General features: G+C 38.2%; 1 protein-coding gene across 1 annotated transcript; it reads left to right on the forward strand.

The window, feature by feature from the left end:
* The first annotated feature begins 8,944 nt into the window (after positions 1 to 8,944).
* ALKAL1 (ALK and LTK ligand 1) lies at positions 8,945 to 44,945 on the forward strand. Its single transcript, XM_066205277.1, has 6 exons — positions 8,945 to 8,961; positions 9,839 to 10,152; positions 35,590 to 35,643; positions 39,544 to 39,624; positions 41,345 to 41,421; positions 44,253 to 44,945. The coding sequence occupies exons 2-5, from the start codon at positions 9,849 to 9,851 to the stop codon at positions 41,407 to 41,409; spliced, it is 504 nt and encodes a 167-aa protein (XP_066061374.1). The 5' UTR covers positions 8,945 to 8,961; positions 9,839 to 9,848; the 3' UTR covers positions 41,410 to 41,421; positions 44,253 to 44,945.
* Positions 44,946 to 72,089: the final 27,144 nt, after the last annotated feature.

The raw sequence follows: 72,089 nt of genomic DNA on the forward strand, positions 1-72,089 counted from the left end.
TAAAATTAGAATTAAAATGGAGTAATTAAAAACATTGAAAGTGTTACTGAGCTTCTTTTTTAAGATGTCGTAGATCAGGACAAAAACTAATGTTTAGCAGAAATTTTGCATGTGTTTAATATGGCTTCTTCTTCCTTTCCTTGGTAACAAAGAACTTAGAAAATGGCTTTCTGTTTGTTAGAAATACAAGGAACATGTAAAAAACTGCATGAGTGAACACATTTGGTATTTCAGGTGTAGTGTCACGTGTCATTTTAAATTAAAAAAAAAAAAAAGGTGTGAGGGATGGATGGTTGAAAAGAGGAAGGCAAGATCAAAAAAATGAATACCAAGGAGAAACTGAGGCAGCTGAAGGAACAGGTTAAGTGATGTTTTTAGATTTAGGAGAAGCATGGCAGGAAGGGCATTAGAAAAGAGGACAAAAAAACAAAAATTGAAGGTTAGGAAGATCTAGGTTGTTTTTTTTTAAAATATAATTTTAGACCTGAGTTATTCAACAGTCTAGTGTTGCAACACAGTTTAAAGCAAGCAAAATTAAATGTTTGTTTTCTTCAAACTTATCAAATACCCACATATAAATTACATACTGTGTAATTTATTAGTTGCTCTTATGATAATCAAAAGCTTTAGTTGGGATCAGGGATATAGCAAGGTCTTTAAAAGTATTTCAAACCTGCTGCTAACAAATTAAACAGTTTATTCCTTTTATTTATAAGATCCAAAGACACTTTTACATAATTTATTATAAGGTGAATTTTCTCTGCCATTGACAGAGGTTTTTACAAAATAACTTTTATTGAAGGATGCACATCTTAAGAAATAAGGACAATCTATTATCAAATACTCCTTTGAACCATTATTTAATTTAATAATAAATATGAGGGGTAGGGAGGGAGAAGATAAAGTCATTGGTCCCACTACCTCTACTACCAGAAGAGTGCCAGACCTAGCAATCTGTTAAAAATAATAATACCTATATCAAAATGCATTTAGAAGTTATAGGAACACTGCTCACCTATTCAATTTCCATAGCTTTAACCCCATGTTCTCACCTGATGAAATAGGAACTATTCCTTAGGCATCTCTTTGATGCCTTGTTTGCCTCAGGAGGCAGAGAGTAGGAACAGATTGGTATTTCCCTTCCATTTGAGTCACTGGAGACTTTCACAGCTGCAGACAACATGTTAAAAAGATCCATTAGTAATTTATAAAATTCTCAGCTGCTTGCCTAGTGTATCATAATCACAGGTTCAGCTTGAAGCCAGTCACCAGGGCTGGAGTCATCATGAAATTTTCCCTCTAGGTCAGATAGGCAGAAGAATTCTGATAATCATAGCAAGAGGATGACCTGCTTCCTAAGGTTGGATTATATTAAAAGTCCCCTACTCCTTCAAGGCTTTAAGGCTTTGGCATTGTTCTGGATTTTTTCCCTGAAGTGCCTTCAGACATAGATTTACTTTTGGCCTGTCACAGGCATTTTAAATTTGCTCTAGGCTATTTATTAATACTGTGTCATCTGAAGTCTTTGGGAGCATGTGGAGGGCATGTCTTATACTCTGTTTGAAGTAGGTCTCTATTGCACTCTTACAGCTTCAGGTTTGTGGACCAAATGACCATGGTGGTCTTTTACAAATTCATATTCCTATACTAAAGAGATTCCTAACATCAAATTAATGAGATTCCTAACATCAAATTTTTGTTTTCTGAGTAGATATTTTTAGACCAAGCTCAAAATTCTTTCTGATAAACTTGAGTGTTTTGCTTTAAAGAATTTTTTCCAAACTTAAAAACATATTCCTTATTTTTTTCAGTTTTTTTTGTTATTTTTCCTGAGATGTAAATTGATGATTATAGTACAAGATTTTATCAGCAGTCTCAGCAGTGAGAAAGAGTATTATCTGAGATTCTTCTTTCTTGACATCAGCAGTATTTCTTGGCCAACTCTTTTTCAGGCAGGAATCCACCCTCAGAAAAACTCACTCTTCATTCGGTTGTATTCTGATTGATTGTGCCCCCTCAGTCTCAGCACCCATATTGGCCTGCAGAACAGAAACCAATTTTCTTTACCTCTTTCCAGTCTAAAAATCAATTCCTGCTGCAAATTTCATACCAAATCAACACTGATGTGTGTTTTATTCAAATAAACATTTTTGGTATGAACCTCCTCAGAAAACCAGTTAATCCACTGAATTCAGACTACGTTAACTTTCAAAGTTCTTGTCTAAACTGTCAAGTGGCACAAAGTCAAATTCTACTTAGAAATCTTTTGCACTGAAACCATCAATATGCAGCAGGTCTGGAAAGTTTGCCAGTCTGATGAGAAATCAGACAAGAAATCAGCAAGGATTCACAGCAGACCACTGTGGAAATCTATCCTTAATGTAATAGATAATCAGAAGATATCTTTGCTGTAGGGAATGGCATCAAATGTCTTAACTTATGCTTTGGAAGTAACATGAACCTAAGCTGGAGGACTTTTTCATTTGGGGTGGTCCCAACAGTTCATTTTTCCTAAAACTGTTTGACCCTCCTCTTTCACCACTGACACAACACTTACACCCAAAATTTCTTTTTCTTTTTTAAAAGTTGATTACTTCAGTAGTGGAGGTCAGTGAGCACTAAACTCAGACCACTCTGCTGCAGTATGCCAGGAGAGATTCTCCATCTGCAGTGAAGGCTGTCTTTGAACCTGTCTTGGTTTAGATAGACAGGTATCTGCCAGAGAGGGTTGGAGTCTCCCTTAAAATGTAAGCCCCTCCCCCCCTTTTCCAAATTATCATAAATTTGCAATTAAAAGGCTGTCAGGCAAAGATTTTGGGAATAGGTATAGCAGTTCTTTACTAGGGATATAAAAAATACAGATGTTGTAGTACTGAAGAATAAGCAAACAAATAAACAAACAAGAAATCCTAGAAAACCCTGACAGAGTCAGAAATACAACCTGATACCCTGTTGGTCAGGGTGTTGGAAGCAGTCCAAAGTAAGCCCTCCTGGAGTGGCAGATGTGGTTCTGTTGGAGTAGAGATGGTCCCGTTGAAGAAAAAGGGTCCAGTAATGGTAAGATGGGTCTGGTCTTCCTCTAGGGATCCGGTGGAAAAAACTGGATACCTAGTGGGACTGTGGCTCCTTTTTATCTAGGTTAAGATGGTTTGGCTCCTCCTCCCTGTGTGGAGCAGCTTACAATAGTGCAGTGTAATGTGTAATGTCATTGATGAGCTCTTAATTGTCCATTAGCAGAAGACATTCCCATGGAAGTAGTGAAACAATGAAGAGAGATAAGTAGCACTCCACCATCTGATAAGTGACACTGACCCATTTGGGCAAAGATAAGCAATTCTGCTCCACCCAGATGGAATAGAATAATATGCTCTTTACAAAACCCATGACAGTACCTCTCCATCTACAAAAAGCCCTAGGTTCAGGTTCTCCTGGTGAAGGTCCTCATTGCAAGATGAAATTAAAGACTTTTTTTTTTTTTAGAATCAGTGACTTCATGATTTGAATGCAAAGTCTTGATATTGTCCTTGTTGCCAAGGCCTGAAAATCTCACTCTTTTTCAGTGTTTGGTGCTGTTGAAAGGAAATGTTTGGGTGATGAACCTCGTGTTGGTCAGATGGATGTCTTCAAGGAAGCTATGTCACCTGCACAGTTATTCTGGTCACCAGTCAGCTTTTTTGGTGCTGTCAGTAAGTTGCTGTCATAAATTTGCTGTCACAAAGGGCAAATGGTGAAGATGCCTTCTGTGCCAGGCAAGAGATTTTATTTCAACCTGCTGCATCTGCAAATAAACTCTTTTAGCTGCTGTAATGACAGGTGTAATAAGCTGTCATTACCTTAGAAAGAGAACTTTTGTCTTTTGGAGTGCATCTGACAGAGCTGAGGATCTGGGTTCAAAAGAAAAAATACTCAAACCAGTGGGACAATTTAGTATCTATTTTTGGTATTCTGGGCTCAGACAACAGCAGGTACCTGCAGCAGGATTCTTGTGGTAGAGGGTCTGCTTTGTCCTTCTTAAATGTAATTCTGGTCAAAATCAAAAGGTGACAACAAACAAAACCACCACTGGATATTTTCTACAATAAGCTAAACTGTCAATCTTCAGAGTCGTGGTAATGCAAATTATTGCCTTCATATCTTCCATGTTCCAGCATTTGTGAAGAACTTCAAGTGGTTCAAAAGGTCTTTTGATCAGACTGATTATTTCTCAGGCCTTGAGACCAATTATCCTCAGCACACCACTCTAGGTCCTGAAAAATCTTTCCAGGTTTAAAAGGCTTTCTATTTTTCTTCTTTGAAAATCTTGTAGAAGGTTTTGTCCAGGGAACAATTTAAAAGGCAAGCCATGTTCATTTCTTGCTACTAAGTTCTCAATATCAGTCAGGATAAGAGAAAAACAATTTGGATTAGATTCTTGTGAAATAGCATCTATAGACTGAGATTTGGTCGTTTATCCCATGTGCCACCTTCAGCTGAACAGTGCCAGATGCAGACAGTAAGCCAGTGCAGAAACAAAATCTTCACTACTGAAACTGTTTTAGGAAAAATAAAAGAATATAGAAGGACTTATTTCACAGTCCTATCAGACTTGGCACCTCAGTGTTCTCCCTGGATCCTCATTGCCTCCTGCTGAACCACTTGTAAGTTAGTTTTCAGGTTATTGTTTGAAATCTCTACGTCAGAAACTTCTCCGTGTTCCCAGCTTGGCCTTCCAGAGCATAGAGGAGACAAAGGGCCTAAAAAACGACTCATTATATTGTAATTGCAGGTGCAAAATACCCCACAAACCTTAAAGGTGGTGACTTCACTGTAGAATTTCTTCAAGATAAAGCCAGTAAAGATCATTACAGCTTTGTAGTTAAAAATGCTTAGATATGTTTGTAATAATAAAACTTATATTTCTTTAATGGGAAAGACCATTCTTTAATGGGAAAGATGATCTTTATAGTACAGAATAACCACTAGAAGCCACTATCTAAAGTTCAGTTGAGAACATGCCACAATTCTCTGCTGTGCTCCTTCTACCAAAAATGTTCAAAAATAACATCAAGTTACGAGATGCCCTAAGTTTTCATTTAAGATATAAATGCAGCACACTGATTCTCACATTTTTTTTAGTAACACTGTTTTGCTTCTTTAACTGTAAGGCCTTCCCCTCAGACAGTTCATTGGCATGACCTGTGCCTTAAAAGCCACTTGGAAAAAACCCTATAGATTCATAGCAACAAAGGACTGCAACAAGTATCCAAAAAGCCATCTGATCAAAACCTCTGCACTTAGCCTCAACAAACACAGGCATGTATGCATATGGCTGTGTAAAAATCTCTGATTTTAAGGAAATGTTGTGATCTGAAAACAGCTGGAATCCTTGCTTGCTTATCAGAAATTACAACAGCCATCTATAATTTACTGCCTTGGCTAATACATTCATATTTTTGAGGTGATTTCTCACTTCTTCACCTCTCCTTTAGTAACAACCCTGCATTAAATCCCTGCTCAACAAAGTCTAAAGGAAAATTCCCATAAACTTCAACAGGAACAGGTTTTCTCTGTTTTTCTTCTTGATTTAGGTGATTGGCCATGGAAATCTTTGGCTGACAGATTTATGTAGAGACAGCAAGACACCTAAATTCTAAATCTTCACTTTAGCCTGTCTTTTATTTGAGTGTGTGCTTTGGGAATACATTTAGATAATTTTTATATTTCAGTGTAAATCCCGAGGTAAAATGTCACTTCTAAACCACTTCTTTACCAATTTTTCATTTAATGGATTTGTGATGAAGTGTTGAGCTTGACGGGAGAAATTAAAAGTTTTTTTGCTGAGCCCTGATGACATAGGTACAGTTGTCTCTGCCATGAGCAAGGGAAAGCACTAGATCATCTCTCTGAGTCTCTGTCAGCCCTATGATACTTCAACATAACTAGTTTCCTTTTAACTTCAATCAGATATACTTGTGGCTAATGCAGACCAGAAAATAAAAAGAACATGTTGGAGGAAAAATAATGTGTTGTACCTGCTTAAATCTGTTAGCTACAGGAAGCAAATAACCAGACTTATTCAGGCTCACTACTAGCAGGTTTTCTGTTTCTAAATAAGATACTGAGTGAAGCCTTAAGATGCTCTCTTTGATGTAGGTCTCATGCTGAGATTCTTTCTCCATATAATGATGAGGAGAAACATTAGAGCTACTAACAAAAGGGCCAATGAGAATGAGGTTTCATCCTGTCAGAATTGCTTAGGATTAGTAAAACATCATCCTCTGGATGCAATCTGGTCTTCCTTCTTTCAGCTGCTCTCTGAAGAATTCAAAAATCAAAACAACTTAAAAGAAGACAAGGCTTTGCGCAATAATAGAAAACAAATCTTTTTGTTTGTTTTGTTTTTATACAAGACTTTAAGGTTCTTGAGCACAGAAAGAATCTGAAAAAGCTACTTAAAACTTGTGATTTAGATGTGCTATGTTTCTAATTGGTTCTTTTCATTTCAAGGCTTGTCCCAAGTCCTACAAAAGTGAATGAAAATCTTTGCAGTAACATCAAGGACCGAGAGATCTGCCTCTCAAGCTGCTCAGCAGGGACACACACTCTTGTTTTTTTGACTTCTTGATTATTCTTTTGAAAATACCAAAAGATAACATTAAAAGGGTAAGAAATTAAGCAACCTACATGCTTATTTTGTCTAACTTAAAACAAATTATAAAACAGTTCATTGCCCTCTGGGTGGGTATAATGTCCATCCAAGGAAAGAAGGATACAGCTCTCCCAAAGGAGAGAAACTAGTTTCAGCAGAGGTAAAGGACAAGGATAAAACTGGGTGGCTCATAATGGTAAAGGGCCTAGTTGGGTTCCAATAAAAAGCTTCAAAACCCTAAATATCACCATGTAAATCAAAGCACAAAATTTAATTGCTTTAGTATTTGTATCAGCATTTGTATTGTTGGAACCCACTGCATGAGCATGACATATTTAAGAATCTTTGCTGCAGGGGTTAGAAATTTCCCAAACTGGCAGCTCCAGGACGTTGTCCATCAAGATTGCATAGTCAGCCATGCCAGTCTGCAGACTCCCTCGATCTTCTCTGGGGATGTGGGTGAGAAGAGAGGGACTATTTGCTTGCTTTTTGCAATACTGCTTTTAATCCTTGTGAGTATTCTGCTATCTGCCTCAAACAGATATCCAACAAGGACTTTGGGGTTTTTTATGAGCAGCAAAATTATTCTGCCTTAACAGTGCCACATGGATTTCCTTCCCACGTCATGTGCTTCGAGGGCTAGAAGACGTAAACCTAGTCCATGACTAGTAATGAAGTTGGGAAGAGGGGCTTGAGTCAAGGCTGTACTTTGGTAGCTTCCATAGAAAAATTCAGTCCCATTCTGTTGTGTCAACATACATCTCTGAGGGCAAAATAAAAGAATAATAAGATGATAGAAACAAATAAGCAAATGGAGAGAAAATTTGGGATTTATTTTGCAACTGGTTAATTAATATGCTGGTTTATTTTTCAGCTGATTACTGCTCCCCTTTCCCACTTCACTTGACAAAAGTAAACTCCTTATAAGCACCCAATGAAGATGCAAAAGCAGGAAATCACCTAGGAAGAAAGAGAATGGCACCTTGCTTCAGTTATCCTGGGAATCCACAGGTCAGACCAGTGTATCTAGTGCATTACACTGACCTCTAAAAATAATTTTGTGTGATAAAACCCTTTGCAAGCCTTTATTAGTTAAACGTGGTTTGACTTCTGGTCTTTGTGGGATTACATCCCCAAAGGTGAGTGAGGATGGCCAAAGCAGAGGATGATGTGGGGAAGAAGCTGGTTCCCATCACCAGCAATGTCTCAGTCCCTGTGAGATACAGCCCAGAGTGTGTGTCGCCTGAGACAACCAGAGAAGGGTATCAATGAAGGACTTTGGGGAAGGAGACAAAGTTTATAGGGGAGTGTTGTGTGACAGACCGATTCAGAATAGTTTAAATCTCTTTTAAATCTAATTTCCCCATTTTCAGATCTTAGAGGATATCTCAGACCTTTTTTCTTTTTGTCCCACTCTTGTTAAGTAAATATCTAAGTGGTAACTTATGACAAAGAGTTATACCTGCAAAATACCAACATAAAATATTGTCTGCTATAATTTGAAAAATGTGTATTGCTTTTCAATCTGTCAAGACCACCTGCATACAACTGCTCTCTGAAAGCTGAGATTTTATTTGCTAATCTTTGGATGATCTACTTGCTTTAGGAGGCAAGATTTTTAACCAGTGGGTTTAATGGTTTGGTTAGGTTGCTACCTTTTTTGTGAGCTTTTTGTTAAGTCTGGTTGTCAAAAATTAAAAAAGCTGTTTTGAAGAAGCAAACTTTTACAAGGTTCACATTTTGTGAATTCACCTGCCACAGACAGACAACCACTTTCCTTGCCATCAAAACAGAATCAAATTTATACACCCTTCAGACTTTGCTCACGACTTCTTGGTTCAATAAAAAAGGGGGAGAATTAAATAGTTTTCTTGTTGTACTCCCAAGGGAATCCCGCTAAGTTAAAGCACATTTTAATCTCTTGAGCCGGCAGCTTTATTAGTAAGCGTTCCCCAATCTTCAGGGAAATCTAATTTCACAAATAGATCAGAGTCACTTCAAACGCAGCTTTCAGCTGCCATCCACCGGGGGACAAACGAGGAGGAGGAAGTTTGTCAGAAAAGACCCTCTCTGAGCCCAAGAGTGATTACCAGAGGTGTCTCCATCGACTGCCACCCACCTAAAGTCGATAGTACTCAAATGAGTACGCCGGTGTGGACTATATAAGAGAAGCGCATGGCCCTGAAGGGCGCATCCCCCATCTCCGGGCGCAGCACCGAGCGCCCCACTCCGCGCCCGGCGGAGCCTCCGCGGGGACACGGGCTCTCCGACGGCGGCACAGCACCTCGCTCCCCAGCCCGCACGCACCCAGCCGGACTCGCCTCTGCCTGAAGGTAAGCGGCTGCCCGCCGGCTCTCCGGAGGGGATCTCGGCGTGGAACGAGGGGGCGTCGCTGCCCCGGCAGCGAAACGCGGGTCGTTCCCCGCTTACTCCCCGGGTTTGCCGTGCGCCCCCGGCACGGCAGGGACGGAGGGACAGCCCGGAGCCGTCGGGGAAAGCCGGCTCCCTTGAGGCTCCGATAAACTCCTTCGCCCAAGAGGATTCGCAAGGCAGGCCAGCTAGAAAACAGTTTGTAAATAACAGAATTTCCCTCCCTCCCTCTTAATCCTACCCGTTTTCTATAATTAGAATAGCTTACTTAGGGCATTAAGCGCTGCTCTCCGAGCCCCGGTCTGTGTTAATTGTTTTCGCCCTTTACACCCTGATTTGCGGCACTTCCAATGTAACTCGCCCCTCACTGAACTCCATCCGACTGCCGTCCGTGCATGCTCCCCGAAGCCCCGGTGCGGCACTGCCGAGGCGGCTGGACAAGGCTGGCCCATCGCGGGGGCTCCTCCGGCAGAACCCGGAGGCACCCGCGGCCGCGGCGGCTCCAGGGGCAAAAGGAACCGAGCAAATCCCCCTGCAAAACCCTGTACCGCGAATATGTGCGGCGCGGTTAATAACCTTCCCCTAATCCGTGTCTATTAAACGCAGCCTTCGCGGAGCCGGGCGAGCGCGGCGGCTCTGCGCGGGGGCCGGCGGGGCCAGGGGGCAGCGGCCCGTCGGGTCCCGGCTCCGCGGCCCCTCCGCCGGCGCTCCGCGGGCCGCGCCCGGCCCGGGCGTGCGGGAGCGGCGGGCGGAGGTGCCCCGGGCGCGGCATGGGGGGCGGGCGGGTGGGGTGCGGGCCGGGCCCGGCGCTGACCGCCTTCGCTCTCTGCCTCCTCCCAGCGCCGCAGAGATGCGAGGGGCGAAGAAGCGCCAGGCGCTGCCCGCCATCGTGCTCCTACTGCTGGCCTCGGCCCCACCGCCGCCGGGCGCCGAGGGCAGGGACGTGCCCGCCGCCGGAGCCGAGCGGGGGGCGCTCCTCGACATCCTCCTCCAAGCCCTGGGCGACGACGGCCGCCCGCTGCCGCCCCGCCCGCCGCGGAGGGACCGGGTGATCTCCCGGCGGTACAGCGGCGGCGGGGCCCCTCCGACAGACCCCCGCGCCGCCGCCGCCGCCCCGCCGCCGCCGCGGCTCTTCGCCGCCGCCCGGCACGGAGGTAAGAGACGCCGCGCTGCCCCGCGCAGGGAGCCCGGGGGTGCGGCTCCCTCCGGATCCCGTCCCTGTCGCCTCCTCCGGCGGTCGAGCCCGACGGCTTCTTTGGCCGGAGCATCCCGCGGCGGGAGGGAGCGGGCGGGAGGAAAGCAGGTCGGGGGATGCCCTCCCATCGCCCCGGGTCTGTCACAGCGGGGGCTCTGCCTCTGCTGAGTTCGAGCCCCGCTGTGGGCAGCACAGCCCAGCCCCGCTCCCCGGCTGGAGCTGTGGCGGTAGCCGAGGTGGAAGGGAGGAGAGGGTCACTGGGGCTTCGGCGCCTTCGGCCGGGAGGTCAGCTGCGGCCACCATTGATCTACAGCCCCTCAGAGCAAGCCTCACAACTTCCCTACACTGCAGCGCAGCACTGGGGGAGCCCCATTTCTCCCCACTCTTAGGACTGCTGCTCTGATCTGCACAAAGAAAATAAATGACCAATCTGAGCGACAGCTCTCTGGACGTACTCCTTTAAACTTCCTCTTCAACTTTGCTGGTTCCCATGTGATGCACTTCTTTAGTTTTGCAGGGCAGGTGCAGAAGATCCAGACCGAGCTGGGCATGGGACTTATTTCACCTTTCGGAGGATGCTCAGGCTAGGGCAGGGAGTCATCTCCAGGGCTGGCACGGGCCAGGCCTGGCAGTGACAGCAGGGATAGTTCAGGGCCAAGCACAGCTGCCTGGTGATAGTCACGCTGTCCTTGGCCAGGAGACTGACACTGCTAGGCTTGATGCAGAGCCGTGCAAAAACATTTCCTCCTGGCGTGGAGCTGCCTGAAGGGTTTGTGTGGGTGTTAGGATGGTGCAGTGCCACAAAAAAAGGAGAATCTAGTGACTGTCCCTGGCTGTAGCCCACTAATACTTTTCTTTTGTTACCAGCCACAGACCTTGCTGGAGAGAAAACAAACTGAGGAAACCCAAGGTAGTTACGTTTCATAGGGATTTGTGTCCCTGCAGAGCGCCCTTGTGGCTGATGGCTGGTAATGGGTGAAGCTGACATGCGGCCCTCCTCAAGTCTCATTGGTAGATTTACTCTTTTCTGTTCAGTAGTCTGTTTAGAATGAAATTAAGCCCCATTTTGGAAGACCTTGAAGTTGGGTGACAAATTCAGAAGTTAATAGGTGAATAACTGGTTGGTAGGGCGGCACTCGCGCAGGGAGATTGCTGCACATTCTTAGGAAGCTGGGCTAAAATTTATCAATCAAAAAGTAATCAATGCTCTGGCCTTGGAAGCTTCTCAGTCTGATCTGCTCCAGGTATTGAACCGTAAGGGATTGTATTGTCCCAGTGAGCTTCCAGGTAGTCTTGCTTTTTCAGACTGTAAAGTCTCTGATAGTTATGGAAAACCAGCCCAAACCAGATTGCCACAGATTTGTGTGCTGACTGGAGAAGATGCTGCAGGTTATCAGCATGATTGGTCATAATTGTTTATTTACTGTGGCTTGAATTCTTCATGTGCTATGGGCAAGACCTCAGCCCAAGAAAAAAAGTCAAATGGTCTTTTCAAGGCAGATTACATGACAGCTTACATTCTTCTTTTCAAGAGAATGAAAGATAGAATAGTATAAACCTGAGAATAATACAATAATTATTGCAATAATTAGTATTATCAGGTGGTTTGAGGAAAAATTCTGTTTTGGACAACAGTCTCTCCGTTTGAGATGTTTGCGCTTAACTAAATAATTCTTTTTAACTCTAGAAAGCATAAATATTTCATAATATTTATATAACTTTGAAGGGGAATTTTCTTAAATCCATCAGTATTATACACAGTAAGATTGTTTTTTCTGTTAGTTGTTACTTTTAGTAACTAAGTTGTACACAAAAGGAACAACAGAACATCCTCAGAGAAATTCTCCAGTCGTCCCTGGCATAAGTGCAGTGTTCTAGGGGCAGCCACAAAGGTAGCTGTCTCTCCAGCCTAGAAGGAGCAGATCTACAGTTTAAATAATAGTCACATTTTTATGTTCATCTCATTTTTTGTTACCAGTACCAAGGGTACAAATTAGTACCTGTCATGATGGTGTGTACTTGTTTTTTTGGGATAGAGGAGTTTTCTTACAAGTAATTAACTCTTTTTTTTTTTTTTTTTTTTTTTTATATAACTCCTGTCACCAACATATTAATGGCATCTGTTTACTCCAGCTGGTAATAACTGATCATCAGCTGAATAGGACGGCTTATCTTCCCCCCAGACAGGAAAGTTTTTGCATTCAGTTGAGTACTCAGCCAAGCATTTGAAACTGGAGTTATGTATTTTGATTGTAGCTGCTGAAAATCAAACACAAGTGTCTGATTTAAAAGACAATTGAGCAGCTAATTACTTCTTTTGTTTGAAACAAAAAGCATCTGGAATAGTGCTGTATACAGAACAGAGAATGCAAGATAAATAATTTCTGTGTGTTTTCTCTTTCCCTTTTTTTCTTTTCTGAGGATGCTACTCTGTATTATCAATGAGTTGAATAGCAGGAGGACTGAAATGTGCTTCCCCTCCTGTTCTCTCATTCCCTCACTCTCGGGACTCTGTCCAGCTTTAGTCTAGCCACTCACTGAGCTGCACCTCCAAACTGACCTTTCTTTTATTTCTTTTAGTGTCTTGGTTAACTATTTATAAAGTGAGAAATCTGACCTGGAGTACCATTGGGTGAATTCTAGAGGCAGTACAGGCAAGTGGCTACAGCACACGCCCAGGGATGAGGTTTGGGAGAGGATGAGATCCCCTCTTTAGGCTGATGGGGGGTGGTCCTGCTCGTTTAGCTGAGGCCATAATGGAAAAGCACAGCATCCACAGGATGTCTTTGATGAGGCAGAAAAAAGACGAGTGAAACACTTACCTCTCAGACATTGTACATGTACCACTCAGTTTAGATGCATAAAGAAGATATGAAAGCAAGAGTGGTTTTGTTCTGTGATACCCAATCTGGATGTGGCTTGCAGGTGGTTCACAGACAGGTTCTGGGCCAGAGCTATGCCATGGGAATAACAGGTGTGCTCTACTTCTGTGATTTTGTCACAGAGCAAAGGGGCATGCCTGAAATAGAGTGGGCACTCAAACCTGCCCAGCCTGTGTGGGACAGTGAGATGCTGTCACCTCCCTGCAAAGGACTCTTTAGGCCTTTCTTGCCCTTTAATGACCAGGGTTATATTCCGTGTCATGTGCTTCTTAACCATTAGAAAATTTGTGTCATGGTTCTTCTATGATGTAGGACACTTACATATGCAATAGAAATACCAGTTTCACCATCATTTTAGCTGTCTTAGCTTCTTATCTCTTTTATCCCTACATGTTCAAAAGTCTTATTTCACACAGATCTGTCCCTGTTTTTCTTGGTGATGTGATTAATGAGAGTGAGCACTTATTCTGAACAGTACCTTTAGAAGAAATTCCAACTCACCAAAAATCAGTCTTCATGTCTTCTAGGATTCCTGGTAGGATGTGACTAAAAATACAAGTTGCTCCTTTGAGTTGTTATATCCAGGGGGATTAAAATTTCTGTCATAACATCCTTTACTTGCCTGATTTCCATGAAGTTTCTATGATTGAGTGTGATTTTATTTTTTTTTCACTAAGAAGTGTCTTAAAGTTTTTTAAGCTTAGTGATGAAAGCTCTTCAATGGATAATCTTTTTTATAACTATCCCCTGCTTCTGATGCATAACTGTGGTCAGCCTTTTTTATGAAGAAAACATGTATTTTCACAAAGAGAAGATTCAGCTTCAGGTTATTTTTGGATGTCACGTCAGGGGAACTAGAATAGTTTGTCATTCTTCTTGGATTTTCTTTGTTACATTATCCAAACACTTTCCTCAAAACCAGAATAGCTTCTATGTAATTAGATTTAAAGAAATCTTGAGAAATAAAAAAATCTGCTTTGACTATTCTTTCCTTACATACTGCCCACCATGGTGTAGAAAGGATCTATCTAAACTTACAAGTGTTAGGGGGCTGAAATTTCCCTTTTGTCCTGGGAGACCAACAAGACATTTTAAAACATTTTGAGTAGTCATTTTTCAAGCATGAAGGAATGAAGATAAATATTGCTCTGAGTTTACGAGTATGTTCAAATTAGCCTCCTGAGCATATCTACTTCAGATTTAGAATAACATATCAGAGAAGAGAATTTGGCCCTCAAAATATTTAAACTTTGAGGTTGCACTTACAATTTCAGTTTTATGCCAAAATTTCTTACCCATCAGCAGCAGAAAACTGTAAGTTGTCCTATGACATAGTGCTAGTTAAACCATTATTCATCATGCATAAGATTTGAAAGATATGTTTGAGTTTATTTTAGTTTATGGTTAAATCAAATCCATGTATCCTGTTTAAAGGCATAAGAAAAGTTTTGTTCTTTTGCTTCACTTAAAAAGATCTCCTGTAAGTGTAGTGATAATTACAGCTGGAAGTTCCTAATTCTGCAAGACCTGCTGTGCCTAATACGAAACTTCTTCAGTGAATGTAATTACAGATCTGGGATAAAAAAGGGGATCACTGAGGAATGTAAACTTTGTCCCTAAAAAATTAAAATGTATGGCATGACATAATATGGTGTTCTTTGTAATACTTAAGACTCATCTGATTATCATTCCTGTTAATAAGCTTTTTTTTTTTTTTTTTTTTTTTTTTTTTTTTTTTTTTTTTTTACTGTATTGTGTTAATATGAATTACTGGGCATTCAGGAGACTTAGAAGATGAGAGTTACTAAAAATGACATTCTCCAAAATCACATTTACAAAACTGCATTATCTTAGAAATTAGCAAAAGAGTGGATGAAATTGGTTTAAAAGAAGAATAAACTGTTACATTAAAAAATACAAATAAATTCTTCTGATTTGTAGTAATCATTCCTGATTCTGTAACTGACATTTTTGAATCAATTATTTTTACAGTCAAGCTGGTAGGTAGGCTTTTCTGAAACAAAACCAGGCAAACATATTCTGATTTTGAAAGATAAACATAATCCATATTCCAAAAATGGCAAGGGGCTTGTTTTTCTTTATTTTTAATGAGGTGACATTATGACATGATCCGTAAATGAATTCTAAGTTTGTATAGTTCCTGACCTAGTGGTTAAAAGACAATATATTCTCATAAATTAACAAATGTAATGAATCATCAAATACTATTCCCCTCAGCTGAACATCTACATGGCAGTGTCCTTGGGACAGGGCAACTGTCTTGGGTGCTGGGAGGAGTGAAGATTCCGTAGGCAATATGCTTCCCAGGACAGTGGTTCCTGAGGCAGCATCAGAGGGGCTGTGAGGACCTCACCGCACCATGAGGCAGAAATATAAACAGTCCCAGAGGGTTCAGTGGAAATAACCATTATCTCTGCTTGTACCATGGTTAGGTGTCAGTTCCACCCAAAAAATACAAGTGGGCAGGATAGATTTTCATTTCCTTTGATGAAAGGAAGTCCCAAATGCTGCAGAGATTGTATATTCCTTCAGTTCTGCATGGTGCTTCGATCAGTCATGGTTATAATGGTTTTGGGATCTGTCACATCACTGCTATATTCCTTTCCCTGCCTGGGTTTTTGGGTGAATTGTGCAACATGACTTTTAACAGCAACTCTGTCTTTGGCAAACATAACTGCCAGACGGTAGAGCCAGGCCACTGGACAAAATGCATCTGAAATCTAGGATGAGACAGAAGTTTTCCATATCGTGGTGGAGAATATTGAGCCCATGGACCAACCCTGAGAGCTGATGAGGGAGTGAGCAAAGATAAAATGTAGTTGTTGCATACATGGAGACCTAAAATATAGTGAAGTACCAGAGTAATCCTTCAAATGAAGTGGTCTCCAAGGGGCTTTGCTCTCACTCCCACTAATCTCAGTGAAGGGCACTAGATACCTGAGACGTGCTGTCCTGGCACAAAGGAAGAAGCCTCGTTGAACTGCAGTACCCTGAGCAGCAAACATTTCTGAGTGCACTGTGCTGTCCCAGGAGCAAGATAGGATGTCAGCATATGGAAGAGCTTTTCTGTTGAGCTATCGCTTTGATCAGTATTAGGAAATCTTCTGGGTTTTGTTTTCATCCTATTTCATATTGTTATAAAACTTGTATTTAGCATGACAAGACACACAATCATTAATGGGTGAGGCTCTGGCCCCAAAAAAGTGAGTGTCAAAATTTTCACTGCATTACATCAGGACTGGGCGTGAAGTACACCAGGACCTCTCCAATATGCAGCAAAGTGAATAGCAAAGAAAACAGAAGTTTTGTTTCTTGGCCCTAAGCCTGTGAGCAAACTGAAGAGCTGATCTATTTTCTGTGGGTTTTTTCTTTACATTACGCACAATTTGATTTTTCTATCAAGAAAGAATGGCAGGTCTCTGTGTTTTTGTGGTTTGTTATTTCAGGTGTTAGTCTGCCAGGGAAAGCCTCTGAGAGATGGGAGAATGGTAGCGGACAGGTGTAAGGCTTTGTAGTGTATTTATTGTTTGATGGATAGCATCTAGCCTTGAAAATACACTGCTTCAGGTGTGGAGATGATGTTGCTTTTTAAATAAGTATGCCTACAGGGAGAAAGATATAAAAAGAGAATTATACATGCATTTATATATTTAGGCACACAGACTCCTCTTTTAATTAATAAGGTTTGAGGGCAATTTGCATGAGAATGATGTGATGTTTTAGACCCACGGGTGATTTAAGAGTTACCAATGTAACTTATGAAGGCTTATATTTTCTGAAGTGCTTAACACAGCATATAAATAATCGCAAAGTAATAGTCACTGTGGAAAGCTATAAGCAAAACTTAATAATCAATGAGATACTCAAGAAAGATGCACAGTCCACAAAAAGAGCCACTGAAAGGCTGAAGAAAGAAAGCGGTGACTGGTTCCATGCCTAAAGTATATGTAAGGCCATTGTCTGTGTTGGAATAATTTTATTCTTAAAGATCTCTCCAAGTGACCTGAAAGTAGTTTTTGGAAGGGGAACATACCCCCCTTATTAACACCTGTTTTCTAGAAAAGTAAAATTTTCAGAGGTTTATCTTGTACATTTTACAGAAGTAAAAAATACCCAAAAACTGAAATGAAACCTTATCCTATGTTAATAATTTGTAAGACTTGTTTTAAAACATTCCCAATAAGTACACTTTAATTGTCAAGGTAAATATCTTTTTTCATCACATGCATTCAGATGACATTGTACTGTAAAAAAAAAAAAAGCTCAGTTGTTTGCTTATGTTTGGTTTTGGTGGTTGATGGTTAGACTTTTCTATTCAATTTAAGGATGACTACTTCATTTTGTCACTTGTGAATTAGAGGTTACTACTTTTGTGTAAGTCCTACAGGCTGTTTACTCAAGTTTTGTGGGTTTTTAATGTTGGCCAGTTGGAAAACAGTTGCTCTAGTGAGGGGTTTAATTGACTATTGATTACATACTGAGGGCACAATTCTTTAGGTTATAAACAAGATTTAACACATGAAGGATCCAAGCATTTGATTGATTAGTGGCCATTTTGATATTATCCTACATTTTTATTATGTCTGCTTGTGCAAAAAAGATCATTGATGTGCAGTGCTCCACTGATTTTACCCAAACAGTGCTTAAAAATGTATTTGTTTAATACAGACTTTAACACCAGTGAGACATACTGTTTGGAGTTACAAATTGTGGCTACTTTTTGATCCTAATACTTTGTTTTTAAACACACAGTTAAAATGTATGTAGCCAAGCAAAAGCCACTCATGAAAAGGCAAAATTTTGAATGCTAAGAATATTTAAACGGGGTTTTTTTTGTAAGTCTCTTGTTGTTGTTTAAAGTCTATTAAGTTTTTCTTTCTCAATTCAAATATGTTGGTTCAATTGCATTTTAGTATGTGTTATCCTACACGTACTAAATTACACAAATTGAAATCTGTGTCTTTGGATTAAGGAAAAACATTTGAAGTCACATCAGCAAAGCAATTGTTGTCATGCTCCTTGCAGATTTTAGACAGCATCCTGAGTTACATAGCACTAATCTAATTAAGGCTTTGCTACTCAAATTATTTTGTCCTTTTATACTCAAGCCTGTAAAATAAAGTGAAAAGCAAAATAAAACCCTACTGCAAAATAGTCAGACAATTTTTTCTTCCTTAACCTATGTTGTTTATGATGGCTTTGAAACGAAGTGTTAGAAAATTCATCCTTGTCAGTGTATGTGGCAGTAGTGGATGTATGCCCTGGATTAGTAAACCCCTTAAATCCTATTGGATTAAAATAAGGAGATAGCTGTGATGTTATTACTCTAATCATGATAGAGTAATTACTTCTTTGTCTGTTAATGACATAGCATGCTTAACACATGAGAAACTGCTCTCCTGTCACAAAAATTTCAATTTAGGAAATTTAGGAAAAAAGTTTTCAAAACTTGTCTTTTACACAGTAAACAAAGAGTTGTGGCGGAGACATATTAATAAAAGGATTTCTTATGTCCTTCAGGGAAACCTTCTGGGTCAGAAGGCAATCTAGAGCAGGCTAATTTCTTGCATTTAATACTATGTATCTAAAGTTTGAATGGACCTCTTGGTGTGTAGTAAATTAGCAAAGTACCAAGATTTGGGTTTCCCATTATTATATGATCAAATGCCAGGTTTGTATATGAAGATAACGTGTACAGATTTCCCCCTTTATTCAGTACCAAGTCACTTTTCTAGATATCAGGCAACTTTCATTCTTTCAGAAAAAGGATTACTACAAAATAAGTAATTTGTGTGGATAAGACTGACAAAGGTACAGCAAATTTACGCTCAGACCTATTTCTCATGAACAGAGTGGCTCTACATTACCTACGTGATGGAGTCACTCCATGTGTGGATGTGTGATTCAGCTGCATGGGAACAAGGAGGATCACTTACATAAGATGCAATGAGGGCTTTCAAAATCCTTGAAACAAATCCAAACTACATATTTATACTGAAGTCCACTGTCCCAGAACTGAGCAGCACCTCCAGAAAAGCCATTTTTACTTTTGGCTGGGATAGCTGTTCCTTTCCTGTCAGAACAAGGAGTGAGAGAGGGAGAAAATCTAGAGATTAAGTATTACAAATATGTTAAATGTTATCTTAGAATAAATAGAAAACCTCTCAAGTATTAAGGGTAGCATTTTCTCTGCAGTTACACTCTATCTCAGAATGCCAGAATATTATAACAGTGACAGTGGTATTAAAAAATCAGAGGAATGTTAAAGTTTCTCAAAATATGGAAAGTGTTTTCTGCATTTTTATTTAAGGTTAGCTCTTTCTGCTCAGCAGCTTTTGGCCCAATGAAATGTATGTTTGCATGTATATTATGCCTGTTTATCGTCCTTGAAGATAAAACCTCCAATACGAGTATGTCTTAGTAGCTCACTACCTTTGATTCATTTATATGTAACACTCACATAAAATATTTTGATCTCAGTTATATTTCATAAGTAGTCTCCTTATGATAGGGTAAAATGACCTTAGCCTGAGTATAAAACTGACATATGATCACTGGGAACAACTTTAAAGTAGTAGTTTAGAATAAAGTATCTATAGTAGAGAAGCGGTGTTATTAATCCATTTGTGACAGTTCTGTATCTGTTCTAATTTGGAAAGAAATAGAAACATTTCTAAAATAAGCACAGGAAGTGTAAAGTACAGTTAAACATTACCATTTGCACGGCAATCAACCTGGAGCCTATTCATATTTAGAAAAAAGAGCAGGGTCTAATTAAGCTCCAGCAAACTTGAATCTATTTTCTTTCACACCAATAGAGTTTGCCTGTGTTTGTCAGTGCTGAGTTTGGCTTGTATGCAGTTAAGCACATGTCATCAGTTTTCATTCAGTCGACTCAACTATATTGCCTTTGATGTATTGCAGCTGTTCTTATGTTTAATTTATGCAGATATTCCAGAAACTACATTTATTAGCAGCCATGATAGCTAAAACAGAGTGCTTTGCATAGAGCCCTGCAGAATTGTACGAAGTGAATTTCCCCTTAATACTTACAGATACATAGTCTCTGTATCTTATTCTAAGAGTGGTTTTGCCTTCAATCAGGAGCCCTCCAATAACTTTTCAAGCATACGAGTCTCTGGATTAATCTGAAATATCATTGGAAATATCTTGGTAGTTTAGTGATTCCTAGTAGTTGGTAGATGAATTAATGAAAATTGTTTTGAAAAGTTATGAATAGGGAAAGAGAGCTTCAGTGAATAATGCCTTGAATAGTTTGACCAGTCTTTCCTACGTGTCTCATTATTTTCAGTGAATTATCCTTTTATAAGTTTAATGAACAATTAGTATTGCAATACATCTTTCCTCTTGGAAAGGGGGAAGTACGTATTCACAGCTTAGTATTCCGAATAACAAGGGTTTCATCATACCCTACATTTTCTCATTTGAATTATTTGACAGATATGCCATCCTGTATATTAGATTTTCTTTGAAAAAAAGGGATCTTTTGCTTAAACTCGTACATCAGATCTGTAATAGTTTTGAGATTTTTTTCTTTACTTTTCAAAATAAATATGTATTTTAGTGTTTCACGTGCTCACATCTCTTTCAAAGGAGAAAGGAAAAAAGGTGAAATATGCACATAATGTTTATCTGCACATATGTGATGCTGTTCCAGGGTCTCATAATGCAAAGTACAGTTGTTAAACACCTTTTTATATTTCAAATGAAAACTTAACAGAATATGTTAACCTAGATCGTTATTCCTTCTAGTTTTAACTGTTTTCTAAAGTGATCGTTTATAGTAATAGCGGAAAAGTAACCATACACATTACAATTGGCTTATTTCTTGATCCCACAACATTTTCTGATGGAAACAGGGATTTGCTGAGAGGGAAAAAAAAATTAATCCATCCTTCTTAATGTTCTTTTGCCAAGATAATATAAGGGTCTCCACAGGCAAGGATTAACTAATACAAATATGCTTTCTGAGCAGCTATTGAAGAATTACTAATAAATGTAATTACAGCTGAGTTCAAGATATCCAACCTTGTAAATATATCCTGGTATAATTTCATTATGCTCGGCTGAAGCCCTAGAAGAAGCCAATACTTCAATCTCTTTGTTCAAGTCTTAATGAATTATTGGAAGGTGGCTGATAAAAAAGCTTTGGATCAGAAGAGGCTGCTGCATTCTGAATGTTGCTCTCTTTGATGTTGTTTACCTCCCAAGTTGACTCATTTCCTTGGCCAACAATCTCTGCACATGAAGCTCTGAGCCTACTTTGCCAGACCATTATATTGTGTTTGGAAGATAAATGTGGTAGGTAAGAGTTTGACGAACATTGTAAGTGTTTATTGGAACTCACACCTTAGAATAGACTTCTACCCAGAAGTGGGGCACAACTATTTGGTAGCTAAAGGGGATACAACAAAGTAAGAGAGGTGCCCAAGCAGACCTTTAGTTTCTCAGAAAGAACACTTTCCATACTTATCCCTTTTTTTTTTTTTTTTTTTTTTTTGTCTATTTGGTAAACCTGTTTGGTACCAGTTTCCATTTGCCTCTGAAATCAAGGCAAAACTTGTCCAAGGCAGAGTCCATAATGTGAAAATATCTGTTTGTGACACTGAAGCCACTGTGTGGCACTGGGAAAAAGCTGTGGCCTACCCTATGAACCGGTATATATTTGTGGAGAGCTCCAGACTTCAGTTAATCGAAAAAGTGCACAGGCATTAGGGATTAGGATGTGAGTGCATCTTGAAGTTGAACTCAGATCCTTGACTAATTCCTTGACAGTCTGAACATATTCGAAGGTGTGGATGAAGTTTGAATAATTGGTGGTCCCTTCACAACGTCTTAGCATTGTTCCATTACTTCCCACAGCACACATAGGAGGCAGTCCCTCTGTGAGCATTCACATTACCCAGCCTATCAGTTCCACTCTGTATCGTTGGTTAAGGTAGACTCAAATAAGCACATTGTTAAACTGCATCCTGATTTTTTTCGTCTACATTAAACTAGTCTCACTTCAAGTTCTTCTCATTGTATGCATCCCCTGCAATAAGGTAGAAAGAGCCATAAGGTTCCCCACTCAGGCAACGGTTGACAAACACTACTCAGATTGTGTGGAATTTTTCAGTTGAACTTGTCGTTAGATTATCCTTTCATACAGCCTCTGCTCTTTTAGAGTGGAGATGGGGATTAAGAAGATGGCATGCCTGGATCGAAGCTCTTTAGGGATGACCTTGCACTATGATTAAATTATTAAGCATGGCCTGCACAGATAGAAGTGACCCAGAGTACATGGGTTTAGAGCTTCTGAGGTATCTCGTTGGTAACACACCTTGGAAGGATCCTCAGCTGTATGTCTTCTGAAATACCACAAAAGGAGCACCAGAGCATGATGTGCTTTTACTTCAGTTACAATAGCCTAAGGATTATTTCAAATTAACTGTACAGGTTTAGTCTGAAGAGGCAAGTATACAGGCTAAGGATATTTGAAGCATGGAAATGAGGAATGTAACCCAGGCCTAGTAATTTACTCTTTCTCATAAGAGTATGGTAGAGATTCAGAGGGTGACATAGAGGAGGCAGTAACATGGAAGATAATTTTGCCCAACAGGTAAAGACTTACCCATGCTGGTAGAATCTCCAGCTGGGAAAATCCATGGTTGCTGCAGCCTCTGTGCCAACAAAAGAGAAAAAAGGGTTGGCTCAGAGAAGAGAATCTGGCTCAAAGAACTTAAAATAAATATCAGATGTCAGAGCTGTGACTTAATTGTTTAGCTAAGTAGATCATGTGAATTACACACAGATTGAGGACCTGCTTTTGCTCCTATTGAAATCAAGGAGAACAGAATCAGGGCATACTCTCCTTCCAGCATTTTTCAGTCCTCGAAAATGTGTTATTTGAGAGTACACTAGCTCCTAGAATAATGGTACCAGCTGGGAATCTAGAGAGCTGCTTCTACACAACTGCTTTATGGTTTATTGCTGTAAACATAATCTAAGACTCTAAACAGAATCCATTTTCTTACTTGATCTTATTTTTTATTCCAAAATTTGACATTCAAACAATGGATTCTATCACTAACCAGGGCAATTGGAACTCCTGGTTCAGACAGTGGTTTTTGACAGTTGCCAGTCACAAAGAGAGACATTGAGATGTACACTTATTTTCTTTCCTTTATTGTAGTCTTGCATTACAGCTCTTCCAGTCTTGGAATTAGACCTGTGCCCTAGCTCAAAGACATTAGCTTATAAATATCCCCTTGGGAAACTGATTTTGAAAGACTGATAACTTCATAGAGATTTTTTTTTTCTTGTAATGAACATCTAAGAAATGTTTGTTACTTTTATGAATAAAAGGAGATTTTTTTTTAATCTCACCACTTTTAATCTTAGACTAATAAATGCTTTCTTCAGTATTTTTAAATTCTCTATTAAAAATTTTTTTAAAGAGCCCCATATTTAATCATGAAGTCTTTACAGGAGTGAGAAAACTATCCAAAGAAGGACAGTAGAAACTGAAAATTTGAAAGGAATTTTTAATTACAACCAAAATTAAATTACCTGGAGCTGATGACAATCTTACATTCAGGAAGAATGGGATGGTTTTGGGAGAAGGCTTCACATGTGCAGTTGAAATACATTTCCATTATCTGGCTAAGATCCTTCACGGAGTACTAGTGACAAGGTGAAATACCAATAGACATGTGACAGAAAAAATGTTTGGAAACATTCACAGCCAATTTATAGACTGACATATATTTGTACAAATTCTGTCTGGATGATGAATGACTTGGTACAGGATGTAACTCATACATTATAAAGGAATAGAACATAGAGAAATTATTTAATATCATATTTCTGGACATACTTGGAAGATGCTGTGGGAAATACTCTGATTTAGATAGGCCAGTTCTTACGTGCTGGTTTCTGCATTCATACTGCAGCTAGGGCTCAGCTTCCTCAAGTTTGTGATGATGATAATACCATTACAGCAGTCTTTTAGCCAGAACTGAGCTGTGATTTCTTTTTCTGAGAAATGAAAGTATGGTGTCTAAGCACTTAGCGAGCAATTATGTTTCCTTCGCAAATGGTGAATTAATCAAAGAAAAATCAAAGTTTGAGAGGAAAAGGAGGAACATAATATTCCCAGTGTTGAAAAACATGAATAGTTCACAGCAGGAGAAATTATCTTCCCCATTCACAGTCCACCTATCCTGATACTTCAGACATGATTAAATGCTTCTTCTGTAGCTCGAGTGAGTTAGCTCCTTCCAGCTTCAGGTTATGTCCTTCCCACAGTTCAGTGCCCAGTCTTGGATGAGCCAACTCTAGGGATAAGCTGTTGCCCTTAAGAGGATGTTGAACTGGTGGCTGGCAAGTCCTTTCAGGCCGTAAATAGTCATTGCTCTGCTGAGGTGGGAAGGCCTCCCTGGAATTACTGTTCATGCCGTTAGTTGTCTTCATAGCAGTGATTGCTAACTATTCCTGTCAGTCTCTGTTCCCACTCGCAGCTCAGCAGAGCCCAGACAAGATGTGGAGACCAAGCAGAATGCAAGGGAGGGGAGCAAGCAAAGGGCAATGGCTTGGCAACAGTAGGACAGGGGCAGGGAAGACTGCAGGAAATATCTGTCTGGGTCCTTACCATGGATGTGACCAGATCTGTATCGTCCTCCCTGATTGTAAGTCGGCCTTTTTTGCTTCTAAGGCTACTGAAGGGCCTTGGTTAAATAAAGTTGTCCTCCATATCTTCTGAAGGATTCACCTCCGTGTGAGTAAAGGTAGGAATGTGTTCTGTATCCATTGAAAGTTCTCCAAGTGATACAAGATCAACACTGAATACTCCTCCTACTTTTGTTCTCTTACATCTGGGTGAATTTTCCAGTCTCCACCCTTGCACTGCCACAGGTGCTTTTTCTTTTGAATGATATGGTTATGTGGATCACAGAGGCTACATGAACAGTTGTGGTATCTCAGAGATGGTCCTTGGAGTTCAAATCAGAAACCTGGGAAAGGAAAGAACTTCTGTGTTCTTTCCAGTTAGCAGCATAATAAAATGAAGAAGCAAAGTTAAGTAAAATCAGTATGTGTTTGCTTTGTTTACTCTTACCGATCTGATTTTGCGAAAGGTTTTATTGACAAATTGATTTCACCTGAAACATAGGAAAACCTGGGGACAAAAGTTTGTCTCGGGGGATTTTGTGCCATTTCTCCTTCCTGCACTTGCATGAAAGAAGCAGTTTTCCTACAGTCCATCCCACACTATGCTTGGGATGGACACTTGCAAGACTGTCACAATCCTAGCTGCAATAGCACAACATTCTTGGCCAGGGCAATCTGCTCTCAGTATGTCCTGTGATAGAGAGGTATAAAGATTACAGGACTGAAAGTCTTGTTTTCTCAAAAAGGACTTCATTCATTTTCTACCACAGATGAATGGAGAAAAAACTGCAGCAGTGAAGAAAATTTAGAATACAAATGAGCACAAATTTAGAATATAAATTTAGAATAGAAATGAGCACATAACGCCTTCTGAGACAGCAGCACAATTATGGCTCTGGTGCTTCAGAAAGAGAAACTTGAAAAAATGGACTGCTTTAAAAGTTACCTGTCTCATGATGTACACCAAAGTTCATTTGCTTTTCCTAAAAACAGTGACATTTTACAGTTTGAAACATCCAGAATGGGCCTGGATAATGGTCAGTCTTTTCATAAAAACTAGCACTGAATCAGTAGGATGTTACTTACAGATTTGCCAGAAATGTGACAAGGAGCTTGAGACATTTAATTTCTAATCCCATGTATTCCTTCATATGTAGTAGTAAGTAAACTGAATTAATTCAGAAACTGACTCCATTTAATGATTTGTAGTAAACAAAGAATGGGAGATTTGGAGATAAAACACTGTGGCAAATAAATGTACTCCTTCTCAAGGTTTAAGAACATGTTTTGGTTCATGGCTTACAAACTTGCATCATTTTTAGGCAAGATGTAGGGTTTAATCAGAAGGACTCTAGGGGAGAGGTGGTAGTAGTAGGGATTTAAGGAGAAATTATCCCTCTTAGGCATTCATAGACCATGATCCAATGGGGATGATAGCACAAAAAACATAACTGAGATATTTATTTTGAATTAAAATCGATATTTCACACTTAAAATCATTTGGCTGAAGCTTATTGGGTTTATTGAATCCAGCTATCTGCTGTTTTGGAAGGCACATCCAAGAATCTTGTTCATAACCTTTTTCAAATAAATGGAATGTGCCTAGCTAATGTAAGGCTTCTCTTGCCTGTTTAAATGTTATTAGAGATAAATAAGTACCCCTTTATTCTTGAAGAAAGGTCTGAGTCCCATCTTTTGTGTTACTATTTATATTATAGTATGTGCAGAATCTTCCATACTATTTATAACAGTGTTCTTAAAGTTTATTGCCCCATTGCTCAAATAAATTCTACAAATCCAACTGAAATTAAATGTCCCGCATTTGTCATTTGTTCTCTTGATATTCACCTGAACGTCTCTGTAATAACAATAAAGCTGAAAACTGCTTGAGTAAAAAATGCATTCCATAATTCTCATGCAATTACATGAATGAGGTGTTGACGAGTGAGAGGGAGTATATGACCATCAGTGAGAGTAGAATTTGACTCTGGTCACTGCAAAAAGGCAGCATTTCAAATTAAGTTTCAGGACTATTTTTAGAAATCTTAAAAGAAATAATGAATATTCCATTCCAAGCAAAAGGTGAATAATGAGAAATTTGAAATAATTCAAATCTATTAGCATCTGTAGTGAGCAGATGTCAATCAATCAAACAAATTTTATGAGGACATATAAAGATAGATCTACAGACAAAAGATAAGCATGAAGAACTAGGAAACCTGTATGCCTTTGCTCTTTTTGTATTTTTAATGGGCTTATTTTCACATTTTACTACCATTTGTAGGTGTCCTTATCTGCTTTGGGTTTTTTTGTCAGTTTTAGGAATCCCATTGTACAATGATTTACGCATTTTTTTTAAATGTCCAGTATTTGCAATACTGCAGTTTTGGTAGAACCAAATTGATTGCAGTTATGGTCCTGAATTGCCCTGGACACTAATCCCCCTTGTTTTAAGGGAGCAGCTGATGTAGATAAGACTTACAAGGGTGAGTAAGAGAGATGGGACATATGTGAGTAGACATTCTAGGATAAGAGTGAATGGTTGACTCTGGAGCGAAGAGAGGACAAAAATAGCAATTGTAAATGCCAGACTGTAATTTTGGGAGCTAGTGCTTCCTTTTATGCTCATTTTTAGCAGAGTTAATAACAACAGTGATTTTTTTAAATGTACTACCCTTGACAATGGTGGCTGACATGGTAAACTTAAACCATTATGAAAGCAGACCCTAGTAGGCTTTCTCTTTGGGGTCATTCCATTGTACTTCTGAGCTGCCTGATGTCACAGCCCACTTTATTACTCAAGTTTCTGGTGAATGTTTCAGAATAAAACCTTAAAATTTTATACATACAAGACCAGATATTCTGTTTGTAACTAAAGTTGGAAGAATTTGAAGATATATCAATTCATCTGCATTTAAGAAGAGTATTATTTGCCATGTTCACATCAGAAAAATATTATTGGAATGAATACCAAGGCAAGTAAATGTTAAGTCATTGGTTTAAGTATACTTAGAAGCACTGTTTCAAGCCTGGACAAATAATTAAACATGGAAGCGTTTATTAGACATGGGAGCAGAACTAGCATTTTAGGACTTGACTAGTGAGATACAATAATATACCACAATATATTCCAGTCTTCTATAGAAATGAAGTTGTAATCCCAAACAAAAATTTTATGGACAGCAAATAAATCCAAAGAGATTAGAATAGTGTTTATGTCTACTCTTTGAGAGGATAAATTGACCAAGTCATTAATTATAAATTCCTAATTGCACTCTATGAGTAACCCTTAAGCTCTGGAGTATACTTTGTGTTGTGGGAACTAAAAGGGCTCCCATTAGGCAGCGTAATGGGAAGCCTGGTAAACTCTGCTCTCAGAGCAAGAAGGTATGCATGAGTACTTTCAGCATATTCTACATTCAGTAGATGGCAGTGGTATGCAGTGATATATTAATTCTGGATTTTCTCTTGAGCAGACACTCTTACGTCTGTGAATCCAAGCAGTGTTGTTTTGGCGATTTATCTGAGGCTCTTTCTTCCTCAGAAAATACTGAGATGCTAGATTATTCTTCACTTGCTACTCTAGAAAGTAACAGAAAATGAAAAAATCTTCATTAGACAGCACTTGGAGGAATCTGGTAAGTTTTGAATTTCAAACAGCAATACTACATCCAGAAAGGAACGTGTCTGTCTGGAGCATTGTCTCATTTTCCATCTATGCTCAGTATGTACACATCAAAGTCTCAAAACAAAAGTATTCAGTTAAGTGGGAACCGTGTGTGTTACATAACAGGAGTAGTAGCACAGTGACTTCTCGGAATACTGCACACAGAAATAGATATTTTCCCTTGCCCAGAGGAATGAATTGTAGATCTAGTGGGGGAAAGCAGGGTATCTGAATTGGGGTGGGGGTATATAAACAAACAAATTACTAAAACAATTAGAAATCATTGTAAAACTTTTAATTGCGGAAAACTGGAAGAAAAAGAACAAAACAAAAGCAGAAGTGCAGTTTATGTAGTAGAAATTGCAGATGAGTAGTCTAAGAGAATTAAAGTGCATCATTTAAGTAGATATTTTCTCATATGGCAGTTATTTCTAACCCAATATAAAATATTTAATGATTTATGATTGATAATGATGGAAGGAGTTGCTCCTTGTTGCACAAAGGGGTTTTTTCCCTCTCTATGGGAGACTGCAAAAGGAAAAGCATTAAATCTATTAGTCTGTGAACTGAGTTGTAATACAATCACAAATTCATCCTAAGGATTTTGAGCACCTTTAAGGACCTCAAAATCAATTGGTGGTCCCTTAGTAGGGAATAAAAACGTCACACATTTTCAACAAAGTGCAGACTCTGTTTCTCTGCTGTTTCAGACAGACACCTCATGAGAAACCAGAGAAACATTTCAATCTATTGTACATCTATTGTGTACAGAGCAAAAAGTAATATCATTCTGGTAGCAATGGCATAGCAGCATAGAAAATAGAGCGTTTCCAGCCTAGCCAAAGCTTCTGTAGCATTCAGTTTTTCAGGTGAGGTCTTTGTCCGTCCCTGGGCCCAGAAGTAAGTTTTATGCAAACTGGTCACAGCTGAAGTGTAATAATGAAAGGAGGAAATCAAGGCCTTTTAATTGGTTGGGGTACTGAAGAAAGAAATACATGCTAATCGATTCAGCCATGCTTAGCATTATCTGCTGCTGAGGGCTGTGTTAGAAGCTGCTCACCCGAGCACCGTGAAACCTTGGTGTGGAAAGTGCCCCTTCCAGGGACTGGGATCCAATCCTGCCCACAGTGGTGACCACATGTTTCTGTCTGCCTGCCTCTAGCAGTTATTCTCAGGTCAGAGCTCTAAGCACACACTTCATGCTCCATTTTTTCACAGGGCATTTTATCCATATCCCAAGTATAGCACCTATTCTTTACTCCACAGAACACTGAATTCTTATCAAATGAACATTAACAATTTTTTCTCCACTTTCTCCAGCAGTTGTTTCTGCTGCCTTATCTTTTTCCTTTGAACTGTTTTCTATTTTGAGCAAAACCCTTTTTAATTTTTTTTTAACCTGAGGAAGTATATCTGCTTCTAAAAGTTGTAGGAATTGTCATGTATGTATATTAAATGCAGAGAAAGGATGTTTTGGGACATTAAGTTTTTGAATAGCTTCTTTTATTTTTTTAAGCACCGTTTTTCTAGGGTTTCACTTACATTTGGGACAATGATGCAGAGGATACTTTCATCCTGGCATTGCAGTGTCATTCTATTCACTCATCTTCCTAACATATCACTTTACTTGGGTAAGATTATCTTGTTCCGGTTGAATTTTATCTCTGTTGCTTCAGTTTTTCTGGGAACTTTTAAAATTCTTTATGAATTTACATTTGAAAGATTTCATTACCACTTTTATCATGAAACATTTTATTTTCTGTGCTAACTAAACCATCTTGACATTGCTGAAAGTATGCAAACCTCCTCCTAGTAGTGTTTCACCTAGTCTTGTTGCAGCAGCCAAGAGTTGCCATCTTTAGGCAAAATGGAGAATTTGTAGTAAAGAAAACTCCATCCAAATAAATGTGACTCGTCTGTGTAAGTACTTGAGACAGTTTTGCTGACAGTGTTCCAATATTTTTGGGAGCATAATATTTCAATGATTGCAAGATTTATTTGTGTACTATGAACCAATATAGGCTTTGTATAAGTTGAAACTTTGGAGACCCTTGTCCTTTAAAATGTCACATTTAAAACTGCTAAAACATACTGTGTTGTTAGCAGTTTCATTACATGAAATGTTCTTTCTAAAAAACAAAACAAAAACCACAAACCCACGTGCTATTTTCATGCCAAAATGGTTTGGAAGCCTGCATCTGGGTTTATAATAGAAGAGTCAGCTACATCTTACTGCTGACAATTTTCTTCTGCCATTTCACAGATAGAAACAAGAAAATGCACAGCTGTAGTGGGTTGACTCTGGCTGGATGCCAGACACCCACCAATGTCACTCTATCACTCCCCTCTGCAACTGGACAGGGGGGAGAAAATATAATGCAGGTTCATGAGCTGAGATAAGGACCAGAGAGATCAGCCACTAAATACTGTTATGGGCAAAACAGGCTGGAATTAGAAATACTAATTGAATCTACTTACAAAATCAGAGCAGGATAATGAGAAGTAATATAAAACCTTAAAAACACCTTTCCCCACCCCTCCCTTCTTCTTAACTGTACCTCCTCCTCCTCAGTGGCAGAGGAAGACAGGGAATGGATATTAGGTCAGTTCATTTCATGTTGTTTCTGCTGCCGTTCTAGCATGGTATCCCTCCCACAGGAGACAATTCCTCATGAACTTCTCCTGCTGGAACCCATCCCATACGGAACAGACCTCCACAGCCTCCTGCTGTGTGGGCCACTCTTTGATGGGATGCAGTCATTCAGGCACAGCCTGCTCCAGTGTGGGTCCCCATAGGATCACAAGTCCTACCAGGAAACCTGCTGTAGCATGGGCTTCTCTCTCCATGGGTCTGCAGATCCCTGCCTGGAGCCTGCTCTGTCATGGGCCTCCCACAGGTTCACAGTTTCCTCTCAGGCACCCACCAGCTCTGGTGAGGGGCTCCTCCATGGGCTGCAGATGGATCTCTGCATCTCCCTGGACTTTCATGGGCTGCAGGGGCACAGTGGCTTCACTGTGATCTGCACCACCAGCTGCAGAAGAATCTCAGCTCCATCACAATGGAGGACCTCCTCAATTTCCTCCTCCTCCGCTGACCTTGGTGTCTGCAGGGTTGTTCCTCTCAATGTTCTCAATCTGCTCTTCTCTGGCTGCAGTTACATCTGCACAATAGCTTCTTTTTATTTTCTTCTTAAACATATTACAACAGAGGTGTTCCCACCATTTCTGATTGGTCCAGCCTTGATCAGTGGAGCACTTTTGCTGTCTGATTGACACTAATTCTCTGAATAAACTAAAAATATACAAAAGTTGTCTGTTGGGAACATAAACAAATGGAGATCTTGTTTTGTTGTTTGGTTTTTGTTTTTTTTTTTACCTGAGGATGTGGAGGTTTTATGTTCCAAGTCAATGAACTGTTGTGTGGAGTTGGCTTATTTCAGGGCTGCAATCACAGTTCTTTTTATTTATACTCCGTTAGGACATGAATGTTCAGTGGCACAATTATGGTGACATGATACTGGAGATGGTGCAAACACAGGGTAAAAATCGGCACCTGCTGTCACAACTTTTTAGTCTGAACAGACAAAACACAGATAAACTGAAGGCACAGAAAGATGAAAAGAGCCATTGAAGGTGGAGCAACTATGTCTTAAGTTGCAAGCTGAAGACAAACCTGAGACCAGGCTTTATTTAATATCCTACCCTTTTGTAATTTCACCTAAATTAGTGAAAAATTAAACATTCCTCTCAGCTGCTGGGTGCTGAATAATAACTGAAAGAATAATCTTCTGGGGAATTAGCTTTACAATAGTACTTAAATCAACTTTTATAAAGTTTATAACAAAATTTGAGAGAGGAGAGCTGGATCAGCTGTTGCTTACTAATTCCTAGCTTAGACCTTGCTAGCTCTCCCTATCATCACAATTATCCCAGCTGGGATAAAACTCAGGCAGATCTAGTCACCTCTTACCTAAAGCCCTGAGATCTCTGAGATATCACAGCTTGATAAAACTAACAGTATGGACTGGTTTAGAACCAACTTTCTGTCTGTGAAGCAGAGCTGGAAAACCCTCAAATTTGTCTTGTCCCTAGAGTTTACCATAAATATTCCTGCTATTTTAGACAGAAGAGCCAGTACCAAATCCATCATAGCACCACAACTGTGCATGGCCAGTGCTGTCTGTGGAAGGACAGGCAATATTTTGGCCCAGATGAGTAAATATCTAAGGATACATGTAGAGGTCCTTTTGTAAATAGGAGATAAATCCTTGAACTATGGTTATTTATGATTATAAACTGAGATTATGCCCTGAATGAACACAGGGTCAATAGCTCAATAGTGCCTTTTAGCTCAGATTTACTCTGTGGTAAGCAGTGCAGTCTTGTACATTGGCCACAAGAATGCCACAGTGTAAATATTCTCTCAGCTGATTAAAACAAATATATCCCATAGGATATATGCTGGCTGTATTTTAATAGTTTGTGTAATATGGTCTTGGAGCAAGAATGGGTTGAGTAAGCACTCTCCACTCAATATTTCCCATTCATGTGGGTTTCACACTTAAAACATTTTATTTTTTCATTTTCCTGTTTCTTTCTTAGTTTTTCCCAGTGTGACTTTGAGGTGTTTTGATTTTAGTAATACTTTGCCAATCTATCTTATTATATTAATGCTTCTGCTTTTCTTTTGTGAAATTACTATGTCAAAGGAATTTAACTTGCATTGTGAGGATATGAACCTTTGCTGTGAAAATGGACACATTAATAGGTGATAGATAACACATGAGATATGACTAAAGCAACTAAGAACTTGTTAGAAGCCAGAAGAAGCAACTTCAGCGGCTTTTTCATGGTGATTTTTGGCTGTTTTATAGAAGAGCTTGTAGGAGTACGTATGGACTTGATATCCTGCTTCCGGCTGCAGCGTGATCAGGAGTCAGTGGCACATATTCTATTCAAAGAAGATGTTCATTAGTTTGATTGAAATGCCAAGTCCTTTGAGACCTTAGAATCGCAGTTGTGTACAGACAGACGGGCTTGGCTACGCCGCTGGCAGAAGGGGGAAAATGACCGTGCTTGTGTTGGGCAGTTCATAGTTCAGGGGGAGTTGCCTCTGTCATTAGAGCCAGAAGCCTTCCAGTAACCTGTGCTGCCCGTGACTCTTATACAAACGAGCTTAGGTTGTTTTTGTGCCGGCCTGGGGGCTCGCTGATTGTGTTTTACCCAGCAAACGCGGTGTACTATTAGGCAAACGAGCCCTTGAAGGAAGCTGAGCCATGGGCACATGCTGAAAAGCTGATTGCTGCCCGGAGGGACAGCAACCGCAGCAGGGGAGCAGCAGGCACGCAGGCGGTGCTTTTCAGCACACAACTGACCTAGATTTCCCTCTTGGGGCAGGCCAGGCTGGGCTGGTGTGAACCCTGGCCCAATGTGGGTTGCTCGTGGAAAGCAGACTCTGCAGTGTTCCTGCTCAGGCTTAGCAACGCAGCTACAGCTGCAATTTTATACTTGCAATGCCTGGCTCCTCGACAGAGCATCAATCTGTCCTCCTGTTTCACTTTCTGGGCATTAAGGGGTGGTGTTTTGGCTGTAATCAGACTTTTGCTAAAGGATTTTATGGGGAAAATAGACAATTTTATGGGGCAAAAAGCAGCTACTTGTTCCCACAGGAAATTCAATGTACTTTGCGAGTGTCTGTGTCTATATGTTCTTTGTCTGAGCAAGAACGGTCAGTTCCTAGCCTATCCTTCACCAGGCTGTGTTTATTCATCAGTACTTGTCCACTTGAGGCATCTCATTCAGAACTCACACCAATTGTTTCCCTATTTTGCCGTTTTGTATTCTTCGTTCTGTATGATTCTGAACTACCCGACGTTTCTTATTAGTAAAATTCTAAGTTTATTGGAGAAGAGGTGGCATTTCTTCTGCAATAAGAAAATAAATTAGTTTAAACTGATATTTTTAAGAAATTTTAAGTAAAGTAGGTCTCCTAACCTTGATCAGTTGCAGTAAGACTTGGGCATTTTGTCTTAAAATCCCAGCCTAAAACTACACCCATGTGACCTCTGAGAAACCGCCTAAAGCCAGTGGTAAGGATTTATCTTGGCAGATAACCAGCATCTTCCTGCAGTATGAAAGGAAACCAGCTCTCTTCAGAGCTAAATGTTAATTCAGACTAGGAATTGAAAAAAGTAGGAGAATACAAAGATTTAAAATTACTTTAGATGCACAGAAATATTTTTAGTGAATAAATATATTTAACTGCAGGTCCTAATGCTGCAAGTTAGTCATGTTCCTTGTCTGACTGCCAGGGATGGTTCTCTGAATTTGACATAACAGGCGGCTTGTTACTGTCTTCAGCAATAGCTGCAGGTATCCAGAAGTTTTTTAAGTGTTTTCAGTGGAAAATTCATGAGACTGGGGGCAGATGTACTGGTTCTGAGGATATTTGCTTGCATCAAAAGTTTCTGCTGTCAGCCAGAGGCAGCGTCCCATTGAAAAAAAGAGGAAAAAAAAGAAAAAGAACTTTATCTTTTTGTGTTAGTTCCCTTTTCTGTTCATTATGATTCTTTTGTATGTTCTGAGGCTTCTACTCTCTTGTAATTTCTGGGGAAAAAAATGCCATAAATGAAAAGGTGGTATTTTAAAATTCACAGCAGTTTTCACAAGATAATTGTTTTAACTAATATTGCAATTAAAATGTGCATGGCCCATGTCTGTTTTAGGTGATTTGTAGGAGACTCTTCTCTTCAGATACTTGTTATTTCAAAACCCAAAAAAGTGATATTTAGTTTGTATTTATCTAAGTATTTTACATAATTTCTTCAGGTACTCATATACTTGTAAGTATGATAATGTATTTGTATTATTTGCAGTATTTCTATGCTTACAGCCCCACTCAGACCTAAGATGTGCAGAAATTAGTGTCAGAAAATGACTGTGCATTGTAGGATGACCATTTAATATTCTTCTGGGAATTACCTGAAATACTTCACAATGTTTTTTGCATATGAAAAACGATGAAAAATTAAATCTATAGTTAATTTAGGAAGCTATTCGGTCTCTGTACATCAGAGATCTTGGAATATTTTGCTTTCAGAGCTTTCATTGTAATCCCTAGGGTACATAAATATATTTTTTTTTCTTCTCTCCTCAGAAATTTTTCCCAGAGATTCCAGTCTAAAAGACAAGTTCATAAAACATTTTACAGGTAAGGCAGCTGCTTGTGTTTTCCCACACGTGCATATTCTAAGTAGCTACAAATGTCACACCACTAATTTTTTGAGGCTCAACACCAAATTAACGTTTCTGAAGTTAAATACGCATAATTTTAGAACTAGAAATTTTTGAGGAACTCTGGTTTCATTGAATAATCAACTGAACTATCTGGCCAAAAGTAACTATCAAAGTGTGCTAAGTTAAAACACTATTTAAAACTCACTGTTTAACTTTTATCCTTGTATTGTGCTTTCCACATTTATTTTCACATTCACTAATTTTAGAACTTCTCATTGGACTGCACATATCTTTAAGAAACAGACCTTTGTGACCAAGTAAGTTTTCACCAAGTCAGGGAAGATTTTTTTGCATCTGTCTCATGATGTCTGTGTGTGGATACTTATTTTAGTAGTGGAAACAGATAGAACAATGAAGTATTAAATTAGTGTAAATGAAAAATAAAAATAACTTGCTGTTTCTGTTATGAAAATTTACGAGAATTACAGCCAAGTACTTGTAAACTGAGGTAGACTTGTATAATGCACTTAGCTTTGGGACTGTATTGTAACTACTGAGAAAAATTACTGTATCCTCTGAATACATGCAATACGAATTGCCAATGGCAAGATGCTTGCACTCATTATTTGCTCTCCAGTTCCAACTTCCTGTAACTCAGAAAAGTGATGGTCTCAAAGTATGACACTGCAAATCTCTTGCTGATTTTCAAGGTTATTTGAAGTATTGAAGCTAAAAGCTAGAGAAATAGTTGGCCATTGGAGCATGAAAAAGAGAACTGGAAATAATTATGTATTTCCTCTTTGCTGGAAATTTCAGGCAGTGCCTGACAAGAAAGGAAGGTATTTGTTGTCTCTTTTACATGGGGGAAGTGTATTCAAACCTTTGGGATAAGCACAACTTTTAGGAACTTTCTGCCAATGGCTCACTGCAACCCGACAGAATCTGCAGGAAATGTGCCAGAGCCAGCTGGCCCTTCACCCTCACAGTAAACAAGAGTAATTGTGAACCTGACCATTTTCAGTCCATATGAGAAAGAAATTAACACAGTGCTTCAAACTATGCTATGCTATGTAACACAGCAATACTGAATATTCCTCTCCTGGGAAGGACAGACAAAAAACATTTGTTTATGTTAGTACTTAATCCATTTCCTTTTCATTTTTAGCTTTGGAAACTTCTCAGCTACCATAAAAATCTCAACATAAGAATCTGGGGAAGCTAAGTAATGAATACAGAATGAGTTTCATTACTCAAAACCAGGGAAAAACAACCATGAGTTTTACAGAAGGTAATTTGAGAGTGGTAAATCATAGAAAATAAAAAGAGAAAAAAAATACTTGAAGGCCTGTCTCTGGAGCCATTCATTAAATTAATAGTCCTTTTCTGCATGAGTAGTTGCCATCAAAATTGCTGAAATTACTTGAGTAAGATTAGTTGGAATGAATGAGGAAAGCAGGATCATTCCAAAATACCGAAAGTTTATTTGTTGGCTCAGAATTTCTGCCTACAGTTAGTTTCTTTTCTTTTTCTTTTTCTTTTTCTTTTTCTTTTTCTTTTTCTTTTTCTTTTTCTTTTTCTTTTTCTTTTTATTTTTCTTTTTCTTTTTCTTTTTCTTTTTCTTTTTCTTTTTCTTTTTCTTTTTCTTTTTCTTTTTCTTTTTCTTTTTCTTTTTCTTTTTCTTTTTCTTTCCTTTCTTTCCTTTCCTTTCTTGCTATCTCTCTCTGTTTCTCTTTTTCTCTTTCCCTCTTCTTCTCTTTTTCTCTCTCTCTCTCTTCCTCTCTTTCTTTCACTCTTTTTTAAAATAAATCCTAAGATCTTCAGTGATGGAGTTTTCTGCCTGTTGTTTTTAATTTTATTTTATTTTTCATAGCTTTATTAGATCCTGTAATCCATAGGCATTTTCTTAAAATACAGTGGAACTTCGAGTTTTGTTATTCTGTTTCAATCGTAATCTTCTAACAGCCTTCATTAATTAAACTTTGATTGTAGTCCTTACTAATTCAAGAATTAGGACATCCTAAACTAATGAAGTTGTGGGGGAAAAAAAAGAGAGAAGCTGAAATCAACATTATCTTTATAGTCCATTATCTTTACAGTTTCAGGGTTAAGAAAATTATTGCACGCTTCTCATATGCCAGGAATAATAGACACATTTTAAGCCAAATAAGAACCGTATGTAACAGTGCTTGACTATAGGAAAAATCATAAATAATCTTGTGAGTCATAAAGCAATCTATCAATTTAGCTTGAAAAGCCAGCTGACATAGAGTGTTTTGTAAGGCACAAATAAAATTAACAGCCTATTTTTGATGACAGGGAAGAGAGCTGGAAAACCATATATTATCTGAAGGGACATGGAATTTATTTAGTGACAAGAGCCAGTGTTGTCTCCATACATGCTGGATAATTTCAAATTACATACTTTTCCTTGAGTCTAATTACTCACTCAGATAAAAAAATATTCCAGTTTGTTGAAAAGATTATTTGTGGCTGAAAAAATTTACTGAAATCCATGTACTGCTGTAAAATATATCTAACCTTCAGGTATGTTCACTGTCATACAAAGGAATCTTCTCTGGAGCTCATGGCAGTTTTGCTTCACTATCCAGAGAGAATTAGCTTGATATATTTTACCAAGCTCATAAACCATCTTTCAAGTTATGAAACAAGTTTGGTTTTTTTTCCAGAAATGCTTCCTATCTTCCTCTGAAAGGAGAACTGGCCAACAGAGTCTGCTTCATGTGGATCATTTTGTAGCATTGCTTGAAACAAGCTATTCTTATTCAGGGTTCCTACTTGTACTAAATTTAGATTTAAATTTAGTCTTATTCACTTAATATCAGTTAATGTCAATGTTTTCTTTCCAAACCACAGGATACTTGTCCCCAGCTGTCAGGGACAGTCTTGCTAAAAAGGTCACATGATGCAAATATTACATTCTTGCTCTCCTTGAATGTCACCAGTAATACTTTCCCGGGGCCATTAGTGATTTTGGAAGGGGTCTTTGGCAACTTGTTACAGTTGAGCCATGTTTTTATAGAAAAAATAGAACCATAGAACGGTTTAGGTTGTAAGGAACCTTAAAAATCGTTGAGTTTCAACTCCCTGGCCATGAGCAGGGACACCTTTTATCAAATAATAATATAAACAGATGGCACTGTGTATCCAGAAAAGAGAGCAGCACACTATACCCTGGACATGCAGGGATTTGCCTTGACAAAGATGAAACACATCCTGTGTTCAGAACATCTCTATGCTTTTTTACTAGGATTATTTTAACAGGAGATCATGTTCCTAGGTGTTATTCAGCTGTCATTTTTTCCCTCAACACCCACACTGTATATTAAGAATTTTATAAATCATCTATGTGCAAATTAAAAGCATTAGTACATGAAAGTACCTAATCTTTCCAGGAGCAGAAACTCATATCTGCTTAATATGTTGCTTTTATTTAACTTTACAAATAGTATCCTCAGCCCATGTGCATTATTCCTTCCACACTGTACTACAGACATCTATTGAACAAACTAAATTCTACTGTAATTACCATTCTATTTTTCACCATATAAGAAATTTTTTTTGCTAATTTTGAATTACTGGAATTTCAAGGCTAAACCAGCCTGTCATTTTCACCTGTCATTTTTCTGGTTTTTATATCATGAGCATACAGGCATGGCACCAAAATCTCTTTCTGTTATTTCACTAGCATTATTATACTTGTGTTGCATTGTAGTTGTTTAAGGTATAGTAAAACACTAAATGCAATTTTAGCCAAGAAAAAATGAACTTAATGCTATGTGTTGTTGTCATTCATTGAAGCTGCAGAGCAGTGACACTGAGAGCTTTTGGTTAACTCCTCCTTACTTTCAAACAGGGCCAGTCACATTTTCCTCAGAGTGTAGCAAGCACTTTCATCGACTGTATCACAACACAAGGGACTGCTCAACACCAACCTGTAAGTAGCAAATTACCTTTTAATGCTACCTGTGATACTTGTTTGAAAGCAACACACTTTTCCTATTAAGTGTTTGATGTCCTGGACCTTTTTTAACAGTTGCACAAACCAAAATGGAAATTCCTTAAATAGAAGTTACTTCAGCATTCTCTAGTGCAATGGACAAATTAATTAAAGTCAGTGTAAAATATCAGTATATTTTATTTAGAGAAGCTGAATCTCATTAGGGATGTGTAAGCACAAACTGTGGACGAAGTTTTGTGCTTTGGAAGCTTTTCAGGAGTTAACGTGGAAAAACAATGGCAATTTCTGGCTGCCTCACTTAGAAGCACTGTTTGTGAGCAGCTGAGGTGCTCTCTCACCATTGCTCAGCACCTCAGAGGATTTGGTGTTTGAAAGGGGATGGAGCAGCCCTCATCTCCATTTGCCTTTACACTTGTCAGAAGCTGGAATGTAGGAATCCATGGCTGATCCTCAAAAGATACACCTACAGCTTTCTAAGTAGACAGAGGAGTAAGCAAGGCATATTTCTATTACATGATGTATAACAAAAATACCATGTTGTATGCCTTGATACATGGATCCAGAGCATGTGAATATTATTTGGACTCTTATGTATTGCCTGAGTGTTTCACTTTATTTCTAAGGAAGCACAGTAATGTTATTTTTCTTCTAATTAAATAACTTTTCTTAAGGTTATAAACAAGAGTGTGATATTGAATGGTGTGAAGAACTTATTTTTTAGTTCAACTATCAAAGCAAAATGTAAAATAAAAAGGGTGATTTAAACCACGGCAGAGTTTTTGTCCCTCCCTCGCATCAAGCAAACCCAAAGCACACAGTGAGTTGCATTCACTTGAAACTTTCTGTTATACAAAGGAGAGCTAAATCTTCTGACTTGTGTCCACCTTATCCATTACTCGGGCTGATCATACCCAAGATCTTTCCCGGTGTCTTCAGACGGGTTTGATATTTTCTTTCAGGGACACCTTTGTCATCATGGGATGTCTGAGGTTGAGTTATTTCCTCTACCTCTGACATGGTTATACACTGTACAGATATTTTCTGAGGAACTGAAACCCAGATATCAATCTTTATTTTGCTGTCTGGCACAATTTATATTAAGTTTTATTAAAACACTTATTGAGCAAGAGTAGAAATTAGCACCTATGTACTTCTTGTTAGCAAATATCAGAACGGGTGGGAGTGACTTAGGGTCCACTTGAACCAAGTGGTCATTTGAACCAAGAACACACAACAGAGGGATTGGAAGTGGGAGGTTAATATCTTTATCTGAGGATTAGGAAATGTACTTAAATGTGAAAAATATGTAATTAAATCCATATTAATACTACAAGGAAAAATGAAATGTTTGAAACAGCCTGACTTCTGACTATATTATAGTCTGATAGTTAGAACAGGCTCCCATTTAATGAGTTAAATTCCTGGTCTTCCACATCTCAGTAGGAAAATACCTGGTAGAAATTTAATTCCTGCCATCACTTGTACTTTCCCTCTAGAGCACTATGCTCTATTATGCTAAGGTACAATCTAATATTGCATCTTGCACACATAATTTCATGATTTTCCATCAGATAACAGTTCCACTGTGTAGAGTGTCTAAAATTCAAGTACAAACTTTACATTTAATTTTATGCAGTTTTTTGAGGGTATCTGGCAACTGAGATTCATTATTACTGTGGGTAATTTTGTTTTATAGATTACAAAAGGTGTGCAAGATTGCTAACGAGATTAGCAATGAGCCCTTTGTGTACACAGTCCTAGGATGTTTGCTCTGTAAGTATCATTTTCCCCACTCATTTTCTTATTTGTTGAATGGTCTAGGGGTTTACTTTACACTTATAGCTTGTTATCAGGTGTGCATACAAAAATGTGGTATTATCAGAGTGTAGCAACATTCAGCTTTGGCATTGCAGAACTGACTGCTCCTCCTGGAAATACACAGAAGCACAAATACCTCTGACAGGCCCCACTGTAATTTCCTACAAGTCACTTGTGTCACTGCAATCCATAATTATGCACTGGGTGGCCTCTTACTACTCAAAATTTCAAGAAGTAGTCTGCTTGGTGAAATGAAAATGCCCAAGGACATCATCAGCACATTAATTTCAGGCTGCTCTGCAGAGGACTTTGTTGTTAATCCATGGAAGAATCAGAGTGTCTTGGTCTCAGGTCTACCAATGCAATCTTCATAGATAACCTGTCACTTCATTCATTTCTGCACTCCCTTTTCATTCCTATATTGTCTCGTAAGAATTTCTGAAAAGTTAATAACCACTTCATGGTGATGGAACAGAACTGAACATAAAGATGTGGAAAGCTAAAGGTTTCACTAAATAATCTGAGGAAGAAACCAGTCCATTCTTGTTTATGAATAGCATGTCAAATGTGTTAATTAAACAGCATTGTCACTGATAACAGTAACATCTCCTAGTGAGCTGTTGTTTGAATATTAATAAGATGGTTATACTTTCAAAGGTTAATTTGAAAATACACACACTGGTTGTTATTATTAACCGCTAAAATATATAAAATCATTGAGTTTTATTTATTTAAATTTTTTGAAATATGGTTTCCTTTCACCTCCTCCTCCTGAAAAAAACTGCAAGCTTGGAGCTTGAGGGAGTTGTGTATGTCACTTCTTCCTGCATCAAGACTTCAATTCATACTAATCAAGAATAAGAAAAGAAGAGTAGGATATGAGTCAGTGTTAGCTGATTTGATTTCCAAGTGGAGGTGGGATTCATTTTGGTGGCTGTGCTTTAAAGAATATAGCAATATTTCAGTCCTGAGAAGAAATGACATAATTTCTTTCTCTTCCTCTCTTCTTAACTATTTTCAGTCTCTTTGGCCTCTTGATTTCCAGGTGTTACTGATGATTTTGAATATATCAAGGACAATGAACCAGAGTCTGACTAGGCATCTCATTACTCAGCCAGTATCTCCTTTTTATGACTCAAATCAGAAATCCTTTTCTGCATCCTCTATTAAAAAAAAAAAAGGGGGGGGGGGCATGTACTTTAATTCCTGTTTGTTTTTTAGTGTTCTCTTTTAAATCTCAGCTTTCTCAAACATCCCACCGCTCTCTTACTTTCGACAGTTTTACCTTTTTAGTCCTGTTTTTCCTTTATCCGTATCCATTTACACCTCTGGATTAATGTATCAGGGCTTTCACAGATTTCTGGTGTTCCAATTTTTTTTTCTTTTTCTTTAAAGAGAATGAGTCAAAGACCTGCCTACACATCCACAGTACAGAAGCATCTATCTCATCCTATTTCCATCTTTAAAACATAAAAGGATCAAAAGTCGCTATGGTTTGCAAAGCCAGGTGTTTTAATTTGCCTGCCAAAAATACACTCAAAGACATGAAAAATAGGGAAGGAATGTTTTAAATGGTCAGCATTGCTAGCAGCTCATGTGCACTGCATTCACTTAAAGTTGTATCTAGGCTGACTTTCTCTCTACTTTGTTAAAAATATTGAAAACATTATTGGAAAAAGTATGGCCATGATCTGAGTGTTTCCCAGCTGTCTCTGTGCTCCCTCACACCATTCCTCCACTAACTACAGTGGATAGTGTCCATTATAGGTAAGACATCCTCAGATCTTCATGTTTACTCATATCCACTGATTCTAGGAATGGAAACATTTTCTTGAGAAGGGTGAAGAGTGGCAGGAATCACTCTCTCTTCCCTGTTAACAGGGAGTGCAACAAAGGTCTTACGTTCATCGCTCATTGCAATTCTAACATGATTCTCTGATTGCATCTCCTTCATCTGTTGGCACAAGGGATCTGTTTTCCTCACCACCCTCACACCAGTGTAGAGAGAACATGGCCATACATCCTCCTTCCTGTAAGAAAATATGCCTTCACTTTAACATCTGACAGTCTCGGAGATTCTTGGTTGCCTTGAAGAAGGAGCCTCTCTTGCTTGAAGAACTGGCAGTTATTTTAAGCCTTTTCCTGCCAGTACTAAAATAGACTGCCTTTTCCTCGTTAAAAAAAAGAGCTGCAGTGCTATTATGCAAATATTTTCCTTCCTCGTCTGTAAATATCCGGGTAGACAAAGAATATGTGGTCTTTTCCTCTTCGAAATGAACTTTTTCTTGGGGAAAGCCAATCATCTGCCCGCGGGATCTGTCCGTGCAAGCCGTGAAAGGATGTTTCAGCACCATGGAGAGGCACCATGCCCCGGGCAGCGCAGGGTTGGCTCCAGGGCCGGGATACCGGGCACATGCTGCCCTTACAGCTCTTAGGGGTTTGGGTGGGTTTGTTTTCATTTCCTGAGTCAGATCCCTGCAAATGTAAATAAAACATTTTTTGAAACCCAGAATGTGAACTGCATGTGACTCTCTGCATGGGGAGCTTCCCTGAAAAGTGCAGGAGTGCAGACCACCGTGTGTTAAACCTCTTGGCATTGAGGCTGAGGATTTGCCACGGCAAAACTCTTTAGTGTTCACAGGAGGGCAAGACTCTCTGGCATTTGAAGTAAATCTTATGATTTATGCAATCTGCAGGAAACTGGTTTATGAACAGAATTTTACTAAAGCATTCTGCTTCTCTTGTTTGAAACGAGTTATAAAATGGCATGTCCTTTTCTCTTGCAGACTTTTTACCAAGGAGAGAATTCTGATTTGCCAAGAAAGTGCCTTGAAATCTTCAAAAATGGAGAAAACATCTTTTATCTTTTTGATTTACAATGTTTTGTTACTAGATGCATTTTATTTTCATATATTTGTCCGACATTCCATATTTGTGTGAAACATTATTTTATTTTGTAAATTTGTTGCCTATAGTTCAGACAAGCCAATTATTTAAATACATTGTATATGAAGAATACTAATGATATACTGATTAAATGTTATAACCGTATGCAGGGAGTTGGTAAAATTTTGCTGTTTCTCTTGTTCCGTTGTATTTACATCGTTCTGCTCAGGCTCTTACTCTCATTATTTGCACTAACTTGAAATGCAGAAGTCTGTGTAACTGAAATCTGAATAAGCTGTTAAGTGGGGAAGTTTTACTTGCCATGGAAGATATTTTATATTATGAAGGTTTGTTAATATATACATATATATTATTGTGCATCAGAAAAAAAATTGCTCAGAAATGCACCTTGCTTTCAGAAACATTTGTATGACTATTCTGGATTTTCATCAGTTACATTTGTACTGGCACTTATGGAAAGAGTTGCAAATAATGTAAATATAAAGACTGGAAAACTGCAATGCAGTTTTGGTGGAATAAAGAACATAAAAATAAACTATTTTACAGGAGGGGTTATTTAAGTATATTAAGAGGTCACTTATATACATATTAATATATATATATTTAATCTACTGGTGAATTTGAAATGATCTTCCATGGAGAACTTCAGACTTGTGGGTTTAGTATTTTACAGCATTTCATTTTCATGAGGTAAATTTTATTCAGCCATTTATTCTTCAGCTGAATAAGGTGCAAACAGAAAGTCATCATGAACCTAGTGTGAACAACAGAAAACCTCTGCAAGTATGCAAAGAGGGTAATAAAAAAGTCTAATAGAAGAAAAAATGCTTTAAAGTATAATACCATAAATCCAAGGGGTATAATGAATGAATTTGGCTGGTGATACATCAGTCTTAAATATTTGGGAAGACTCCAAGGCACAACTGCTACATGTTTTTTATTTAAAATCAAATTGTGTTGGTCGCATTTCCTATCCATTTGCTATCTCTTCTCTTTTATTGCAAGCTCATGTGATTGCTTTACAAAGAACCTAGTATCCAGTGAGGGTTTTATGGTCATACCCTGAGTAATTGACAACACACATTAATTAGTATGCCCAAATCACAATTCTTGGAATTAATTGACCCTTCAAGCTAGTCCCTTCAGATTAAATATTATCTCTACCCTTTTCCCCACTGTGGACTTCATGAGCCCCTTAGCTTCTACACCTAGCCCTTTTCCCTCTACAGAGTAGCAGGAAAACTTTGCCCTGGTGTTCCTCACCAAATACCAAAGAGTTGCCTTGTTATCCAAAGGAGTTTTCTTCCTTCTTTCGATATGTTCAGTGTATTATGGCACCAAAACTGTGCAGTGTCCTCTGATGCTCTAAGCAGTCCAACCCACAACTTTTAGAAGTACTTGCTCCATCTATGATCCCAGCTGGAAGGTTGTTCTGTGCTCTTTCTGTTTGTGATTAACTGCATTGGTTTTCAAACTTTCTGCAAGCACATTCTTTTGGTAAGAGCAAAATTTTCAAGTCTTCTTCTAATCCATGTTGAAAGCAAAATTCATACTGAAAATCCCAGTGGTTTAAATCGTGAGAAGGATATCTTTGGACCTCTGTCAGTAACATACTTCATAGAAGGATTATTGGCTAAAACACTTCAGCAGAGGAGAAAGGATGAGGCTCAGAACAGGCAATCAGGCCCCAGGAAAAGCATTTTTCTTTAGTCCTGCTTTGATATTTCCACTCTGGTTTGTTAGCTTCTTGGTCTAAAAAAACAGTTTCTCCTTTCTTTCCTCAAAGGACTGAAAAGAATTCAAGTATTTGTGGGATTTTTTTTTCTGAAAATTACTTTTTTGATATCTAAATTCCAATGAGAAGACCTAACTTGGGTTATTTAATAAAACTTGAGATCAAATATAATGTGATTCAAATCGAAAAAGTTTCCCCTTTGAAAAAAATAAAGAAATCTTCTTTCTAGTGAATAGAAAAGTGATCAAGTCTCTATCTTAGGGAAGATCTGCAGATGTTACAAATATGCAAATTAGAGATTAGTTAAAATGACAAGTTAAAATATTTATGAGGGGGAAAAGTGAAATAATTAAAAGGATAAAATCCCATAGTTCTTCTTTTCTAGATGTCATATGGCTTAGATATGGCTTAGGGGTTTTTTTGTGGGGTTTTTTTGTTGGGTTTTTGGGGTTTTTTTTGGTGGAGGTTTTTTTAGTGTTTTGGGGGGGTAGTTTGTTTGTTTGTTTGTTTGTTTTTTTTTTTTTTTTTTTTTTTTTTTTTTCTGGAAACAAACTATTCTTGGAGACATTTGTGGCATGGATCCCTTCTTTCTGTTTGGCCCCTTTTTGATGCTCAGTATGCTCTAAATAGCTGGAAATAAACTCCAGCTTTTCTGAACTACCCCTCTACACATTCGTTTGTCTCCATACTCCATTATAGTTTTCAAATGCAGGGGTACTAAAGATAGTAGCATAAAAATCATAAAGTAGCACAACACAGTCATTTTCTTGTTTAACCTGAAACATAAGTTGTAGTCCTTCTAAGATCTGTTAATGGTCCTACATTTTAGGAATCAAGTCGAGAGGATGGTTTTAGGAAACACAGTAAAGAACCAAATGCCATAGAAACTGAGAGGAGATGATACACTCAAGTAAACTGCAGTTTTGTCATGTTTTCACATGATCGTTCTCTCTTCCAGATTTTCTTTCATTTTTTTTCTCATGCAGTTTAATCAAAAAATATTTTGGCTTCAGAAATACTTCTGATTGTTGCTTTTCCCATTACGGTGTTGTCCTTCCATGCTCAAAATTTTCTGTCTAATTTCTGTCCTGGTGGAGAGTATTGGATAAAGCCAGCATCTACAGTAGTGCCTCATCCCAGTTTTTCACTCTGCTAAACTGTTCACCTTTTTCAAACAACTTCATTGCACCAGACTTCTGAATTACTAAAGAAAACCACTGTCAACAAATACTGTTGTTGGTCTGGCACACTGCAGAGAGAAAGCCTACAGCATAAGGCCAGCAGCAATTTAACCTGGATCTGTGTGAATGGATAGTAAAACCCAAAGTTCAATTTTCTGCCTTTATTGCTGAGACCATCTTAATTTTTTATCAAAGCACTGTAAAAGTTTTCCAAGTCTGTGATTTGGGTGCTGCTCAAATGCAGGACAGAGATCCTATTTTCATCTCAGAGAGGTTAAAGCCACAGAGTAAAACAGTGTGAGGTAAGTGTACATGAAAACAATGAACTTTTGATGATTGGTGAGGTGGAAAACTACTCCATTGTCAGTTGTCTAAATGCATCACTTGGAGATTTGACAGCACAGAGCAAGACAGCCAAGCAGAGTTTTATAAGGAACTCTTCGTGTGATGAGGGCTCTCATTGTAGAGGGGCTTTTCTAAAAAAATTAAAGGAACTCAACGCTACACTTAGGAACCTAACATTTCCCACATAGGAAATTAGTGATGGTATGAATACCTGCAAGTGTCAGAAATGGAAATTTTAGCATGGAATGAGACATTAGTCTTAAGAAGAAAATTATACCATGGAAGACACTAAAAATGAGAATAAGCAGAAATGTGGAAAAGATTACCTGTTGGATTCACCTTGGACACATACACTGGTCGCCTATTGTGAAGACCAGCAAAAGTGTTCGGAGAGTGATTAAAATGTAAAACAATAAAATGAATATATGTTCAGATCATATATAAAAGATGGCTGTGTTGGTTTTCTGAAATGGATAAAGTCATGATATTAGATAGATGAATACACTAGGCATAGGAAATGTAGAAATCCTAATTGTTTTCAACATGGCCAAAGAAACCAGCACTTCACAGACATTCTTTTCATCCCACCTGACCCTCCTTGTCCACTACGGGTCTCTAATTCACCTGGGCCAGAAGCATGCACTGGTCAGCAGAAAGAGAGATGCTGTTTATAGACCTGTCAGAGCTACCCAGCACAAGGTGGTTTGGCAAGAGAGACTCTGAGCTGCAACAACTGTTTGGTGCAGAAGACCAGGATGAATAGCTGCCGTGATACGAAAGAAAGTATCTGCCTGAAATATGTCCTGCTGCTCTCACCATCCCATTATCAGGGGCTACCTGCACTGGACCTGAGCTGGGAAAGATAGCTATGGAAAAGCAAAGGAGAGGTACAAATAAAAGGAGTGAGGGTAGGCAGCACTTACTGCTCTGGACTATGGGTTTGAATTTCCTAGGCTAATATTTTCTGGTCATTTACATTTAACTTCTTGCCTCCTCCATTAACAATATAATAGTTGAACTTTCCACCCAGTCTTACCTCCTCACTGTCTCTACAAATATGAAAGCCTTATCCTCTGCTCACAGACAGATATTAAAAAAAGATCAAATATAATCATTATTATTGTTATTATCAAATATTACCATTGCCATTTCCACCAAAGAAAGAACACGGTACAAATATTTTGTGAAGCTTTCATGTAGCTTCACTGTAAGACAACAATTCTTCAGTATTTTGACAGACAAATTTATATAATTTGTTAACATGGTTTTTACTTTCAGACCCAAGGATGAGTATTTTTTTCAACCATACCAGCATCACTCTACTATCCATGTAGAGTGTTATTAATGTAATTACACTACACAACATAATGAGTGTAATTAATTTACTATTGGTGCTCATTTGTCCTTATCACTCCTGTAATTCTATAGAAGTGCAGTAATTCTGCCCCTTGCTTAAGTAGTTGATTCATTTGCTTACTTGAGTATCAGAAAATTTTTGTGCCCTCCTGTTAAAGACATTTCTTCTAAAAAGAATAGTCCTGTCATTGGGATTGCTGTCCATTTTTACATTGAATATGGTAGTTTTTGTGATTTATATATGAAACAAGAAGTTCAAGGAATAATTACTAACTCATTTACTACAAAAAAACCTGTTATATTTATTTGAAATATTCACTGATGGTCATGCACCTTCACTTATGAAGCACATTTTGCAGTAGTCTGCTGCAATATGAACTCCATTTATGCCGTTTGCCTCCCTTAGAACTCATTGTCTAAATAGTGTGTAAATTAAATATTTTCAATTTCTGTAACTGATATTTCTTTTCTAGTAACATTCACTTTAGTTAGAGCTGAACAACGAATTTATATTTTCATGGAAATATTTCACTTCCATGTCTCAGAAAATGTTAGCTTGAAGCCCATCATTATATCTGTACATGAAATGTAATATGACTTTTCTCATATGCATTGTTTCGTGGTTATCCAGGTCAAATTTATTGCTTTCATTGTTTCCCTGTCACTCAGTATCTTAAGGTCTGGTAGGAATATTTTAAAGGTCAGCTTTCATCTTTGGTACCTAAAGTGCATTCTTATTATCAACAAAAATAGTTTAAATTGATCAATTTCTCTTTGTGTTTTGTTAGAGAAGGGTATATTTTGCATTTGGTGGTAAGAAAGGCCTAAGAAAGCAAACAAACTGCAGCCTTTCCTTTATTTTCCATTTTGAACCCTGCTTCTCCCAATAAATATGCCCCTGCTTCATGATGTTGTCCCTGCTTCAACTGGAAGATATGAGGACCTATATAACTCATACATCCCTGAATGCCACTTTGAGTGCTTCGTAGTGCTATATGGAAATGCCACTTAAAGTTTTTGTGTCTCTAAACTTCTGTGAGCTTGAGCTATTTAGGGCTTCCAATGGGAGCAATTTCTCTTCACATGATCTCCACATCCTTACTGCCATCCCCGTACGGCATCAATCACTAACTCCTAGGTGTAATTCGCTGTCTGAAGAGTCTGTATGAAGATGTACTCTATGGCACTTGACTATGGACAAACTTCTGGATGATATTTTGAAAGTATAAGACCCTGAATAATTTCACTGTCAGATTCTGAAAGACTTATAGCGGCAGTTTTAAACATTTTTTTACTAGGGGTCACCATTATGTTTATCAAATTAGATTAATTAAAAGATTATAAGATGCCTTCATCTAATAGGTTAATTCTGCATCTTAAGAGGTGTCTCCCATTCATATACCCCAAAGAAAAGCAATAAACACTTATGACATCAGAAACTGGAGTTTGCAAGATGGGGGAAAAGCGTCTTTAGCGTTACCTGCTCCTGAACAGTTCCTTCATCTTTTCCATACCCCGAGAATAACTTGTACCTCTCTTCCATGAATTGTCCAGGTTTCAGGGTACATTACCTAGGCTCATGGTTTATTTACAGGTGGTAACCAGACACAAAGTATGGAAAGATTGCTTCTGAACACTAGAGGTTTGAACATGCCCAGTCACACACAGACCCAGGGTACACAGCAGACTGACACAGCACATAAAACACTGTCTTATATTTTGTTCTCGCTTTAACAACAGGAATGTGTTTTTAAGTTGTTCTGGGGCTGAATTGCTCTTGGTGATACTGGATTTTGTCAGTTTATGGAGTTATAATGCATTTTCCCAAATGAAATAAGTGTATCCATGCTTGAATCCTTGCAGCTATTCCATACAGGGTCTCATGGCTGAAGGCTGACACCAAAGTGAGTGTCAGAGTTCTGAGGAACCTGCCTTGTTCTCCACTGTCTGATATCCTCAGGCCAGGATGGATAGCATTTCCTCAAGCCCAATGCAAATCTAATGGACAGTGTGAGAGTCATTGTCACTGCTTTGCTTAAAGAAGGCTTTGGCTTGAGACTTTTTTTTAGCAATTTTTCATTAAGACTTGATGACATCAATAATAGAGACAGTTTGAGAGAATTTTCTTTCCAGTTTTTTCCACATTGTATAATAACAAGAAACACTGATTGGGTCACACTGTATCTTTTCATCACCATACTAAGTTTTGGAGAAGCAGCAAAAAACTTGGAGACTTAGCACAATACAAAGCAGCATATTTCAGGCATTGCTTTTAGTTTGTTAGACTAGAACTGAACTAGAATCTCGTTGGACTTAAAGAGATCCTGGAGACCCCACAGTATGGTGAAGACTAATGTGCTTTGCAAAATAAGTAATCTTTGTTTTCATGTGTATAAATTATTATTGGAAAGAATAGAGATGAATTCCAGACTGGCTTATGTTTGAAAGGAAAGAATGATTGTTAGAACTCCAAAAATTATATTATATGCCTTTAAATTTATAAACAGAAATGAAATAGATACCAATGGAAAAACTCCCCTGAGTAAGTCAGGGAGGAGGCAAGAAACCAATGAAAAAGTGGTCATGGAAATGACAAGAGCTCCTGGAAATTATTAAAATACAAAATCTAAACAGAAGTCATTCTAGAGCTCTGGAGGGGGAAGTACAGGGCAAATTACACTTCAAAAAAAAGGGAGTTCAAGATTACATGAATGAGTGACACAATGTATCATGCAAATAGAAAATGTAAGTGTACTTATATTTTTCCTAACTAAAAGAAAAAAAAAAAAAACAAAACCAAAAAAACCCATAGCGAAATAAGCCACACTAAGAGCTTTCAGACATATCCAAGGCAATGGCAAATTCCCATATGAGAACTGTCAAAAACCTGCTGTCTCAGGTGTAGGCTTAGTAATGGCATCCTCTTTTAGTGAATAAAACACAATCCTTTTGGTTTACTTTAATTTTACTTCTTCATCATAAAATAGTGAACTATGCTATTATTTAACGTTAGTAATACATGTGATGGGAGGACAGGGAAGAGCATAGAAAAAGGTATATGACATTTTCAGAGGACTCTACTGCACTAGGGAGTGCATATTCCAAGGCTTCTTTCCAGTTGGTGCTCTGCCCAGAATAGAAAACCCTAAACCAGAACCACATTATGTGAAGCTGCTTCAATAAATCTGGCTTAAACAAGTGTTTAAGTTTATTAAGACTTCACTGCCTAAAAGCTGCTTGGAATTATTGCTACAGCTGGGGTATAACATTCTCTCACTGGTCCAGTACTCTTTCTTCCATGGAAATCTCATAACTTACGTCTACTTCATCATGATAATTGATATCTTTGAGCCAAAGGAGGCACATGTACGATAATATTTTTGTCAAGTGGAATTTTTATTTTTAAATTAACATAAGGTCTAATAATAACTGGCAACATGATATTTGCAAAATATCTCAAAGAAGATGAAATCTAGTCAAAACTTCCACTAGAAGAAGCTCTCTGTACGGTAAATCTGTCATTCCTAAATAGAATTCCTGTCACTTTTTAACTGAAGTAATGCAATGGTAAGAAAAACTCTTGGAGGTGACCTTAAAACTTTACTCACACTCTATAAGATTTAGCACTCCACTGATAAAAGTTAGATTAATTTGTTTTATGTTTTGACATCTAATCATATGGAAGAGGGACACTGGAGAGTGGGAAGAACATGTTGAGACTTGCCTGGGCATAGCAAAGCCAGTAACAGCACAAGTTTTAACTAAGATATTCTGATCCCACGTGTCTTAGAAAGTCCATTCTGGTTTTAAGTGTCACAGTGTTTCTGTGGCTGTAGCCTTTGTTAAGAATTATAAACTCTCTCCCTTTTTACCACCTCCCAGAGCAAACTTGAGTATGTAAATAAGCAGAGAAGTGCAGTTTGTTTTAACAGGCTGAGAGTCTGGAGAAACAGATTAGAAGTGGGAGGAGAGCATGTCTATTCAGTTCACTGCCTCGCAGTCTATGAGATCCTAACTGACAATGACTAAATTAGGAGCCCAAAGTGAAATAAAGAGACTGTTCAGACTTTTCCCCCCCAAAGTGTAGACACGTTTATCCGAGTTTTATGTGCTTTATTGGGTGAATTCAATCAGCTTCTTTTTAAAAAGGCAGTATGAGATCTTTTTTCCCTCAATCTCACTTATATTTTGCTTTCTATGCTCTATATAATCTTCATTTTGTCTTTGTAGACAGGTTGCAAACAGCTGACAGGCTGATCTGAAGTGAACTGCCAATGACAACCTATTCTTAATCGAGAGAGTTTTTGAAAAGGGGCTCCATATCAACTAATGCTTTCAAAGCTTATCAAATATTTTTGATTTATGATTTGGAACTATGAAGTTATTGCTGGTAACAGTCATGTAAAGTAATCACAAAAATATAATCATATGGATTATTTGATGTCCAGACTGATTTATAAGACAGGTCCAATTTAATATTGCATTAATATTAGCAAAACCAAGGCTACGCATGTAGAAATATGGAATACAGACCATAAATACAGAATGAAGAATTACTTCCTGAAAACCCTGGGAAGAGTTCTAGGTTCATATTAGGTGTGCTAAGAAGTCTTTTTACTGAGAGAAAAAAAGTGGTGCTACCTTTGTGATGTGTTGCATCACAATGTTTAACTTATCTTTTTACCTCCTTATCTGTAGTTTGTCTGTGCAGCTTCAAGATATGTAGATTTGTTGCATAAGTGGAGAGAGATCAGGGACAGAACACAAATGTCTGGGAGCTGGAAAGTATACGTTAGAATGACAGAATTAAAGGGCTCAGTCTGCCTAGTTGATTTTTAAAGGCTATGAAGTAATGAATAGATCTCCATGTTTAATTACTTTCCCAAGACTAAGGCACAAAGGGACTTCATAAATTTGTATGGAGAGGTACAATAAAGACTAAAAGCTGGGAGCTAGTGTTATGCAGATTTAAATTTAGAATGGCCCTAAATCACTAATGATCTGTGAAAAAAGTTAATCTACTGAGGTATGTTAGATTTTCTGGGAGCTTTAGGAAATAATTAAAACCGGAGGATTTTAAAAAAAATGTACTAGGATAATTCATAAATTATTAGGCTTAGTAAGTAGCTAAACATATTAAGATGTGTTGGCCTGAAACACATAAAAATTTGGATAATCTAATGATCCTTTCTGGCCTTAAAGCTTATGCCTTTTGCTCTACCCATTTCTTTCTGAATAAGACTTCAGGAGACTGGCAATGGCTGTACTCTACAATTAGGAAGTCCTGGAAAAAATTTTAGGCCTACCTTTCCCTGCAAGAAAATGAAGAGTTTTTGATGCTGTACTGATAGCATAGAGATAACCTTGATGTATCTGAAATTTCAGATATGAAGTCTGAAATGAAATGTCTGTCAGAAACTTTTTTGTTCTTCCAGGATAAATTAGAAAAAACTATTTTGAATGACAGTTCTCCTCCCTTATTCTCTAAAATATTAAAATTAAGTTTGTTTCTTGACAGCTTTTTTCTATACACAGGACAGACATGAACAAGCCAACTCTCCCTGCTATATGACTGAATTAATAGGTTATGAGACGTCTCATAGTTTTGGCATTCGCTCTTAGTGGCTGTGTGTGTGACAGGAGATCAGACAGAGGGAACTGTTTTTTGTAACCGAATTTTTCTGAAATTGACAGAATACAGTGAATGTTTCTTTTTATTTAAAAATATTTAAAACACTTTCATGCTTTCCCAACATTGCTTTAATGATGTACTCACTAACTTTGAGTAGTTATGTGAGCCTTGGATTACTGCTGGACAGAGAAATGGAAAAGACAATGTCTCTCCAGAGTGGTACAAACTGCAAAACACCCAGGAATTCTTGCTGTATGTGACATTAAATTATCTGAGGATGAAAACCAGGCTATGACTAAAAATTCCTATTCAATAACTTTATAAAAAGTAAGGATACCTAGTATTTTAAAAGATTTTTTCTGTAATTGTTTTTTATTGGTCTGACTTCCCCTCATGTGATTTACCTAAAAAAATAAATGTTCAACAGTCTTTGGCCTGACTGATCAGTACAGAAGAGGATCAGTGGCAGGATTAAAATATTGCCAATGAATAGCAAGGAAGATGGTATTTTGTGCACTGAGTTTATATCAGCCACCATCACATTGGCAAATGTCTCTGATGTCTAGTACAAAAATAGAGAAATAAGGGAGTCCTGCTAACACTATTTACTTTGGCTGTCGTAAAATAGGCTATGCATCTTCTTCCACGCTAAAAAACCTCTACATAAAGGTCTGCTAATGTCTAGAACTGTCTTGGCTTGTGATGAAAGTAACATTCTCTCTGTGTCCTTCATGGCTTGCTTCCCGTTTGGCCAAATCTGAGTCCCTGGATGCCAGAGATCCTCACCATATGTCCTTTGTATATCTGAATGATGACAAGGATCAGCTGATATAAAACATGAGGAAAGACATGAAGGCCATGTTTGCAAGAGGCTGGTGACTGCAGGGGGCAGATTTGCACTAATTCACATCAGTGGCGTGTGTCTTCAAAGAATTCAAAGCTCTGGTTATGTGCAGGAGAAGAAGATCACATTAGCATTGTGTTTGTGCCATCTGGCACCCAGCAGCACTTGTCCACAGTGTTCAGACAGACCTGCTCTGAGGTAGTAACACATGTATTGTGACCCTTTGACCTTATGGATGATTACATAGGTCCTTGCTTAGGAAAATGTTTTACTCTGCAGCACAGATGTGATTTGAAAACCAGTTACTTCAGATACACAAATTATTCCAGTGGTCTGGATCATCAGGGCTGACTGCATTGCCTTATGGAGACAATGTCAGAACACTGCATGAACAGGTAAACAGTCAAAAACAATAGCATAGGGTTATTCTTAGCACATCATTAAGCAACCTTATGGGCAATATATGAATAGTTCTACACACCTCTTTTAGTAATGTGTGTGGCACTTCTGTTTCTCTGCTGTACTCTTGTCCCGTTGTGTGATACTATTAAACAGAACTCTCTGACCACACCACAAAGTGACAATCTCATGTAAGAATCACGACTGGTTTTTTGCTACCCACAGTTCGTGTGATGCAAAATCTTAACTTCCTCAGAGTAGATCAGTGAAATGCTAGTGAGCCGCTAGAATGAATATGTAATACCTTAATTGAAGTTTTGGATTCTCTCAGCTATTCCCCCTTATTCTCTTCCTTCTGGTGTGACTAAGCAATGCTTAATCATCTAACTGCTATTTCCAAATAAATTCTGTTAGGCACCACTTGTGTTTCTAAGTAGTCTGGACGTATCTGGAGACTTCAGAGTACTTTTCTGCTATATCCTTGCAGATGTGGAAAGATTAGAGTCTACTTTTGAAATGGTAAGGAATTTTAGGAAATTAATTTGTAAAATAAACAGAACTTCTTACCCTGAGGGCATAAAATATCATTCAAAATGATTACAGTAAATCTGAACAAACCATCACACACACAAGACAGTGGTCTATCTTCAATTTTCCATCTCTTCTATGAATGATATCCATCAGTGATTTTCATCATTTGTTGTCTTTGAAATACTATTAAGAACAGAAAAATAACACAGTCTAGCAGCTTTGGTAGTGCTCTTTTCAGAATAAGCTCTGTTGGCTACTAAAAGCAAAGTCAGAGACTGAAAAAAGACAACTGGAATTGCTACTGTACCATATAAAAGAAGTATTGCTTGAAAAGTTGGGAGATAATTGCCCTGAGTTTGCTATTCTTTTTCTGTTTCTATGCCTTTTTGCTTACACTATCAAGGACATGAAATGTGGACACGTATGCTGAAAAAGACACACTTTCTTCACTGTCAGTAAAGAGGATGTGATGAGTTTTTCCAAAGGGAGCGAATAGAAATATTTGATGACATTCTGCTAAGACAAATCTTTCTTCTGGTTTTTTATTTCAGTTTTTTCCAGCTTTTCTGCTTGTTCTGTGTCCTTTATTTAGGATATTTACTTTGTTTCTCCTCTCTTATGCAGATGTGTATGCCCCTACAAATGTATTGCACAGGAAATATAACCGTGTCAAAAGCAGACTTGTGCTAAAACTGGCCCTAGAATTATTGACAGGAAGGTATAAAAGGCCAAGGACGTTTTCTCTGTTTGACATTTTTCAGTCTCTTATTTTTCTTTCTTTACTGCTTTCTTCAGAAGATGTCTTGGAGCTACAGTAGATGTGAAGTTCTGTAAAAAGAAAATATTATTAAAACCATTGAGTTATTCAGCTGCCTTCTAAATTTTTACCATTTGTATGAACATCTTTTTTTTCAAAATGGTGAATGAGGTAAAACCTAAAAACTAAAGGAAAATCATGATCCAACTTTATTTGTTTTCATTTTGTAGTGATTTCTGTAGAATTATTTCCCAATTAATACAGTGGAAGCTTTACTGCTTGAATATTTAAATGCTAATGGAACGAATATTTAGGAAAAATATATTGTTGGCAACACTGCTGCTATCAAAAAAAAGAGTATACTATGTCTTAAAAGCCAGTCCATCTAATTAGATTCTGCTCTCAAAAGAATCTGTTCCCATCAACAAAATCTTGCAGAGCTTATCTCTGTTTGCTGCACCTGGTCTGGGTAGTGAACTTGAGCTGAATATGAGCCTGTGATCTAAGGGTTATTCAAGCCTAGGTAATTAGAGCCTTAAAGGGTAAAAGTTATTAGTATATTTATGATTTAAAGACAGATGGTGCACAGCTGAGCCAAGGGACATTGGAAAAACACAACTGGCAAGCAATGTCTCACTTTACTTTGGTTAATAAGACATTTAAGACTGCACATGCTATGGCAGAGCTCTCTCTGATTACAGAAGAAATTTAGAAGACAGATAAGGTTAAGCTTTTGCACCTACTGGACTGATTCCTCAGAAGCCAGGATAGATGCCTTGTTCTCTTCCCTGGCCCAAGTTCTCTTCCTAACTCAGTCCTCCCAGCTCCTTTTCCCAACCGACATCAGAAATTTGAGCTAAAGAGTGATTGCACTTAAATTCCCTTGCCTAAGGATGGGATGATGGGATCACAGGGCTTTCCTAAAATTTCATAATTTCTTCCCCACCTGAAATGTAAACCCATGAGGGCATTCAGGGTACAGTGGCCCGAAGACAAAACTACTGTTGATGCTCTGCAATTTTGGTTCACTCCTTGGAATAATTTGTTTCGTTTTTATCCTGTAATATAGCCTGTGCTTTGCCCAGAGTTGTAGTCACTGCTTTTGTTCTAGGCTCACCACCCTCATCTCTATGGTGGTCAGTAGTTGAACAAGCACTTTAAAAATCTCTATATTTTTATCTTACAATATTTATCCTTTTAAGCTCATGATAGCATGAAAATATATGGAAAAGTAATACAGCCATGATTTCTGTGGTTCAGTAGGAAAGTGTTCTGTAAGGTATCAATTTCCTCAGTAATCTGTTTTATTGTCTAAGCCACGTCATGTAGGGTTAGGTTACTGAATCTGAGCAGCAGTGTATTTTCACTTGCAGGTCACTACTAATGATAACTCATTAATGATGACTCACTGTCATATTTACCTTCTTAGACTGCTGATCAACTCAATCATTTTCCTGTTGCCAAGTTCAGTAGTCAAATCCCTTGAATCAGATATGTGAATAGATTTTGGCCAGCTTGATAAGATGTTGGAATTACATTTGAATCCATATATATTTATATTTTATTAAGTTTGCTGGCTAGAATAAAACAACCTGTTCTCCAAACATTTAATCACTGGGGTGAGAGAAATATGGCCATAGTGTAGCCATGGCAAAATGCCAGTGGAAATTAAAGTATTATGCTGTGTTTGAGTATATATAGCTGGAAGGCCACCAGTTGGGTAGAAGGCTGATAGCAGTTATAGTCACAGAATAGTGTGTTTGTATCACTTCAGCACACCTATAGCTAAGGATTGCTAAAATCAAATAAGAATTAATACCTCAGTTGAGATGGTGATGGAGAGTCAAACAAAAGCAGTGATAAAACTTTAGTTGAACTAATTACACACTCCTCTAAAATTTCCTGACTTTAGTGTGTTTTCAAGCCTATGACTGGAGTAGCAAAATATTCGTGTACTTCCATGTATGAGGGAAAAAGAAAGCAGCAATATTTAAAAAGATCTTTCAGATGGACTATATGATTTTTTTTGTTTCCACTAACATGTAGAAGAATTTCTATGGATCTTTTTTTTCAAATGATATTATACCAAACCTACAGTTGTAACTTAAAAGAAACTGGCAAGTTCTAACTAGCTTTTCAATATTTATTTCAGCAATGTTTGGAGCAATCTCTTAAATATTGAGATATAGTGGTTTCTATAGTTGTATGTAAGCATGACTCTTCTTACAAACCTGACTGGAACATCAGAAAGTGGAATCCATTGATATGAATTATCAAATGTCTGAATTCTTTGTAGTTCTTTGCAGCTCTTTGCATTCTTAAAGGTTATTCAAAATAGCAAATTTTTAATGACAGCAATAGTTAATGTATCAATCATGGTGTATTAGCAATTATTCTGTTTTTTGTCCAAGCACACCACTAAGAAGGGCATGTGCACAGTTTAGAAAACTAATTCTGTGTAGTCAGGCATGGGATTTTGTGATACCCCTCCAAATTTTAGTAAAAATACAGTGTTGCTCTTAATGAAATAATGCACTTCTGTAATTTATTTCATTCCTCTCTGTTTAATATAATTTAACAAGTGAGGATCTTTGATCCCATTCGTAGAATATATGTCAGGGATGAAACACCTCCATCTATGCAAACAACATTCCGGCAATAATCTAAAGCTTATATGAAATGCTTGTGTTGTGATTCTTGAGGTGACCTGTGCAGGGCCAGAAGTTGGACTTAATGGTCCCGATGGATCCCTTCTGGCTCAGCATACCCTATGTTTCTAAGGTACTAAGCAATTACACCATCATTCAAATTTCTACAGGCCTTGTTCTTCATTTTCATTCATCCACTAAATTTGAATTACTGCTTGATCTGGTAACTGACAAATTTGAACCTGAAATTTGCAATTAAAATCCCAAATAGACAATAAAATTGTCCCAAAAAAAAAACCAACCCAAAGCATTTAATATTTGTAGGTCACGTGAGTGTTTTGGCTTAATGATTTTCTTTTAATTGAAGACAAATAAAACTCACCCCCACATTTCTACAACTGTCTTTGTACTCAGAATTATTTAGAGAGTGCAGAAATATGTCAGTTTGCCTTTTCTGGGAAGATTCTAAGAACCAAAATCATTTCTACCATGCACAGTCTTGGAAGTTTATGCAGCAACTGGGAAGTTTATGCAGTACATACTGGGTGGAAATAAAATACATTTTGTTTTGTCAAAAAATTTGGCACGTTCTCTAAATTTGCATCGTTAATATCCTAATTAGGCTGAGCAGAACAAGCTAGCTTATACACTGTAGAAATAGAATATTTAGTCTAAATCCTATCTAAGGTTATAATGCATTAATATGCCTTTAATCTAAGGTTATTCAGCTGCTTTACAAGTCTACGAATGAGATGGACAAGCATCCTCCTGTGCCTAAGCACTTACCTGGTACCAAATCCTTTCCTTTGCCTGGGGAAGACTAAATTTCTCAAGGTGTTAGAGTTAGCAGCAGAAGATTCCTAGGAGTGCCTTTTCTTGGCATGTGCAGCACTCCTGACAGAACTGGTGAGCTCCATCAGCCTGAACAGCCAAGGGACCTGCAAGCAGAGATGTGTCTCACACAGGCAAGTGCTCTTGCCCTGCCCATCCTGCAACGGGCCAGGCTTGCCCCTTGCAGCCCAAAAGTCATCTAGGCATTAACCCAGCTTTGCTGAGGCAAGATGTTTTAGCTTGGGCACGGAGCCATGCTAAATTGGATCTATAGCTTCCAGGCCACAGCTGGCCTGTGTCTGTGAGCTCAGAATGCTGGCAGAGGAGCTCTCAGATGTCTTCTGGAAATGTGTTGGATAGATTTATATTTCTCTGGACCCCATGGAGAAGAGAGGCATTCTGTTAGATGAGCATATAATGCTATCCCCCAATAAAGCACAGCAGGGGAGAAAAATACAGACCTCTGTATTAAGTCAGTCGTGATTACTCTAATATCCAGTCCAAAATCTTTAATTTCTTGGGATGTTTCACAGTCATTGCCAAATTCATACTCCTCACTGCCAAATTAGAGGGCAAAGTTGTAATGTGGACAAGGTTTCCCAGCTCTTTTTCGTGACCCAGGTCCATTTAGAGATGGACTGATTGCACAGAGGAAAACAGTGAAGCTCATCCAGTGATGTAACATCCAGGGTTGCTGGTGGAGGGTGTTTCACATCAAGTGGGAGAGCTTCACTTAGAGATCATGAATAAGCCTCAACCTGGAACACCTTGTGGTTTTAATAGACTGCACACTTCTTCATATGAAATGGCAGAGTTGCAAACAGGAATGTAAAAAATAAAGATGCTAGAAACACACTTGTAGTGTCTGTGTTGATATACAGGATAGCCAGCATTCTTTTCATTTTAATGAAACAAAAGAATAGTATATGATATTAGGAAAAGAATTTGGAAGAAGAGAAGTTTAGCAGTTATTTCACTGCAACAGGTTTCTATAGCTGAGTGGTAAATCTGTTCCTTTCCATTATGCCAAGTCTAGTTAATTACCCAGGAATAAATCCTGCGACAGATGTTTTAACTTATATCAACTTAGCACATTGCCGCTAGGCTTTCATGCAAATTTTCAGTGTTTTGAGAACATTACAGGACTTGACTAAAAGCTCAATGTGGCCTTTCTTAAACAATTTAATAGCAAATACTGACAAGCATGTTTGCCTTAAAATAGTTCAATACAAATAGCTCTGTAGCAGCCCACGTGATAGGCCCAGTTCTTTGAAGTCATTAAACTTGGTAACCATGTCATTCCTTTTGCCTTTAATAACATAAAGACAGCCACCATCAACTCCTTTGTGAAATTGTCCATGAGTATAAAGTACCTGACACTTCTGACATGTTCAAAATCTCCTCTGGAGCTTAACACCCTGCAGCACCACTTAAATCTTGGGAGCTGCCATTCTTTTAAACTCTTTCCCACCATCAGGAAACTGTCCTTCACATGCTAGTGTGGCTAATTCACAAGTTTCAAATGCAGCTTTGCAACACGCAGAGACTGGACCTAAATAGAACAGTGAGCATTGAAGGTCGTTGGAGGAAAAGAAATTTATCTGTTTGTTTTAGTGTTGAATAAGAAAAAAATCGAATCACAGTTTTACATGCAAAAATGCTCTCAAGTGCTATCTGATCACAGACCTGAGGCACTACTGAAAAGTGGTGTAGTATCCCAGGCAAAATGATTTATCTGTCTCTAGCTACACACTTAACATCTGACGGAAGGAGAAGTGTTATTAAAACGAAAAATTATATCGTTTCCTGTTATGCTGCTTGACTCGAAATTCTTTTGTCACTGTCATGAATCCATTCAGTTCTTTTCTCCTGTGACCTGCATTTACAGCTTTTTAGACATGAAACAGTCATCTATTTATGGTAAGCAGACATGACTCTGCAAAAACCCCCTTACAAAGTTTATACAAGGTACTGGGTGTTAAACATCTGTTAAAGCAGGATATCTGTAAAAACTTGAAGAATCCTGGTTAGAAGTGAGTTTTTCTTTTCTTTTGTAGTGCCTGGTGGCTCTCTGCTCATAGATCCAGTCAATGCATTCCAATAAAATGTTTTTTAAAAAACCTTTTAAATTCCTGGAAGCTCCAAAGATTTTAAACTTCTTGTAAGGCAAGACGTGTAATGAACTCTGTCTGGCAAGTTGATGGCAGAGGAAAAATAAAAACTATCTGGTTCAAGCTTGATATCTTCAGCCCTCAGTAACACAACTGGCACTATGTCACCCATAGAAATAAAGACCTCATATTTATTTATATAGGCTTGAGCTGTGTATCCTTGACTGGGACATGAGCACCCCAAATTTCAGTGCTGCAGCTTAAAATTGACTCTTATAAAAAATTGAGGATGTGGTTCAGGGAAAATGGATGTGCATAGAGGTGAAATTGGCTCAGTAGTCCCAGATAGTACAATCACACTATGAAATAAAAATTTAGATGGATGTAATAAATGTATTTCTAATGACAGGAAAAAATCCAGAATATTTACTGTAAAATAAATTTTTTTTTTGTTATTTTCTCAAAACATAAAGCTACATGTAATTTTGGACAACTTTTTTTTATGAGCCTACAGTTTGGCTGCACAAGGTTACACAGGAAAGGTTCTAGTAGGGAAAGAGCACCATGCCTCATACTGTGAAAAAAAATTTGTCAAAGGGCCAAATGCAGCTTGGTTGCAAATTCCATCTGGAAAGGAAATGTGTAGTTAGTTACATTTTCTTAGGGATAGAAGAGTAAGCTAGTTTGATTCAGTTTGGATCCACCTTTGAATTTCTGTTTCCTTGGGCAAAAAAACTGGAGAGGGGATATTGATGAAATTTTGGCCAACCTGTGAATGCTTCAATGGAATAAGGCAGCCCTTGGTCAGTCCAGTATCATTCAAACAAAATGTTACCAGATTTTTCATATTCAGAATTTATGTTTCTGTGTTACAGAAGAAATGCAACGACTTGTGAAATATGTAATTTTTCCATATTTTAGAATTTAATAAAATTACTATAAGCACTTTTTTTCCAAGGTGTGAAATTTATTGATGTTTTCAGTGTACCTGAAGTTAGAAGGGACCTTTGGGGTCACATAGTCCAACTCGTGGCTCTTCATTTACTGCTTATGGAGGCAGAAGGCAAGCAGGAAGAAATTAGCTAGGTTAAGCAAACACAGTAGGAATATTAAGCACATTGGGGAGTGGAAGCAGAGTTTGAAGGATAGAAAAGCAGAACTCTCTATCCCGAGTATGGGTTGCACACTAAGGAGAGGAAAATCCATCTCTTAGTACCAGGCAGAGGAAACAGGCAACTCTCAGACCTTTTTATGTCATGAGAAAAGAGAGGAAAGGTTAGATGGCCAGCCTCACTTTTAGCCAAAATGATGATCATCATAAAATAGCTTTGAACTGATAAGCATAGTCTGCAATTTTTTTTCTTGTGTTGTTGTTGTTGTTGGTTTTTTAATTTTGTAATGGTTTCTATTACAAGGAACACATTACAATCCAATCTTCAGCAGATCTCAGCTCTCTTAGCCTACATGTCACTGAATACTAAAGTCATTTTGGTAACCTGACAACACAGAAGTGCCATTCCCACAGCAGCAGTCCAAACATAGGTAGGGTGCATTGGTTAATCCTGAATAACAGGCAACTCAGATCTGGGAGACCAAACAACCCACAGTCCCATTCTCCACCAAGCTGTTAAAATCTGCCTTTTAGCTCTTAAATTGTTTGTGCCAGTGTTGTATAGGGAAGAATCTCCCTTAGTCAAAGGGACTGTTAATTTAGAGGAAAGCAAAGTGACTTTTTGAAGGTTAGGATGGGAGGAGAAATCTTCCTCCTGTTCTCATGAGGAGCACCTCCAAAAGAATCACTTTATTGCCACATTTTCTTAAAACTGCACAATTGTTGCTGGTATTTGAAGAGTTTTCTGATGTACTATGATATATTGTGTTTAGAGATTTTCTATATTTTTAATTGTATTACAAATGTCTGCTTTCATTTTGACTGTTAGTGTATGAATTTTCCTGTATTTATTTCTTTGTCCCTTGTCCAGATAATTAGGCTCATCAGAGCTACTTGGCAATTATTTTGGTTTCTCAATCATAGCTAACCCTGTACCCAATACTGTTAATTCCACTGAAATTGCATCCTCAGTTGAATCTTATGGTATTAAAAGCTCTTGAATTTTGTGTCTTGTTGTGTTTTCCAAACACATAATTTTTTTTACTCTTAAAATACATGTAATTCCCAAATGGGAGAGATTTTTTTTTCCCTAACCTAATTTTTCATTGAAGTTATAATTCTTTTTTATATAGGCCGTATAGTTCTGTGATTTTAGCATCACTGATAGTTTAAGACTAGAGCTACCTTTTACCTACAATTTGAACTCCATTGGGTTGAATTCAGTGTTTCCCAGAGCTCAAATCTTACTCAGTTTTCCAACCCTTTCACCTGGCAGTACCTTATCCAGTTATATCTCAAAACAAGGTCTTTAACTTACATTCTTGAAATGTATTGCAATCTACTGCCTCCATGTGACCCCTGAGAGGTAAAAACTACTCTTCTCAACAGATCATTTTCCTCATCCACACACAAAGCCAAGGAGAATTAAGCTTGGGATCTTTTTTTCATTGTATAACTGGTCTGTGTCAGCAGAGAGAGAAGAGCCTAAATGGATCACACAAATGAATGCATGAAAAATTACTGTAAGATAATTTCATTTTATTTCTTTCACATTTATAAAGGTGTTATCAAAAAAAGTATTGATTTTTCAAGGCAGAGATGCAGAAATTGGTTTATAAATGGCACTTTTATGTAAGAAGATGACATACGGAAACTACAAATGACATCTAAAGAAACTTAGTCATCAGGTTTTGTAATTGTATGAGCTCGTGGTGGGAATGTACCTCCTAGCCTCTATTTGCCAAATCTTTGGAGCAATTTATGGAAAAAAAAAAAAGTAGCTGCTCCAAGAATAAAAGGCTTTAATTTTAGATCAACAGCTGAAATAGTTTTCATTTGAAACAAATGAACGCTAGGGGTTCCTAAATTTAAAATTAGTGAATTACATTTTGGTGTCATCAGAAAACAAATTGTCTCATAATTGATCTTGCAAAGAGTTAAAGACAAAATTCTGAAGATCCAATAGAAGAATTGCCAATACTGGAAGTTAATAGACTCCTTCCGATGCTGAGGAATTATTTAGGTTTCTGAGATAAAAATGTTTGTCAGTCTACAATTTAACATTTGACCATATAGTCAATTTTTAGCTCATTTTCAATTACTAATTTAAAGATAATATAAAATAATAAAATAATTTGAACATCAATTTTAGTCTTAGGGATGTTCATTTTTCTAATCTGTGTGTTAGGTGGAACACATTGTGCTCCCATTTCTTTGAAGAACTTTTAAGGAGTAATGTTGAGAAAATCACTAAGGTCAGCTCAATTTGATGAGGAAAATAGCATCAATCTGCATGATTTTGTGATTTTGCCTGAAGAGATTACAAACTTCTCACAAAATTCTTTCCAGCAGCACACTGCATGCAGCAGGGGAGGGTTGGGAGATGGATGAAGAGGAAAGAAGCAACAAACATCTGGGGAATATGAATTATTCCAGAAACAAAGCTGGACCTCAGGGAGGGCACAAGGATCCAGTGTGCTGGCTGGATCCGTGTGTGGCACATCCAGCAACAGCTGCTAAAGGTACAGCTCCTGCCAGATGACACCATGGTCTAAGGAAATTGAATGTATGGGCTTGGGGAATTTCTGCAGGAGGGAAGCAAAACCGAGCAGCAGGAGAGTAGCTGTCTCTATACCCCGTTCCAGGAAAAAATATTGTTGTTAATGAGCTCATTCCTATATCCCAATTCCAGGGAATTAAGTGCTAATCCACCAACTATTGACCCTTCAACTGCACAATTTTTTTGTAGAATTTTATTTAGAGAATTTTGATGCATTCTTGGAGGGAGTCAGAACTAAGCCATGGTTGAGTGCCACTGGCTGCCTCTCCATGCTGACTGCTTGCTGACCAGATATGTTTTTGTTAGCTTGATTGTACAATGGATAGATTAGGCAGATAAAGACAGCCTAAATGGACCACCCCAAACCCTGATGGCCAGCAGGTGATTTATGTGGAACACATAAAAGACTTGTTGATTTGCTTCCATGTTTTTGCAGATGTTGCAGGGGCTTCAGTTAAGTCCTGAACACCATCCCATGACTCTTCTCCTTTCTAAAATCAAGTCAGGTTGTTCCTAATTCAGTTTGTGAAGCAAGAACCGTACTTTCATTCAGTCTGCAAAACCTAGTGACTGGTGGAACTCTATGTATTTGCCTGTGAGAAATTTTTACATGTTCAGTTTATGTTCTGTCTCAAAAAGAAGCCATGTGTCACAAGGGATACCATAATGTTCACTTGGTGGGCCTGTTTCCAGCACATCCCCTTCATGAAATGGAATTTCCAACCACAGCTGGTCCCCTCAATAGAGAGTTAGAGCCTAATCACTAGTGGAAAGCAGGGCAAATTAAAAGTCAGACTCTCTGCAGCCATCAGTAAGACCAATAAGGATTCATTCTCCAGACAAGGTAATCACTGAAATGAGAAATAATTATGTGAGTGTTTACTTGTTGATGCCAATTCTGAGGTTTTTGAGATATTTGCATGAATAAACCATAAGAACAGTATCAAACTTGTGCATGCATTCTAACACCTGTAGAGGCCTTAGAAGAGATTCTGTAATACTGAGAAATTTTTGAAAAATTCTGAAGGTGTTTGGCACTTCCCAGTAAAACCAGATGTGAAAGTAGTATCTGATACTTGCTGGCCTACAGCATATCTGTTAATAATTGAAAGGTAGAATCAGTACAGCTCATAAAGGTGAAAATAGTAGTGATAAATGGATTTACATTTGTGTTAAAGTTGATAGCAATAAAATTTTTGGATCTGTCGCAGTGAACAGCAGTGATGAGGGTAACAAGAATGAGCGAAGATTAGAATTAAGAAAAAGCAGATTTTTATTTTCAGACCGTAACTACACTTGCCAAGAACACTGCAAATTCAGCAGAGCATACCTCTGAAGTAACAGTCTCCTCGGCAGAGATTACTGTCACCTTGTGGCTTCCATTGTTCTCCATCTTCTAAATGTCATGTTTTAATTTATTCCACTAACATTGAGATTGTTGTACAGGGTATTTTTATATTTGATATTTGACATTTAAGCCTTATACATCAGAAATTATAATACCTTTAATCAATTTTCTAGATATTATTAATACTACAGGTATGGATGATAGTTTGTCATGGACTGGGAACAGGAGAGCAACATCCTGCTCTTACATTCAACCAGTAGCATTAGAAGTCCTGTGGTTAGAAGATGACTGAAAAAAGACCAGGATGGAGAGAGCATCTCTGAGTGGTAGGGTCACACAACCCTTGATAGTGTCAATTGCCTTTGGAAAGGATTTGTTACCCACACGGTGATTTACTGAAATGACAGTCCTTTGATTTGCACTTCAAAGTAGTAGAGTACTTTCCAGTCTCACTAATTCTTAACTGCTGTGCTTTATCCTCCTGTCCTGTTCTCCAGTTTCTACCAAGTATTTGCAAAATCACCTGATCACTCTCTTTCAGCACTTCTTTGAAACACATATTTAATCTCCAGATTATCACATGATATAGAAAGTTGAAGCAGAAGTTCATAAATCAACCTATTTTAAGGTGTTTTCCTGTATTCCTATAGACCAATGTAACATGGTAAATTCCAGAGCAAATTGAAGGCAAACCTCAGTGTGCAAAGCAATTGCACAAGTCTGATCCTTCCTCCACACCAAGCTCATTATGAAACTGGGGCACAGCAACACAGCTTTAGTCAAACTTCTGAGCCCAGCTGCGGTAGAGATGCCAACAGCCATTCCCCCTGTAGTTCCACACATCCAGCATGTCCTCCAAGGCAGATGAGTAGTATTATTAGCATATGGTTACTGAAATGGATGGGAGGGTAAGGCTAGCTTCCAAACAAGAATGCTCCATGATATGGACCATATATAACAGCCCAGTTTAGCACCTCTAGTAAATCTGAGGATTATTACATTTTTGCCTGCCAGTTGACCCATACTAACTAACTCAGTGCACATACTTCACCAAAAAGAGTAGGTAACATTTGTCACCTTCAGTGCAGGATGACTCAAAAAGTATCCAAGCTAATGACTTTCTCCTTTTCCCATGGGCTATATGTGTATGCATCCTTTACTGTGGCCTTCGACAATTCACAAGACAATGCAACTTGGTCTTGAAGCTGCTGTTGTCCATTTAAGTATTTAGTGAGACTGCAAAAGCTGAAACTTTGGGGTATTTTCCTGTTTTATGTGCAAAACAGGTTTTCTAGTGATGCTTGACAATAAAATTCAGATCCCCAAAGTATTCATCACTAGACTGTGTTTACCTAATCTCATGATTTTTAGCTAGCCAAAGTGAGGTATGTTCATATAGACTAATATTCAGGAATATACCTCAGAATACAATTTTTCCCTCGGGTATAACTATTTTGAACAACAAGACAAGCCTTTTTGGACATGTTAAAATACGATCATGCCCTCACAGGAATGCTTTGAAGCAAAGTGTTTACGCTTAGTTAGATTTACAGATGTCTAACACAAATACATCACCTCCCAAGATGTATGTTATGTTTCAACAAAACGATTAGTTAGGAAATTGTGCATTAATAAAAACAGTTGGTTCTCTTTGTAGCTCAACTCCCTTTGCCCTCACTCTATATACAATAATGTCAAATAGCTCTCTGCAGCACTTCTGAATGACTATAGCTACATTATAATCATAATATGTGAATTTATATTATGCATGAAAGGTCATGACCTATGAGGAAGTCAGTTTCTTTTCAAGCATGTACTCCTTAAGAGTTGGAACTTATGGAAATGAGACAAAAAGAAAAAAAAAACAAACAGGCTCTGTAATGCTACTGTGAAGGCACCCAAGACAATTTGTCCTTTCCTCAGTTTTCTAGCTGTGTCATGTGTTTGTTCAGTGTCCACACTTATCATGTCCCTACCATTTTTACTTCCCTTTTGTTTTGGTGTGTGTGCATTTCCCCCTGAAGCCTCAGTTTACTCTTTTCTCATCCCTTCCAGGATTATGTGGTGCTGAAACTGCAATGGCTCAGAGAGTCACTACTCTGGGCAGCTGGAACTGCAGCAGAGCTGAGCACTACTGTGGGAGGACAGAGGCCTTAGACAAGGTGGGATGCTGAGCTCTGGGGTTGAGAGTCTGCCTGGCAGCCTTAGAGGCCACCAGTGCACCTCTGGAACTCCTGTCCCTGTTTCTTTAGATTCTGGCTGAGCCCTTTCTCCCAGTCAAATTTTTTAACTTTCTTCTGCAATCATCAGAGAAAAAAACAAGTTTTTTTTTTCATTTGGGGAATAAAAAAAAAAAAAAAGGAGATAGATTTAGGCAGACTTTCACCAAATTATGTAATTCCTCAAATAAGGCTTTAGGAAATAGTTATCTATAAAGATGAAGTAATAGGAGCAAAAAGACTTGTGGTGAGCTGATTGTGAATTCTTTGTTGGTTAGACTGGTACCCTAAAAATTTCAGATTTGGAGGAACTTTACCGTCCCAGAGAGAAACAAGGAGAATTACAATGAAATTTTTCTTCTTTTTTGCTACTTACTGCAAGTTATACTTGATGATACTCAGAAGGAACTGTACTGGTTGGTGGCCAAATAAAAGTTCAGATACATAAAGCTAATGTAATATGGTTCAGATACATAAAGATTCTGAAAAGGAAACTATCATTCCCATCTCCCATGGCTTTATCAATGTATAAAACCTTCAATATATGAAAAAGTTTGATTTTCAAACTTGTATGACTTGTAGTTTTGATCATAGCACTGTAATACTTCTTTATTTGGGTTTGTTTTAATAATGTCTGAAGCAGGTACACTGAAAATGTGGCTCTTCTGTAGGAAGGAGGCTGTTTGTCCCTCTTATTACAAGACTTCTCTTGGTCCAAGATTTATGGATCAGTTTTGTTTTCTTGTGTGGGATTTACTTGCAGTCAGGCAAGTCTGAACTTCTTTTCCTATCAATGGAAACTAATACAATTTGCTGAAGTATGAATCATCTGGTCCTTCAGTAGATTTCTAAAGCAGGTCAGATGAATCATTTTTCTTGGTGCCTACTTCTCCCTGCTGACAATAAAGGGAACCTAACTGAGCAGCTCTGATAAATCTCATACATTTTGTAAGTGTCTAAAACCTACTTGAGATGAAACCTACTTCCAGGGTTTGTGGAAAATGTACACAATCTATCAACACTAGTTGGCTTCTGGGTGAAATGGAAGCTACGGGTACATAGCCTTCCAGCAGAGGTCTGTCCTCCAGTAGGTGAGTCCATGTAATCACCTTGCTTACAGTCATGACTTTTGTCTCTTCAGTAGGTTTGTTGTGTACCATCCAATGCCCTATGCAGAAAGGCTTCCTGCTACATTTCAGAGAAAATAAGAGTATATAGCCTGATGAGTTTCATCAAGTGTATGGCACTTTTCCAGCAAAACTTCTCATGCCTATTCTATTTATTTGGAAAAATCCTTGCCTATTTTAGTTGGGGCATTTGTTAACATGTAGGAGCAGTAGCAGTAACATAGATGTCTGCCATAACTTTGAATAGCTGAACTTGGGGCACCTGCATGGTACCTAATCAATGCAAAGAATAATGCTGTGGGCTTAATTATGCAATAACAGACCATTCAGTAGTGGTAATGCACACACTCAGAGTCAAAAAGACTAATTAATCTGACCTGCAGCTTCCTCCATCATTTATGATTAAACATTTTAGAATACAGAAAAATGCATATTGGGCTAATCAGATACAGCCCTTTAAAATGAAAATATGGACTATGTGAACTGAAGACCAAAACTGTAACACTTGGACCATTCTTGTTTGAATCTTAATCAACACTGCCTCCTAAAGAAAATGTGATCTCACTGTCAAGAGATAGAGATTTTCTAATAGTCAGTCTTAAGTGTTCCTGATAGCAATCAAGACATCCTTTTACCAATTCCATTCACAATTATCATTTTGCAGTCAGAATTGTTGCATTTTCCCCCACATTATAACTTGTACTACTTTTCATGGATTTGTTCTGCACTTAGATCTTCTTTAAGAAAATGGGAATATATTCATTGGCTTGCATAATCCAATAGTAATCATAAGAGAATTTGGAAGATGGCCTTCCATGGGATCTCTCAGGTTGGAAGTGATCTCAGATAGGCATCTGCTCTAACATCCCTCTCAGAATTTAGAGTGAATTCAGCATTTAGACCAGGTTGCTCAGGGCTTGGCTGGGTCAAGTGTTTAAAGCCTCCATGGCAAAAACTCCACAACTTCCTGGGCAGCCTGTC

Source organism: Chamaea fasciata, unplaced genomic scaffold (assembly GCF_029207755.1).
Source record: "Chamaea fasciata isolate MVZ Bird 193981 ecotype frontalis unplaced genomic scaffold, bChaFas1.0.hap1 SCAF_1, whole genome shotgun sequence".
NCBI classification, from domain to species: Eukaryota; Metazoa; Chordata; class Aves; order Passeriformes; family Sylviidae; genus Chamaea; species Chamaea fasciata.

Bases quoted from the DNA above. Each gene is read 5' to 3' on its own strand.
- ALKAL1 (XM_066205277.1), top strand. From the start codon at position 9,849: ATGCGAGGGGCGAAGAAGCGCCAGGCGCTGCCCGCCATCGTGCTCCTA. The intron at 35,644-39,543 runs GTAAGGCAGCTG...ACTTTCAAACAG, and splicing joins GTTCATAAAACATTTTACAG to GGCCAGTCACATTTTCCTCA. The intron at 39,625-41,344 runs GTAAGTAGCAAA...TTTGTTTTATAG, and splicing joins GGACTGCTCAACACCAACCT to ATTACAAAAGGTGTGCAAGA.